General features: G+C 34.9%; 2 protein-coding genes across 2 annotated transcripts in view; one reads left to right on the forward strand and one right to left on the reverse strand.

Moving 5' to 3' along the window:
• Positions 1-28,397: 28,397 nt before the first annotated feature.
• Positions 28,398-55,412, forward strand: LOC143230177 (E3 ubiquitin-protein ligase Rnf220-like). The gene is made up of 13 exons (XM_076463283.1): positions 28,398-28,794; positions 36,207-36,792; positions 37,822-37,945; positions 39,609-39,651; positions 40,341-40,427; positions 41,057-41,099; positions 42,291-42,355; positions 42,542-42,602; positions 45,177-45,234; positions 46,249-46,308; positions 48,896-49,016; positions 50,693-50,767; positions 52,208-55,412. Exons 1-13 carry the CDS (start codon positions 28,744-28,746, stop codon positions 52,277-52,279), a joined length of 1,446 nt encoding a protein of 481 aa, XP_076319398.1. The 5' UTR covers positions 28,398-28,743; the 3' UTR covers positions 52,280-55,412.
• An 8,014-nt stretch (positions 55,413-63,426) lies between these two features.
• LOC143233595 (uncharacterized) overlaps positions 63,427-71,049 on the reverse strand; it is a 36,726-nt gene continuing 29,103 nt past the window's right edge. Inside the window, exon 13 of the mRNA XM_076469975.1 lies at positions 63,427-63,506. Coding sequence (XP_076326090.1) covers positions 63,427-63,506 — 80 coding nt within the window. The remainder of the gene's footprint in view (positions 63,507-71,049) is intronic.

A 71,049-nucleotide genomic window follows, 5' to 3' on the forward strand; every position in this document is an offset into this window, starting at 1 on the left:
AACATCTTACACGTAGCTAATATTAATAAATATTGATCTTTTATCATTAGATGCTACAACGTGTTACACGTAGCTAATATTAATAGATATAGATCTTTTATCATTAGGTGCTACAGCATGTTGAATGTGGCTGATATTAACGAACAGCATATTGATACATATCTTTCCTCATTATAACGTACAATGTAAATTAGCCAATGTCTTATTTGATTAACTCACCTTTAGACTTACGGTGTTAAAATTAAGGTTAAATGTTGTTGTTTTTTTATTATTTTCACGTCATTTTCTAAAATGATTTGATTTATTTTGTTCTTGTTTTTTACTTGATAGCCACTTTTAAAAATATTATTTTTGATATTCAGATTACAATGAGCTTATACGGTTTTAGTGTACGAAATAAAACTGAAAGTTTATACGGTTTGTTTCATAATTTTGCTCAAAATTACAGTACGGCAATTAGTCACCAACTGTATCTATTAGGCTATTTCTGTGTTAGTCAAGTATTGCGATATAACCGTCAGCCTTAGGCTATTTTTGTGTTGGTCAAGTAGTGCAATATAACTATCACTCAGTTTTAGGCTGTTCTTGTGTTGGTCAAGTAGTGCAATATAACTATCACTCAGTTTTAGGCTGTTCTTGTGTTGGTCAAGTAGTGCAATATAACCGTCAGTTTTAAGGTATTTTTGTGTTGGTCAAGTAGTGCGATATAACCGTCAGTTTTAGGCTATTTTTGTGTTGGTCAAGTAGTGCAATATAACTATCAGTTTTATGATATTTTTGTGTTGTTCAAGCAGTGCAATATAACCGTCAGCCTTAGGCTATTTTTCTGTTAGTCAAGTATTGCGATATAACCGTCCGTTTTAAGGTATTTTTGTGTTGGTCAAGTAGTGCGATATAACCGTCAGTTTTAGGCTATTTTTGTGTTGGTCAAGTAGTGCAATATAACTATCAGTTTTATGATATTTTTGTGTTGTTCAAGCAGTGCAATATAACCGTCAGCCTTAGGCTATTTTTCTGTTAGTCAAGTATTGCGATATAACCGTCCGTTTTTGGCTATTTTTGTGTTGGTCAAGTAGTGCAATATAACCGTCAGTTTTAAGGTATTTTTGTGTTGGTCAAGTAGTGCGATATAACCGTCAGTTTTAGGCTATTTTTGTGTTGGTCAGGTAGTGCAATATAACTATCAGTCAGTTTTAGGCTATTTTTGTGTTGTTCAAGTAGTGCAATATAACCGTCAGTTTTAAGGTATTTTTGTGTTGGTCAAGTAGTGCGATATAACTATCAGTTTTAGGCTATTTTTGTGTTAGTCAAGTATTGCGATATAACCGTCAGTTTTAGGCTATTTTTGTGTCAGTCAAGTAGTGCAATATAACTGCCAGCTTTAGGCTGTTTTTGTGTTGGTCAAGTAGTGCAATATAACCGTCAGTTTTAGGCTATTATTGTGTTGGTCAAGTAGTGCAATATAACCGTCAGTTTTAAGATATTTTTGTGTTAGTCAAGTATTGCGATATAACCGTCAGCCTTAGGCTATTTTTCTGTTAGTCAAGTATTGCGATATAACCGTCCGTTTTTGGCTATTTTTGTGTTGGTCAAGTAGTGCAATATAACCGTCACTTTTATTGCACATCCACGGCGTTAAAACTGTCAAGGGCGTCGTGGTAACGACAGCTCATTTACTATCGCCCTCCAAATCCGACCCATCAGAAAGTTTACGTACAAGTTGTTATATACTAGGTCTTGGCCAGTAACGGAATAAATGATTTCCATTGTTTAAAGCAGTATGAACGTCTTGTTGTTGCCTTGGTATTACCAATATTTTCAAGACAGAAAGGTTAATAGTTTTTCCAGAAAACGTCACCTGTTCTTGACCGACGTCTAGTAGAAACACCATAACTAAGTATGCTCAATGGTCTGTAATAACCCATGACAACCATTGATCTGTAACAATCCATGACTACCAGTGATCTGTGATAACCCATGACTACCACTGATCTATAATAACCCGTGGTTACCACTGGTTTGTAATAACCCATGGCTACCATTGATCTGTAATAACCCATGGTTACCATTGGTCTGTAATAATCTATGACTACTATTAATCTGTAAGAACCCATGACTATACCCATGGTTACCATTGGTATGTAATAATCTATGGCTACTATTAATCTGTAAGAACCCATGACTATATCCATGGTTACCATTGGTCTGTAATAATCTATGACTACTATTAATCTGTAAGAACCCATGACTATACCCATGGTTACCATTGGTCTGTAATAGCTTACCAACAGATTAAAACCAAGGATACCTCAGCTCATTTATTTTGATGTTGTATGTGTTGACATATTAAATCCTGTAAACTAAGGATGACACTAGGATATGTGTTAAAGCCTCTAAAAACAGATATTTTGTATATAACTAATTTTGAATTCCTTAAATATATCTTAATTTCTTCATATCCCTAATTATTAATTGAATTCTAATTAACTGAGTTCTCGTTTCATCCATGGGATAAAGAGAGCTATATTAGAAGCCACTTCACCCCTGGCCCACCCTGCTATTCGATGGCTCGAGGTGTGTTACCTACTCGTCGTTTAGATTAGATTAATACGTCAACTTTAGTTAGGATAGAAACGCAGTGTTTATTTTGATAACCCGTTATTTAGGTCTGTAAACTAGGTTTAGTTAGGTTACTAACCTAGCATTTAGAAAGCTAAATTGATGTTTGGTTGATAAACCGACGCTAATTAACTAACGTAGTGTTTAGGCTAATACAATTGATATTCGTTAGGTTAGTAAGACAGTGTTTAGATTAGTTTAGGAATAGTTAGGTTACTAATTTTGTAATTAATTAGATTGGTAAGACACTATTTAGGTTGGTAACTTAGGGTAAGTTAGGTTAGTAAGAAAGTGTTTAGGTTGGTAACTTACGATTAGTTGGGTTATTAAGGCAGTATTTAGGTTGGCAACTTAGAGTTAGGTAGGTTAGTAAGACAGTGTTTGTGTTGGTAACTTTGGGATAGTTAAGATAGTAAGGCAGTATTTAGGTTGGTAACATAAGATTAGTAACTTTGTAGTAGTTAAATTTGTAACTCAACGTTTAGTTCAGTACTGTGCTTCTGACTGTTGAGGCTAGTTAAATGTTCCGGACAATCATATTTCCTGTGTTCTCTGTGTCGTGTTTCTGGTTGGCTAGAAGTAAACAGTAAACAGAACAAAGGGGCAAGGATGGGTCTGGTTCCTGAGATCCGCATCATATAGTTTCTTATGATTAATTGTTATAGCGAGAAGACAAGTTTTCTGTAAGTGGTTAAGTTTACGAGGGTTCCAACTAAATAACCAGTAAATCTAAACATCATTCTGGTTAAGATTCTAAACAGAGATTTCGATCAGAAGTCAAAATATTTATTTAGTTTATTTGTCTTGGAGAGTTTTTTGTTTGTTTATTTAGTACATCAGTTAGGTTGTGAGATGTGCTTGTTACACCAGTTAGGTTGTATAATGTGGTTGCTACACCAGTTAGCTTGTTTGATGTGGTTGTTACATCAGTCAGGTTGTGTGACGTGGTTGCTACACCGGTTAGGATGTGTGATGTGGTTGCTACACCCAACCCACTAATAGGTTGCTCTCACTAATCTACCAGTTAAATGCCTCCCGCTAGGACCGCGGTAAGTCTTTGAATGATAACGCTAAAATCAGGTGTTCGATTCCACTCGATGGACACAGCAGATAACCTGACGCAGCTTTGGAATAAAGAAACACAGTACCAGTTAAACAACAGGGACCACTGTGTTCAGAATACCCTGCGTGGCCCAAGGGGACCACTGTGTTCAGAATACCCTGCGTGGCCCAATTTGGATGATGGCCAATGAATAATTTTGAGGACCAGAAAAACTGTTTTTAAAAAACATACAATAAGTTAGTGAGTTAAACAGTGTGTCTTAACTACTAAACACATACCGTCAATCCACACTAAATAAACGGACAAGTATTTCAAGAGATTTACCACACTTTACGGAACACACCTGCAGATGGTGGTATTCGACCACTTTTCTGTGACGACGCCATTGCAATGAGTAAGTATATAATGGAATAACCACTTGTTTAGACTCCATTCTAACCCTCATTGTTAAAGAAAAGAAACAAATTTTCCACCTCTATAAGCTTTCACCTTGCTTCTGGTTGGAATGATAAAAGGTTTAACTTAAAGCAGAGAGAGGCCAGTCTGAGTGATGTGGACAAACAGCTGTAGGCTAGCTGGTCTCTTATAGTTTATGAAATGTGAAAGCGCTAAGTGACAAAGCACCGTTGAGAGTGAGTTTAGCTTTCACACGGTCTTGTCAATGGCAGCACTGTAAAGCCGGGTCTCACTTTCAATACAGCAATTGACACGTTGCTGATCCATGTTGGCTATTCATAAGAGCGTCTGGCACACGTGTGCCGGTACTTGACTGTACAACACAAATCTGTGGTGCCCGGAAATCTAGCATCTAGCTTTATTATAGGTGCTGACTCTTTTTGTAAGACGTCATTTGGGCGAATGAATAAAGCTTACACCTGAACTACGTGTGATTCGCATATATTCCTCGGTGAACTGTAGGCTTCCCATTTTTCTTTTACAAAATACGTACGTACGGGTACAAAATTTACTAATAAATAATTGAATAAAAAGTCATTACCAGTCATCAGTGAATTACAAGTTGTTAATTTATTATAATAATATTCAGTTTTCGTCTGCTCTGAAAACGCGCACGCACGTAATTTAAACGAACGTAAACAAAAGGTCGTATATTTCTGTAGACATTTTCTACAAAAGCATATTAAATGTTTATCAAAGTTTTCAAAAATGGCCTAACGTCAGGTCGTAAAATAACATTATAAGTTTATTTATTGAGAGTATTAAGTAGATAAAGTTTAACCTTAAGTAAACTAAAACAAAAGTTGTGCACAAGTTACAGTGTTAATTTATCTTTTTATCGAACAGAGAGTGTGCTTAATAAAGGCTTAACTAATATTAGGCCTAAAACAAATAGGTTGATATGTTTCAGTGTTTGCGATTCGAATTCTTTTGTATTACCGAATGAATCTTGTATTTAAAGAACTACTCTTGCATCAAATATACTAATTAGTCCATAGATGTTTTGTAGATCTCTGCTATTAACAAAGATTGTTGCTATTATCTTTCGCTAAGCAATTTGAAATGAGATGTTGACTTTCTAGAAATAAGAGATATAGAAAGAATTGTATTCCTTTGTCTTGTTTCCAATCGCTATGACGTCAATAAGGCCTGGCATGGCCAAGCGCGTAAGGCGTGTGACTCGTAATCCGAGGGTCGCGGGTTCGCGCCCGCGTCGCGCTAAACATGCTCGCCCTCCCAGCCGTGGGGGTGTATAATGTGACGGTCAATCCCACTATTCGTTGGTAAAAGAGTAGCCCAAGAGTTGGCGGTGTGTGGTGATAACTAGCTGCCTTCCCTCTAGTCTTCCACTGCTAAATTAGGGACGACTAGCACAGATAGCCCTCGAGGAGCTTTGTGCGAAATTCCAAAACAAACATAACGTCAATAATTCTTTATTTTTGCTAATGCGTAATTCAAGTATCCAGAGTACCATGAATATTGCTTTCGACCCATGGCTGTCTGATGAAGTCAGTTCATAAATTAGGTTTGATAACTAGACATTTATTAAAATTGTTTTTTGACAATCACTTTAAACTAGATCCGCTTCTTCAAAATAATACAAATTTTCATGATTTCAGGGTCTCTTCCTGTACCAAGAATTTATATATCGGATTTTTTTTTTTGGTAAGGGGTTTCGAGCCATAAATCTTCGGGTTTACATGGTACTCACTAAGCGATAGACCACGTCCGGTTCAAATATACGTATTTCCAATCGATCCTCTGTACAATATGCTGCCTCCCGCTAGAACAGCGGTATGTCTCCGGATTTACAACGCTAAAATCAGGGGTTCGATTCCCCTCGGTGGGCTGAGCAGATAGCCCTTTGTGGCTTTGCTATACGAAAAACACACACACACACACACAATATGCTGTTGAAACTAACCTGTTATTGTACAACTAGTATTCTAGATAATTAATAATGATACAATCTCACCTTTGACCTCAATGATCCTCAAATCTTTCGCCCTAGTAAACATCTCTTCTTCTTGATTCCAACCAGTTTTGAGGTCGACCGCCATGGGTGATCCGAGTTTTATATTAATACAGGGTGACTGCCCCTGACAGCAACCTTCCTCCTTTATTCAGGCTGGCGCATGTTCAGCCTAGGCTCGTAAAGCAGAATTCGTCGTCAAATAATACCAATGTTACACTAATATTCCTTTCAAGGAAGATTAAAAGAATATTGCACTTATACAGACATGGGGGGGCTTGTACCCCTATCAGGCAAACACTTCTGCTATGGCGAAGTTATGGACGAAAAATTAGTTTATTTATTTTATCGAATAATGGGATATGATTCTCACTCTTATAACGCGTCGACGACCCCAAAGTGTGAAATTAGTTTTTTTTAAATTTATTTAGCGTGGTAACAGGTTGCGAACAACAAATTATTAGATTTACGGTCGGACCCGGTTCAAATATATGTAGTTCCTATGTTGCTCGGTAGAATATGGCGTCTTAATTGACAATTCTACACTTTGTCTAGCTTAGCCCATCTAAACAATGTAAGTTATAGGATGGAAACATTGAAACTATCTACATGTCAGCTATCTACATCTGTAGCTACCTACATGTGATACTATCTACATGTGTTACTATCTACATGTGTTACTATCCACATGTGTTACTATCTACATGTGTTACTATCCACATGTGACACTATCTATATGTGTTACTATAGACATGTGATACTATCTACATGTGTTACTATCTACATGTGTTACTGTCTACATGTGTTACTATCTACATGTGATACTATCTACATGTGTTACTATCTACATGTGATACCATCTACATGTGTTACTATCTACATGTGTTACTATCCACATGTGACACTATCTATATGTGTTACTATAGACATGTGATACTATCTACATGTGTTACTATCTACATGTGTTACTGTCTACATGTGTTACTATCTACATGTGATACTATCTACATGTGTTACTATCTACATGTGATACTATCTACATGTGTTACTATCTACATGTGTTACTGTCTACATGTGATACCATCTACATGTGTTACTATCCACATGTGACACTATCTATATGTGTTACTATAGACATGTGATACTATAGACATGTGATACTATCTACATGTGTTACTATCTACATGTGTTACTGTCTACATGTGTTACTATCTACATGTGATACTATCTACATGTGTTACTATCTACATGTGATACTGTCTACATGTGTTACTATCTACATGTGACTTACTTATTTTTTGCATTCCTTGAGCTCATCCTATAGTAATGTTATGTAAAGTTCCCATAGTAATATTATGTAAAGTTCATATAGTAATATTATGTAAAGTTGTTATAGTAATGTTATGTAAAGTTCCTATAGTAATGTTATGTAAAGTTCATATAGTAATGTTATGTAAAGTTCCCATGGTAATATTATGTAAAGTTCATATAGTAATGTTATGTAAAGTTCATATAGTAATGTTATGTAAAGTTCCTATAGTAATGTTATGTAAAGTTCATATAGTAATGGTACGTAAAGTTCCTAAAGTAATGTTATGTAAAGTTCATATAGTAATGTTATGTAAAGTTCATATAGTAATGTTATGTAAAGTTCCCATAGTAATATTATGTAAAGTTCATATAGTAATGTTATGTAAAGTTCATATAGTAATGTTATGTAAAGTTCCTATAGTAATGTTATGTAAAGTTCATATAGTAATGGTACGTAAAGTTCCTATAGTAATGTTATGTAAAGTTCATATAGTAATGTTATGTAAAGTTCATATAGTAATGTTATGTAAAGTTCCTATAGTAATGTTATGTAAAGTTCCCATAGTAATATTATGTAAAGTTCATATAGTAATTTTATGTAAAGTTGTTATAGTAATCTCTATAGGCAAAATATATTACATTATCACGAAGATCTAGGATAACATACGTTATTTTCATTGTTTTAAGCTTAATATGTTGTTACACGACTCGAAATTAATTACAGTATGTTTTCATAACGGTTCTGAACAGAATATATTGTCATGGTGGTTCTGAACAGAATATATTGTCATGACGGTTCTGAACATAATATATTGTCATGGTGGTTCTGAACACAATATATTGTCATGGCGGTTCTGAACAGAATATATTGTCATGGTGGTTCTGAACAGAATATATTGTCATGGTGGTTCTGAACAGAATATATTGTCATGACGGTTCTGATTAGATAATGTTTTCATGGCGGCTCTGAACAGATTATGTTTTCATGGCGGCTCTGAACAGAGTACGTTGTTATGGATGTTTTTAACAGAGTATGTTGTCAGGGCAGTTCTGAAAAGAGTATGTTATCGTGGTGGTTCTAAACAAAAGAACGTTGTCACGAACAGTGAACTTTATCATGGAGATATTTTCATAACGGTTCTAATAGCGACTGTAACATATTGTGTGTGAACACCTTTAAATTTCAGAAAAGTGTTATTTTTGTAGATGTTGAGGCGCCATAGTTAGGCGACACATTTCCTAAAGCGAGGTTTAACAATTATGGGAGTGGTAAATGGTTCCCACGGTTTTTAATACCATCTTACGTGACCTTGCCGTTACTGCGGGCTATTCTCCAATGTTGCTTGTCTAATCGGTGAGAGATACAACAAACCTCACCAGGCTTAACCAGTCATCCACGTTGTTGTATTGCTCTAGGTGCTAAAGAATTAAACGTTTCGCATTTTAAGTTCATGGATTTGACGAGAAATTATCGTATACAGATAACATTGTATTTCATGAATTATTGTTATCTTATAAAAACATTTTTCCTGTTTACACAGAATTTGAAGCTCGTGTAAACTACATTTGGTAAAACGATACAGTTATACCAACCAAACCTTTTTTTTAAAATTCTACCAACATCTCTTCAGTTCAGGCAGAACTCGGTAGGTGGATGATAGGTTTTAAGGTAGAATTTATTTTGTTGTCAGTTTTTTTCTATTTCTTTGCCCGACAAAAAGTACCCACAATGTAAATGTATACACTCAATGGCTAGAATGCACTATGCCAACCACCCTACGTCTACTGTATCTGGTGCCGATGAGGCCTTTCGTTTGATACTAAAGTTAAATATAACACAGTAGTAATTCAGATACTATATGTCATCAGTTCTCATGAACAACTTTTAGAATGTAAATCAGATTAGGCAAGTGAATTGTAATTATTATGATCTTTATTTAAGTCAGTTACAAAACTGAGTTTTAAGTAAGAACTGACGACATAACATTACTTACTTTCATGTAACCGGTGTTATTATTACCCCTTGAAGTTAGTTTTTTACAGAAAGTTTATGTTCCTTTGAAAAGCTTAAATACAGGGTGAAACGAATTACCAGCCACTAATAGATAAACAATAAACATTACAGTTGGAATCTCACTGTATTTAGAACTGGGTTATAAATATATAACCTTCATATGTTTGTTGAAACGCTGTATTACGGAAAACAAGTAAAGAAAGAACATTTTAACATTTTACTATAGTGTGTACCCGTACTATTATGTAGAAATGTTGTACATGCCATCCCTACTGTATTGTTTATGAAGGACTAATATTAGCGATCCCTATTATCTGGTTTATATTGTTTATGAAGGACTAATATTAGCCACCCCTACCATCTCGTTTGTATTGTTTATGAAGGACTAATATTAGCCACCCCTACTATCTTGTTTGTATTGTTTATGAAGGACTAATATTAGCCACCCCTACTATCTGGTTTGTATTGTTTATGAAGGACTAATATTAACCACCCCTACTATCTCGTTAGTATTGTTTATGAAGGATTAATATTAGCGATCTCTACTATCTTGTTTATATTGTTTATTAAGGACTAATATTAGCCATCCCTACTATCTTGTTTGTATTGTTTATGAAGGACTAATATTAGCCATCCCTACTATCTCGTTAGTATTGTTTATGAAGGACTAATATTAGCCACCCCTACTATCTCGTTAGTATTGTTTATGAAGGACTAATATTAGCGATCCCTACTATCTCGTTTATATTGTTTATGAAGGACTAATATTAGCCACCCCTACCATCTCGTTTGTATTGTTTATGAAGGACTAATATTAGCCACCCCTACCATCTCGTTTGTATTGTTTATGAAGGACTAATATTAGCCACCCCTACTATCTGGTTTGTATTGTTTATGAAGGACTGATATTAGCCACCCCTACTATCTCGTTAGTAATGTTTATGAAGGACTAATATTAGCCACCCCTACTATCTTGTATGTATTGTTTATGAAGGACTAATATTAGCCATCCCTACTATCTTGTTTGTATTGTTTATGAAGGACTAATATTAGCCATCCCTACTATATTGTTTGTATTGTTTATGAAGGACTAATATTAGCCACCCCTACCATCTCGTTTGTATTGTTTATGAAGGACTAATATTAGCCACCCCTACTATCTGGTTTGTATTGTTTATGAAGGACTGATATTAGCCACCCCTACTATCTCGTTAGTATTGTTTATGAAGGACTAATATTAGCCACCCCTACTATCTCGTTAGTATTGTTTATGAAGGACCAATATTAGCCATCCCTACTATCTTGTTTGTATTGTTTATGAAGGACTAATATTAGCCACCCCTACTATCTTGTATGTATTGTTTATGAAGGACTAATATTAGCCATCCCTACTATCTTGTTTGTATTGTTTATGAAGGACTAATATTAGCCACCCCTACTATCTTGTTTGTATTGTTTATGAAGGACTAATATTAGCCATCCCTACTATCTTGTTTGTATTGTTTATGAAGGACTAATATTAGCCACCCCTACTATCTTGTATGTATTGTTTATGAAGGACTAATATTAGCCATCCCTACTATCTTGTTTGTATTGTTTATGAAGGACTAATATTAGCCACCCGTACTATCTTGTTTGTATTGTTTATGAAGGACTAATATTAGCCATCCCTACTATCTTGTTTGTATTGTTTATGAAGGACTAATATTAGCCACCCCTACTATCTTGTTTGTATTGTTTATGAAGGACTAATATTAGCCATCCCTACTATCTTGTTTGTATTATTTATGAAGGACTAATATTAGCCACCCATACTATCTTGTTTGTATTGTTTATGAAGGACTAATATTAGCCATCCCTAATATCTTGTTTGTATTGTTTATGAAGGACTAATATTAGCCACCCCTACTATCTTGTTTGTATTGTTTATGAAGGACTAATATTAGCCACCCCTACCATCTCGTTTGTATTGTTTATGAAGGACTAATATTAGCCACCCCTACTATCTTGTTTGTATTGTTTATGAAGGACTAATATTAGCCACCCCTACTATCTGGTTTGTATTGTTTATGAAGGACTAATATTAACCACCCCTACTATCTCGTTAGTATTGTTTATGAAGGATTAATATTAGCGATCTCTACTATCTTGTTTATATTGTTTATTAAGGACTAATATTAGCCATCCCTACTATCTTGTTTGTATTGTTTATGAAGGACTAATATTAGCCATCCCTACTATCTCGTTAGTATTGTTTATGAAGGACTAATATTAGCCACCCCTACTATCTCGTTAGTATTGTTTATGAAGGACTAATATTAGCGATCCCTACTATCTCGTTTATATTGTTTATGAAGGACTAATATTAGCCACCCCTACCATCTCGTTTGTATTGTTTATGAAGGACTAATATTAGCCACCCCTACCATCTCGTTTGTATTGTTTATGAAGGACTAATATTAGCCACCCCTACTATCTGGTTTGTATTGTTTATGAAGGACTGATATTAGCCACCCCTACTATCTCGTTAGTAATGTTTATGAAGGACTAATATTAGCCACCCCTACTATCTTGTATGTATTGTTTATGAAGGACTAATATTAGCCATCCCTACTATCTTGTTTGTATTGTTTATGAAGGACTAATATTAGCCATCCCTACTATATTGTTTGTATTGTTTATGAAGGACTAATATTAGCCACCCCTACCATCTCGTTTGTATTGTTTATGAAGGACTAATATTAGCCACCCCTACTATCTGGTTTGTATTGTTTATGAAGGACTGATATTAGCCACCCCTACTATCTCGTTAGTATTGTTTATGAAGGACTAATATTAGCCACCCCTACTATCTCGTTAGTATTGTTTATGAAGGACTAATATTAGCCATCCCTACTATCTTGTTTGTATTGTTTATGAAGGACTAATATTAGCCACCCCTACTATCTTGTATGTATTGTTTATGAAGGACTAATATTAGCCATCCCTACTATCTTGTTTGTATTGTTTATGAAGGACTAATATTAGCCACCCCTACTATCTTGTTTGTATTGTTTATGAAGGACTAATATTAGCCATCCCTACTATCTTGTTTGTATTGTTTATGAAGGACTAATATTAGCCACCCCTACTATCTTGTATGTATTGTTTATGAAGGACTAATATTAGCCATCCCTACTATCTTGTTTGTATTGTTTATGAAGGACTAATATTAGCCACCCGTACTATCTTGTTTGTATTGTTTATGAAGGACCAATATTAGCCATCCCTACTATCTTGTTTGTATTGTTTATGAAGGACTAATATTAGCCACCCCTACTATCTTGTTTGTATTGTTTATGAAGGACTAATATTAGCCATCCCTACTATCTTGTTTGTATTATTTATGAAGGACTAATATTAGCCACCCATACTATCTTGTTTGTATTGTTTATGAAGGACTAATATTAGCCATCCCTAATATCTTGTTTGTATTGTTTATGAAGGACTAATATTAGCCACCCCTACTATCTTGTTTGTATTGTTTATGAAGGACTAATATTAGCCATCCCTACTATATTGTTTGTATTGTTTATGAAGGACTAATATTAGCCACCCCTACTATCTTGTTTGTATTGTTTATGAAGGACTAATATTAGCCATCCCTAATATCTTGTTTGTATTGTTTATGAAGGACTAATATTAGCCACCCCTACCATCTCGTTTGTATTGTTTATGAAGGACTAATATTAGCCACCCCTACTATCTGGTTTGTATTGTTTATGAAGGACTGATATTAGCCACCCCTACTATCTCGTTAGTATTGTTTATGAAGGTCTAATATTAGCCACCCCTACTATCTCGTTAGTATTGTTTATGAAGGACTAATATTAGCCACCCCTACTATCTCGTTAGTATTGTTTATGAAGGACTAATATTAGCCATCCCTACTATCTTGTTTGTATTGTTTATGAAGGACTAATATTAGCCACCCCTACTATCTTGTATGTATTGTTTATGAAGGACTAATATTAGCCATCCCTACTATCTTGTTTGTATTGTTTATGAAGGACTAATATTAGCCACCCCTACTATCTTGTATGTATTGTTTATGAAGGACTAATATTAGCCATCCCTACTATCTTGTTTGTATTGTTTATGAAGGACTAATATTAGCCACCCCTACTATCTTGTTTGTATTGTTTATGAAGGACTAATATTAGCCATCCCTACTATCTTGTTTGTATTGTTTATGAAGGACTAATATTAGCCACCCCTACTATCTTGTATGTATTGTTTATGAAGGACTAATATTAGCCACCCCTACTATCTTGTATGTATTGTTTATGAAGGACTAATATTAGCCATCCCTACTATCTTGTTTGTATTGTTTATGAAGGACTAATATTAGCCACCCCTACTATCTTGTTTGTATTGTTTATGAAGGACTAATATTAGTCATCCCTACTATCTTGTTTGTATTGTTTATGAAGGACTAATATTAGCCACCCCTACTATCTTGTTTGTATTGTTTATGAAGGACTAATATTAGCCATCCCTACATTTATTTCCATTTTTGAAAAGCTTTTTTATTTGTTTACTTATAGTTGTAAATGAAAAGCAGGAAACTTTATCATGAATAGTGAAAATTACACGTGGTTGAAGAAGGTTACACAGCGTACGTTGACTTCACAGAGACATTCCTTATGTACGTAGAGAGAAGTGTGCTGTGCGAGTTGTCGTCAAGGGCGTCTTTACACGGGCAAGGAATGCGGCTTTAATTAAGTTTCCATGCGAACTAAAGAAGTAGCGAAACGGTTTCTCAGTGTCGATTAGTGTCAAGCAAGGTGCAAAATCGAACTAAGCATAATTAAAGTAATCTGGTTGTATTTATTTGTTACCATTAACCATGTGTTTATTTTTTGGGTGTTGTTGAAATTGGGTAACGTGTGTGTACATATATATATATATATAAAATCTGTACCAGTTCTGTGTTTGTTTAAATGATGAATCGACCACAAGGATCAAAGCCTCAATTTTATTGTCATAAGCCCTTAATTTTAAAGCTGAGCCACGCTGGGAGGATTCAGAAACTAGTACCCTCCCTCAGTAATATGTAATGTTTACTGAAAGAGAATAGAACGGAATGAATGAAAAAACCAAAAACAAAAACAAACAAAAGTTGAATGCCTTGATGTAAAAATATAATTTTCAATGCGTTTAACCAAACCTCGTTTGTTTGTTTCGTTTCGTTTTTGAATTTCGCGCAAAGCTACTCGAGGGCTATCTGCGCTAGCTGTCCCTAATTTAGCAGTGTAAGACTAGAGGGAAGGCAGCTAGTCATCACCACCCACCGCCAACTCTTGGGCTACTCTTTTACCAACGAATAGTGGGATTGACCATCACATTATAACGCCACCACGGCTGAAAGGACGAGCATGTTTGGTGCGAGCGGGATTCGAACCCGCGACCCTGGGATTACGAGTTGAACGCCTTAACACGCTTAGCCATGCCGGGCCAACCTCGTTTGCAAAGACAAGTTCTTAAAGAGTTTCAATACACCGCGCACAGTAGTTGGTGTTGAGTGATCAAAACACCTGGTGGACAATGTCGGTATGAATAATTTCTCGTTGGTAAAAAAACAACCCAAGAGTTAGAGATTAGGTTGTGATGACTAGCTGCCTTCCCTCTAGTCTTACACTGCTAAATTAGGGACGGCTAACGCAAATAGCCCTCGTGTAGCTTTGCGCAAAATTCAGAAACAAAATGAACAATTTCATTTTCCGACGGGCTAAGGGTTAAACGAGGGATAGGTCAAATATCTTAATTTAAACTTCATTAATATAAATTTTTGTTGAGAAAAAACCAATAACAAACGAAAACCTAGTTTATATTCAAACCATTATTTATCTCTTTGCTATAGCTACGTCACTGTAGTTTGCACTTGTTGACGTATTATGTTCATTCTATTATTTATCTTGTTGCTATAGCTACGTCACTATAGTTTGCACTTGTTGACGTATCAACACAGATTCTATTCATTTACAACAATAGAGGATTTAAAACGATTCTATGGACGACACACTGGTTTACAAGCAAATTACTCTTTGCTAAAATATACTTAAATATCAAACACAATTAATTCTGGGTCCATTAATCAACCATTGGTGAGAGTTAACATTCAACGGGACACATAACGACTATCTTCTTTTCAGTGATCAGGCAAGGTATACGTATATGTATCAAACAACACTACAGTGCAATTGTTAGGCCTAGCGCGTGGCCCTGCAGTTATCGTGCCCGGATTGTGAATTTTCTGTTAAAGCCCACTATTTGATCAGACCAGAGCTGTCAGAGAGTTGGCAGCAGGTGCTGACGAAACTGTCTTCCTTCCAGTCTATCGATATGGCGATGAGTAGACGGTGTAGTTCACAAACCAGTTCTGCACATCATCAATGTGATACAACTGATTTTTAAAGACCAATCAGATACATCTGCACGTTAACCTAATACAACTGATTTTTACAGACTAGTCAGATACATCTACACATTAATCTGATACAACTGATTCTTACAGACCAATCAGATACTTCTGCACATTAATCTGATACAACTGATTTTTAAAGACCAATCAGATACTTCTGGACATTAATCTGATACAAATGAATTCATAACCATATGGGTACACACAAATACCATGCCCGATGCTGAAAGTTATGTACAGGCTAGTATATATTATAAGTGACATTTCAGACTGACAGTCAAGGTTATGAAAAGATCTATCGTGATTGCGCATCATTTAACGGTGTGCTTCCGAGAGAAAAAAATCACAGGGACTTAAATAACTGTTGTTATTTGTTTTGTTTTTATAACTACAGGAGGTTAAATAACTGTTGTTATTTGTTTTGTTTTTATAACCACAGGAACTTAAATAACTGTTGTTATTTGTTTTGTTTTTATAACCACAGGAGGTTAAATAACTGTTGTTATTTGTTTTGTTTTTATAACCACAGGAACTTAAATAACTGTTGTTATTTGTTTTGTTTTTATAACCACAGGAGGTTAAATAACTGTTGTTATTTGTTTTGTTTTTATAACTACAGGAGGTTAAATAACTGTTGTTATTTGTTTTGTTTTTATAATCACAGGAGGTTAAATAACTGTTGTTATTTGTTTTGTTTTTATAACCACAGGAGGTTAAATAACTGTTGTTATTTGTTTTGTTTTTATAACTACAGGAGGTTAAATAACTGTTGTTATTTGTTTTGTTTTTATAACCACAGGAACTTAAATAACTGTTGTTATTTGTTTTGTTTTTATAACCACAGGAGGTTAAATAACTGTTGTTATTTGTTTTGTTTTTATAACCACAGGAACTTAAATAACTGTTGTTATTTGTTTTGTTTTTATAACCACAGGAGGTTAAATAACTGTTGTTATTTGTTTTGTTTTTATAACTACAGGAGGTTAAATAACTGTTGTTATTTGTTTTGTTTTTATAATCACAGGAGGTTAAATAACTGTTGTTATTTGTTTTGTTTTTATAACCACAGGAGGTTAAATAACTGTTGTTATTTGTTTTGTTTTTATAACCACAGGAAGTTAAATAACTGTTGTTATTTGTTTTGTTTTTATAACCACAGGAGGTTAAATAACTGTTGTTATTTGTTTTGTTTTTATAACCACAGGAGGTTAAATAACTGTTGTTATTTGTTTTGTTTTTATAACCACAGGAGGTTAAATAACTGTTGTTAATTGTTTTGTTTTTATAACCGCAGGAGGTTAAATAACTGTTGTTTTTACCAACGAGTTTACTTAATCAAGTGCAGACGAGTTTCGCTTGTGGTTAAGTCTAATCGTTTAAGGCTTTTAATACAAACTCGGTTCGAAATTAATTATTGCTCATCACGAAACGATCCGTTCTATTTCGAGGTGTGTGAAAGAAAGTTTAAGAGCATTTTTTTTTGTCGCTGATAAGGAAAATGAAGCAGAGAAACGTCTACTTATTTTTCACTTGAAAAGACAAACTGACGGAAGTTGTCATCGTGTCGCAGATAACACTTTAGTTCCATTCTTTACGCCCTAAAGATTCCTTCGTCGCAAAAACATTTTCCTTGTAAGCTCTATTCAACCCCATGAAAACTCTTCCTTACTTATATCTGCATACGGAAGCACAGTTTTCTCGAGAGGGGTGGGGGTTAGGGGGTCGTACATTAAACTTGTCTCCGGGCTCGAGAGTACCGAGATCTCTCAGCCGTGTGAGCAGCTTTACTGTCAATGGATGTAAAACGAAACACTCGGGAAAAAACCAGCCGTTACAATGAATGACCCGTTAGTGAAACAAAAGTCAAGATGGAGATTCAATGGAGTTTTGAAGGACAAGGGCTTCCATTTACGTGAGGAATGCCTTCCCCTAAACGTATGTTGTTTCCATGACATTAGTTTTCCTTGTGCATACATAGTGATAGGGATAACAGTTGTCTATATTAACACGGTTTAATTAAAGCGTTATTTATGTATATATATAGACAAAAATCGTTAACTATGATTTCTGGCACTTGGGATCGGATCCTGTGATTTGTGTGTTGGGGTTAAGTGTGAAGGTTCAAAGGTAACGTCTACCGAGTGCACGTAAGGTTATAAGAAGTGAAAGCGACTAGGAAATGAGCTAGCGATTCTACATGCTTAGAATAAAATTATTCGTAAGCCAAAATATCTAGAGCCAGTTTTAAGTTTGTTTTTTGAATTTCGCCCGAAGCTACACGAGGGCTATTTTGCGGCTTCAGACTCTAGGGAAAGCAGCTAGTCATCACCACCCACCACCAACTCTTGGGCTACTATTTTACCAACAAATAGAGGGATTGACGATAACATTATAACGCCCCCATGGCTGAAAGGGTGACATGTTTGGTGTGACGGGAATTCGAACCCGCGACCCTCATATTATGAATTGAGTGTCTTAACCACTTGGTCATGCCGGGCACGATACGTAAAGTAAGATACACTGTATTATAAAGTAGAGAACTGTCCGCATACATTAGTACAGCTAAGACTGTGAAATTTATTTAGGGTATTAAGATATACTCTATATATAACGCTGTTAACATTAGAAATGAAAACGTTACAATACACCCAAATATACAACATTAATAACAGAAACGTACACAAACCAAAACATTATAATACAACCACTTGCCCAGCGCTTAAAATCGATATATTCAAATACACAACACTAAAAATTCGAAACACTAAGATACAAAATGCTGTAAGGCAGTATGTTAGTAAATGTGCACATACGCAACGCTATAAATTGAAATTTAGGAGACACTCATATGAATAACATTATAAATCTAAACGTTAGTGCACATCAGTATACAGAATGCTATACACTGAAGTGATTAAGGCTTTTGTTTTTGTTTTTCTGAATTTAGCGCAAAGCTATACGAGGGCTAGTTGCGCTAGCCGTTCCTAATTTAGCAGTGTAAGACTAGAGGGAAGGCAGCTAGTCATCACCACCCACCGCCAACTCTTGGGCTACTCTTTTAACAACGAATAGTAGGATTGACCGTACCATTATAACGCCACTACGGCTGAAAGGGCGAGCTAGTTTGGTGCGACGGGGATTCTAACCCGCGACCCTCATATTACGAGTCAAATGCCTTAACCCACCTGGGCATGCCGGGCCAATTAAGGCTTCACATAATATTTTACCCTTATCTCAAAACTATGATTATGTTAAAGATACTGACAATTTGAAATCAGAGTGGTTGGAATATTATACCCTTAACATTCACTGTTTCTACTGAAACGTTATTCTTGTGAGAACAAGTTTTATGTCTCCAAAGTTTAACCTTCTAAAGAGAATATATTAGCTTATCTCCAAAATGTTAACCTTCTAAAGACAATATATTAGCTTATCTCCAAAATTTTAACCTTCTCAGGAAATATTTATATCAGCTTATCTCCAAAACTTAAACATTTAAAGGACAATATTTATACTAAATTATCTTTGAAACTTTAACCGTGCTTCCAGAGTTTTGTATTAAGGTCTGTCTCTTTAAAATTGGTTGCGGTGTCAGAAGAGAAACAGTCTGTTTCAATATATATATGTATACATGTGTACAGCACTGAATATCAGTTTGATTCTATTTCCGTACACACTGGATTTTATTTAAAGACGTAGATTATACGAACACCTATTTGTTAAGTTTGAGAAACCTGAGTTAAACCAACATGAATGACCTAACACAAAAATTATCCGTTGCTACTAACACACGGATTAAGTTTAATTGTGGGTATACAGAAAAAATACACAAAGGTAACAAATCCGAAGAATGGATCATAGATTATTAAAATTATACAACTTATATTAGTCGTCTAATATAAGCAGTGTTTAAACAACTGCTGTCACTTAGTTGTTTTAAACGTTTCTCCACTGACAGATCACACACATAGCCTGTCTCCAGGAAATAAGGAAACAAAACTAAAAATAAATCTGTTTAAAAAAGTGGTTTATTGTTGTTTTTTTAAAATAAACTTCTTATTTGATGGCCCAGCATGGCTACGTGGTTAAAGCACTCGACTCGTAATCGGAGGGTCGAGGGTTCCAATCCCTGTCACACCAAACATGCTCGCCCTTTCAGCCATGGGGGCGTTATAATGTGACAGTCAATCCCACTATTCGTTGGTAAAAGAATAGCCCAAGAGTTGGCGCTGGGTGGCGATGACTAACTGCCTTCCCTCTAGTCTTTCGCTGCTAAATTAGGGACGGCTAGCGAAGATAGCTCTCGTGTAGTTTTGTGCAAAATTCAAAAACAAAGAAAAAATTATATTTTATTCATGATTGTTATACTCGTAATGTGCGATGGGCCTCTGACACCTGAGCTACTGCCCCTTTTGACCACAGGATAAAACGGCCATGATGTAAAACCTGTTTTATTGAGATGTAGAATTTGAAAACTTTTAGCAGTAATCTACGGGTGAACGTAGCTTCTAAATGTAAGATACCAATAAAAGTCATGTCAGTTTCTGAAACTTTAAAAGTTACCCCGGTTTAGAAATTAGAAATATGGCAAATGTTGATTTTATAGTGTACTATATTAATGACTTAACTTGTCAACTTAACCAAAATTTAAAGAAGAAATGATACATTGCCAACATACTGTAACTGATGGAAACCATTTTGTTTCAGAATGTTAGAGGTTTCATTTAAGCATCGCTTTTAAAAAAAACACAACAACAACAAACAAATAATTTCCGTCAGGTGGTGCTGAAAACCTAAAACTACTTTAGATTTTCGTGAAAAGGTATAAAAGGGCTATTTGAGAAAAGATGTCCGAAATTTTGAAGTGGTAGACTGGAGATAAAGTAAGTTGTAAGTAACACTCACCCCAAGTCATTGGTTACTTTTGTCTGATGAGACAGTGGAATTTGATCGAGCGCATCCACGTCCTCCAAAGTGCGAATTATGTTTTGAGGTAACGGGACTCGAAACGTAAATTGTCAAACTTGCAAACCGGTCAATCTAATCGCTAACCCACAATCCGGAATAGCAAGAACCACGTGCAGTTAGTCCTTTTGTAGCTTTGTGCGAAATTTGGCGAATATTCTGCAATACTCGTAGCACATAAACGCAGGATGTACATTTATTTGAGCCATAGACCAGTTCCTCACGTGTGTGGCTCGTGTTCAATCGATATATTTAACTTTTGAATGCTTTGTTCTTTAACGAAACTTCCCAAATAGAACTAGATATTAATCACGAGTTGAAGTTTCTTTATCTGATTAGTTCGTAGAGGAACGTAGGTATTTGAAATTAATTTATATAATTAAAAGGATATGCTATCTTTATTAATTACACTTTTAATAAATAGTTAGTAAGTTACTTATCACCATTAGATTCCATCTAGGAACATAGGGCCACAATCGCTTGCGGATTCTTCAACAAGTATTTAAGTGAGTAGGTTGTTAGTCCACTGCACCGAGCCGTCCCTAATTTAGCAGTGTAAGACCAGAGGGAAGGCAGCTAGTCATCACCACCATCCAACGCCAACTCTTGGGCTACTCTTTTACCAACGAATAGTGGGATTGACCGTCACATTATAACGCCCCCACGGCTGGGAGGGCGAGCATGTTTATGCGACGCGGGCGCGAACCCGCGACCCTCGGATTACGAGTCGCACGCCTTACGCGCTAGGCCATGCCAGGCCTTAATGAATAGTAGAATTACAAAAGCACTTACCGAAAGTTATTTTGTCCAAACTGAATCTTCGAACAAGAAATTGTTCTAGAAAATGCATTTTAATAGTTTGAACTATTCTATTCTTCCTTTGATACAAACAAGGCCTGTCCAAGGCCTCACTTCAGGACAGTCGGAAGACTATCAGTTGGACACCAGAATAGTTACTACAGCTTGTGATCGAGCTCAAGATTTTTCGTACTCTAAGTGAGTGTTGTACCAGTTCAGATGAAGGGTTGTCTTCTAGCAAGACCCTTTTCAACCATTCACACAGTTCCATTCCTACTCTCCCACAAGCAAGGCCTGGTCAATGACCTTTCTAAGGTCAGTGCAGGGACTATTACTTGGGCGCCAGTTTTTCCGTAGTAGCAATCATTGCTTTGATCCAACCCGAAATCTTTCGTACACCTGGCGAATGCTCTACGAACGGAGATGAACGATTAACTCATTAGCACACATTCACTGAAGTGATGAACTTACACTCAATGAAGTTCAGTTGAAGGGACGAATGTCACACATGTAAGATTTGCGTAAGTAAGGCAAAACAAAATCATATTGACAACTTGACTTTTATTGCTTAAGTTCACTTAGATTCGTATAATGGGCTCTCAACTTAAAACACCGCAAGATAATTGTCGAAGCTGAACTGTGAGCCGTGGCATCACATTAAACTTTATAAAGAAAAGAAAAAAACACAAATGAATTGTATATCGTTGAAGGATTGAAGAAGTCAAGATATCCTCCCTTAACCCTTATGTTCTACTTTTAGAACCTACTTAATAAACTAAAAAAAAACAAAAAAAACTCCTTATTCGTTATTTTATTTAAAAATATATATAAAAAGTCGATAGATGGCAGTAGCGCTCCAGACATTGTTCTCTTATGAATGAAAAATTGTGTCACTTTGGTAACATTTTATAGAAACTCTATTATAGAGGATGATACTAAATATCTGTTCTAACCTCTCCACAAAATAGCATTAAACATATCTTCTAACGAAATAACATTAACACCTATTTTAATCTCTTCATAGAATAACATTAAACATCTCTTGTAATCTCTTCATAGAATAACATTAACACCTATTCTTATCTCTTCACAGAATAACATTAACACCTATTTTAATCTCTTCATAGAATAACATTAAACATCTCTTGTAATCTCTTCACAGAATAACATTAAACATCTATTCTAATCTCTTCACAGAATAACATTAACACCTATTCTTATCTCTTCACAGAATAACATTAAACATCTATTATAATCTCTTCACAGAATAACTTTAAACATCTACCGTAATCTCTTCATAGAATAACATTAACACCTATTCTAATATCTTCACAGAATAACATTAACACCTATTCTTATCTCTTCACAGAATAACATTAAACATCTACCGTAATCTCTTCATAGAATAACATTAACACCTATTCTAATATCTTCACAGAATAACATTAACACCTATTCTTATCTCTTCACAGAATAACATTAAACATCTACCGTAATCTCTTCATAGAATAACATTAACACCTATTATAATCTCTTCACAGAATAACATTAAACACCTATTATAATCTTTTCATAGAATAACATTAAACATCTATTATAATCTCTTCACAGAATAACATTAAACATCTATTATAATCTCTTCATAGAATAACATTAAGACCTATTCTAATCTCTTCACAGAATAACATTAAACATCTATTATAATCTCTTCATAGAATAACATTAAACATCTATTATAATCTCTTCATAGAATAACATTAAGACCTATTCTAATCTCTTCACAGAATAACATTAAACACCTATTATAATCTTTTCACAGAATAAGATTAAACATCTATTATAATCTCTTCATAGAATAACATTAACACCTATTCTAATCTATTCATAGAATAACATTAAACATCTATTATAATCTCTTCACAGAATAACATTAAACATCTATTATAATCTCTTCATAGAATAACATTAAACATCTATTATAATCTCTTCACAGAATAACATTAAACATCTATTATAATCTCTTCATAGAATAACATTAAACATCTATTATAATCTCTTCACAGAATAACATTAAACATCTATTATAATCTCTTCACAGAATAACATTAAACATCTATTATAATCTCTTCACAGAATAACATTAAACATCTATTCTAATCTCTTCACAGAATAACATTAAACACCTATTCTAATCTCTTCACAGAATAACATTAAACATCTATTATAATCTCTTCACAGAATAACATTAAACATCTATTATAATCTCTTCACAGAATAACATTAAACATCTATTATAATCTCTTCACAGAATAACATTAAACATCTATTATAATCTCTTCATAGAATAACATTAAGACCTATTCTAATCTCTTCACAGAATAACATTAAACATCTATTATAATCTCTTCATAGAATAACATTAAACATCTATTATAATCTCTTCATAGAATAACATTAAGACCTATTCTAATCTCTTCACAGAATAACATTAAACACCTATTATAATCTTTTCACAGAATAAGATTAAACATCTATTATAATCTCTTCATAGAATAACATTAACACCTATTCTAATCTATTCATAGAATAACATTAAACATCTATTATAATCTCTTCATAGAATAACATTAAACATCTATTATAATCTCTTCACAGAATAACATTAAACATCTATTATAATCTCTTCACAGAATAACATTAAACATCTATTATAATCTCTTCATAGAATAACATTAAACATCTATTATAATCTCTTCACAGAATAACATTAAACATCTATTATAATCTCTTCACAGAATAACATTAAACATCTATTATAATCTCTTCACAGAATAACATTAAACATCTATTCTAATCTCTTCACAGAATAACATTAAGACCTATTCTAATCTCTTCACAGAATAACATTAAACATCTATTATAATCTCTTCACAGAATAACATTAAACATCTATTATAATCTCTTCACAGAATAACATTAAGACCTATTCTAATCTCTTCACAGAATAACATTAAACATCTATTATAATCTCTTCACAGAATAACATTAAACATCTATTATAATCTCTTCACAGAATAACATTAAACATCTATTATAATCTCTTCACAGAATAACATTAAACATCTATTCTAATCTCTTCACAGAATAACATTAAACATCTATTATAATCTCTTCATAGAATAACATTAAACATCTATTATAATCTCTTCACAGAATAACATTAAACATCTATTATAATCTCTTCACAGAATAACATTAAACATCTATTATAATCTCTTCACAGAATAACATTAAACATCTATTCTAATCTCTTCACAGAATAACATTAAACACCTATTCTAATCTCTTCACAGAATAACATTAAACATCTATTATAATCTCTTCACAGAATAACATTAAACATCTATTATAATCTCTTCACAGAATAACATTAAACATCTATTATAATCTCTTCACAGAATAACATTAAACATCTATTATAATCTCTTCATAGAATAACATTAAGACCTATTCTAATCTCTTCACAGAATAACATTAAACATCTATTATAATCTCTTCATAGAATAACATTAAACATCTATTATAATCTCTTCATAGAATAACATTAAGACCTATTCTAATCTCTTCACAGAATAACATTAAACACCTATTATAATCTTTTCACAGAATAAGATTAAACATCTATTATAATCTCTTCATAGAATAACATTAACACCTATTCTAATCTATTCATAGAATAACATTAAACATCTATTATAATCTCTTCATAGAATAACATTAAACATCTATTATAATCTCTTCACAGAATAACATTAAACATCTATTATAATCTCTTCACAGAATAACATTAAACATCTATTATAATCTCTTCATAGAATAACATTAAACATCTATTATAATCTCTTCACAGAATAACATTAAACATCTATTATAATCTCTTCACAGAATAACATTAAACATCTATTATAATCTCTTCACAGAATAACATTAAACATCTATTCTAATCTCTTCACAGAATAACATTAAGACCTATTCTAATCTCTTCACAGAATAACATTAAACATCTATTATAATCTCTTCACAGAATAACATTAAACATCTATTATAATCTCTTCACAGAATAACATTAAGACCTATTCTAATCTCTTCACAGAATAACATTAAACATCTATTATAATCTCTTCACAGAATAACATTAAACATCTATTATAATCTCTTCACAGAATAACATTAAACATCTATTATAATCTCTTCACAGAATAACATTAAACATCTATTCTAATCTCTTCACAGAATAACATTAAACATCTATTCTAATCTCTTCACAGAATAGCATTAAACACCTATTATAATCTCTTCACAGAATAACATTAAACATCTATTATAATCTCTTCACAGAATAACATTAAACATCTATTATAATCTCTTCACAGAATAACATTAAACATCTATTATAATCTCTTCATAGAATAACATTAAACATCTATTATAATCTCTTCACAGAATAACATTAAACATCTATTATAATCTCTTCATAGAATAACATTAAACATCTATTATAATCTCTTCACAGAATAACATTAAACATCTATTATAATCTCTTCACAGAATAACATTAAACATCTATTATAATCTCTTCATAGAATAACATTAAACATCTATTATAATCTCTTCATAGAATAACATTAAACATATCTTCTAACAGAATAATATTAAATATCTTTCCTAATCTCTTCATATAAGTTATTTGTAAACAACTCAACAATGGTTCCAAAGAATGTTTAACAGTTCTTCATAAAGTTTAAACAAACATTCAAATATATTTTGTCTCAGTCACTTTCGTTGCTATTTTAATTAAATATTCCAGTTTGTTAGTATATAAACTGGCTCGTACTTTGCTGTGTCTTTAACTGATTCGTACTATGCTGTTAACAGGTTCATAATGTGCTGTTGAAAGTTTCACACCGTGCTGTTAACACGTTCGCACATCGCTGTTTAAAGCCTCATACTGCGCTATTCACAGCTCCTATCGTGTTGTTAGCAAGCTCTTGGTATCGCTTTTTATAAAATTTTGAGAAATTCAAATTTTAAAATATATACATTATTTTATGTTTATTGTTTTATGTTTAAGTATGGAACAAAAATATAAAATTTAGTTATTAAAATTCAAATTTTAAAATATATACATTATTTTATTTTTAATGCGCTCAATATTACTCAGCTTGTTGAGAAAAGAAAGTACAGAACATTAGTAAAAACTCATTGAAAAAAACAAACTATAGGGGGCTTTTATTAAAAATCCCGTTTCTTAAATTTAGACAGATTCAAAACAATCGAAGTACTTAAACTTAAGTGACATTGTCTTTAATGTACATATCTAATAATGTTCAACTAAGTTGCGTGGGATTGGCTATAAAAAAGCACCTTTTGAAATATTGTATAACGTTCAGCTGTCCCAGAGATAGGCCTAAGAAACAGTAACTTCTAACTTATGTAATAAATATAAATTTTGAGTTGTTTTTATTTAACGACAACCTATTTCTAAAGTAGTAACAACCTATTTTTATGCTGATATTAACTTGCTTCTAAAGTAACAATAACCAGTTTCTATGACAATAATAACTTATTTCTAAACTAATAACAGGCTATTTCTATGGCAGTAATAAACTACTACTGTTGCTATGACAACAATAACTTATTTCTAAAGTAATAACAGTCTATTTGTATGGGAATAATAACTTACTTCTGAAGTAACAATAACCCGTTTCTATATCAATAATAACTTATACCTGAAGTAACAATAACCAGTTTCTATGACAATAATTTTTTCAATAGTTATTTAGTTTCAAAGATGAAATCAGTAACTTTAGTTTTTACAAAGGAAAAGAAAAAAAAATGGGTTCTTTATACGAATTACAACTACGTTAATTACAATCAGTTATTTAATATTGATACTTAGTTATGGTGAAGGGCATACGTATTTAGTTTAGATTAACTACCAACAAATAACTGGGCAAATTAGATTGTAGTTAGGCCTGGCATGGCCTAGTGCGTTAAGGCGTGCGCTTCGCAATCTGAGGGTCGCGGGTTTGCGCCCGAGTCGTGCCAAACATGCTCGCCCTCCCAGCCGTGGGGGCGTTATAATGTGACAGTCAATCCCACTATTCGTTGGTAAAAGAGTACCCCAAGAGTTGGCGGTGGGTGGTGATGACTAGCTGCCTTCCTTCTAGTCTTACACTACTAAATTAGGGACGGCTAGCACAGATAGCCCTCGAGTAGCTTTGTGCGAAATTCCAAAAAAACAAACAAAGATTGTAGTTGCTATTCATTTCGATATTATACTGTTATACTAAACTTGTAAAGACGTAATTGAATTATAAATTCTGGAAATACATTAAAAAAGAAAGAGAGACTTTAGTTAGTGGGCTCTCTTTACGTAACCATTCAACCCTGTAATAGTTTAGTCTGATCTGTTAGTATGCAGAGGTTGAGTATTGACAGCAGAACGTATCCTATTAGAGAGACCCGAACGAGGCAGAAACAACTTCTCCGGCGAGAACAGCAGGCGGTGAGCCGATTACTTGTTAACGACACTGCTCGTAGTAATAAATTAAGCTCATGACAGACCAATTGCTATCAATGATCATTGGAATCATAGCCCGCCAATCAATGGCCCAGCTGAGGAAGGTCTGACGTCTGATGTAGAGCCAAGCATTCAGTGTTTCCGTGGTGTCGGCTCAAGGCGCGCGCACTGACCACGCACGATAAGGCAGCGCGTGGAGCTTCAAAAGAGGACGTGTCCCGTTACTGCGTGCTGTTTAGTTCTGGAGGTAAAAGCTGAGGTTCGATGCGTTCCAGAGTATTTCCCTCTACAGCTATTCGTTTCTTTAGTCTGTAACCGAATAAAAATAAATAAATCCAAGAAGTGAACCCACGAGAAAGTCAACACTGCAGGAACGTGCACCTCCCGGAGAGGACTAGAGTGAATAACTACTGAGACAGCTATCACTTGCCACAGGCACTTGTGCACCTGTAACACGGTCGTCTAGTTACTCGGACGTCAGGTCACAACAGGTTCTTAGATGGACGGTCATGGAGAGTCTGTGAACCAACTGGTAACAACCAACTATGACGTGAGTTTATGTTTTGCATTTTTTTATGTATAGAATTCTTTAAAGTAGTTAACTACTAAAGCATTGCCCACAGAAACAAACCCCAACAACCTAGAAGGAAACTCAGATTCAAGAAACAGCTCCATGGAACAACTCCATGGGCTATAAAGCTGTTACAAGAACTGTTTGACTCATTCACATTAGAAGAAAATTGAATCATTACGTTCCTTAGAGTTAAATGGAGAAAAAACATTTCTATTGTTCCAATAAATAACTCTTATTAGAGTCAACTAATTCAGCTATTTTACCTTATGAATTTCCATTTTGCGAGAAACAGATGGATATAAATGTTTTACAAAACTGTGTGATACATTGTCTACAATTTAGCTTAGAAGAGTATATGTTACGTAGCTTTAGTATAGTGGCTGTTTTTAGTTAAAGATAATTTATTTCGTAGTTTTAACTTATTGTATTTATTATTCACTTCCAAACAGATTATGCAGCTTAGCACTAGCGACAGTTATTAGGTTTAATAGATGGAGTTGTTCAACTTTATAAAGTATCTAATAATTAGCTTTAGGCTAGTGACTGTAATTAATTTTAATAGAGTTTGTTATTTAACTTCAGAGCAGTGTCTGAAACTTAGCTTTATATTAGTAACAGTTATTAGCTTTCATATAGTGTGTTATGCAACATTAGAACAATGTTTAATGTTTATCTTTAAGTCAGTGACAATTAGTAGCTTTAATATAGTGTGTTATTTAACTTTATAACAGTGTCTGCTACTTCGCTTTAATAAAGTGTGTTATTTAACTTTATAGCAGTGTCTGCTACTTAGCTTTAATATAGTGTGTTATTTAACTTTATAGCAGTGTCTGCTACTTAGCTTTAATATAGTGTGTTATTTAACTTTATAGCAGTGTTTGCTACTTAGCTTTAGTATAGTGTGTTATTTAACTTTATAGCAGTGTCTGCTACTTAGCTTTAATATAGTGTGTTATTTAACTTTATAGCAGTGTTTGCTACTTAGCTTTAATATAGTGTGTTATTTAACTTTATAGCAGTGTTTGCTACTTAGCTTTAATATAGTGTGTTGTGTAGCTTTATAGTAGTCTCTGCTACTTAGCTTTAATATAGCGTGTTGTGTAGCTTTATAGCAGTGTCTGCTACTTAGCTTTAATATAGTGTGCTGTGTAGCTTTATAGTAGTGTCTGCTACTTAGCTTTAATAAAGTGTGTTGTGTAGCTTTAGAGCAGTGTTTGCTACTTAGCTTTAATATAGTGTGTTGTGTAGCTTTATAGTAGTCCCTGCCACTTAGCTTTAATATAGCGTGTTGTGTAGCTTTATAGCAGTGTCTGCTACTTAGCTTTAATATAGTGTGTGTAGCTTTATAGCAGTGTTTGCTACTTAGCTTTAATATAGCGTGTTGTGTAGCTTTATAGTAGTGTCTGCCACTTAGCTTTAATAAAGTGTGTTGTGTAGCTTTAGGAGCAGTGTTTGCTACACCTAGCCTTAATTATAGTGTGTTGTGTAGCTTTATAGCAGTGTCTGCTCACCTAGCTTTAATATAGTGTGCTGTGTAGCCTTTAGACAGCAGTTTTGCTACCTAGCTTTAATATAGTGTGTTGTGTAGCTTTATAGCAGCGTCCGCACACTTAGCCTTTTAATATAGTGTGTTGTGTAGCTTTAGAGCAGTGCCTGCTACTTAGCCTTTAATATAGTGTGTTGTGTAGCTTTATAGCAGTGTCCTGCACCTTAGCCTTTAATATAGTGTGTGTGTAGCTTTATAGCAGTGTCCGCCACTTAGCTTTAATATAGTGTGCTGTGTGGCTTTAGAGCAGCAGTTTGCTACTTAGCTTTAATATAGCGTGTTGTGTGGCTTTATAGCAGTGTCCGCTACCTAGCTTTAATAAAGTGTGTTGTGCAGCTTTAGAGCAGTGTTTGCTACCTTAGCCTTAACATAGTGTGTCAGGTAGCCTTTATAGCAGTCCCGCCACCTTAGCTTTAATATAGCGTGTTGTGTAGCCTTTATAGCGGTGTCCCACACTTAGCCTTAATATAGTGCGCCGTGTAGCTTTAGACAGTGTCTGCTACACTAGCTTTAATATAGCTGTGTCAGGTAGCCTTTATAGCAGTGTCCGCTACTTAGCCTTAATAAAGCAGTGTTGTGTAGCCTTAGAGCGTTGCCCACTACTTAGCTTTAATATAGTGTGTCAGGTAGCTTTATAGCAGTCCTGCCACTTAGCTTTAATATAGCGTGTTGTGTAGCTTTATAGCAGTGTCTGCTACTTAGCTTTAATATAGTGTGTGTAGCTTTATAGCAGTGTTTGCTACTTAGCTTTAATATAGTGTGTTGTGTAGCTTTATAGCAGTGTTTGCTACTTAGCTTTAATATAGTGTGTTGTGTAGCTTTATAGCAGTGTTTGCTACTTAGCTTTAATATAGTTTGCTGTGTAGCTTTATAGCAGTGTTTGCTACTTAGCTTTAATATAGTGTGTTGTGTAGCTTTAGAGCAGTGTTTGCTACTTAGCTTTAATATAGTTTGCTGTGTAGCTTTATAGCAGTGTTTGCTACTTAGCTTTAATATAGTGTGTTGTGTAGCTTTATAGCAGTGTTTGCTACTTCGCTTTATACTAGTTACAGTTATTAGCTGTAATACAGTGTCGTTTAACTTTAGAATATTGTCTGTTACTTAGGTTTAGACTCCGTTAATAACTTTAATTCAGTGTGTTAAGTTAATTTTAGAATTGTGTTTGTTATTTTATTTTTATATACTAGTGTCAGTTTTTAGCTTCAATACAGGGTTTTTTAATATATTGTCTGCTTTGGAATGATATATTATAGTTAGTATTGTAATAGTGTCTGATATTTATGTTTAGAGCCGTATTTGCTAAATGCAGTTACTAATGTTTTAATTTTAGGTTTTTAATTGGAGATATCCCTTTCATAAGGTTATTTCAAGTTATTAGATATTGGGCAGACTTTTGTTAACTACCAATCAAAATTATACGGCGGTAGAGTTCCTCTAGAAACTGAAGTAACTTTTAGTATAGATGACATTAGGTTCAAGACGTGATTAGGTTTTCAGATTTCTCAGATAATAATTATACAATACACCTGTTCTTGTAAGAAGCTGGTTATGTCCTGATGGACTAGATACATCGAAACCCGGTTTATAGCGTTATAAGTTTGTTTCTGAATTTCGCAAAAAGCTACACGAGGGCTATCTGTGCTAGCCGTTTCTAATTTAGTAATGTAAGACTAGACGGAAGGCCGTTAGTCATCAGCACCCACCGCCAACTTTTGGGATGCTCTTTTACCGTCTCACCAAATATACTCCTTCTTTCAGCCGTGGAGGCGTTATTATTTGACAGTCAATCCCACTATTCGTTGGTAAAAGAGTAGCCCGAGAGTTGGCGGTGGGTGGTGATGACTAGCTGTCTTTCCTCTAGTCTTGCACTGCTAAATTATGGACGGTTAGCGCAGATAACCTTCGTGTAGCTTTACGCGAAATTCAATCAAACCAAACAAAATATTTGAAATGTTCTTTATAAAAACTGCTAAAACTCCCGAGGCTTAACTCGTATTGAGCGTTTTCAGAGCAGTTCGTGGAAATTAATTTGATTTCATTTTCTCGTACCAATTAAGAAGGTAATTTTTGCTAGAGATCATAGTACCGCAGTGGTTATTATTATGACGGATTAAAAACAATCTAGAATATGTACGAAATGATAACAAAATTGTTTAAATAGCTTAAAAAAACAACGTAATGTTTACATCTTCGCTATCGTGTTTGGTGAGGAAAACGCATTAGAATTGTAATTTTAAAGTGAATTATTATTCTGTGGATTACAAATATGTTAAAACTATTATATACACTTTCAAATAAAATAGTAGTTTCATAGTCAAAATAGAAATAAAAGGAAAAAAAGGAACATAATTACTGTATTTATTTTCTGTTTACATAACTATGTCATTACACATAAAATATGTAAGCATGCCAACTGTAGTAGTGAATGTTCGATTTAGCGCTTGCAACGTGAGCACCTAGCGACCACAGCCAGCGGATCCATACTTTATCTCAAGTAAATTTTACACGTTTATACACTAATTATAACGCTAGAACATGAAGCAATAATTTCAATCTGCGTCTAAATAGTCGAAAGCTACCTACTTGCTTAATATTCATCCTTGAAAGCACAATCGAAACTGAATTTGAATCCTATTTTACAGTTTCACGGCACATGAACAACCAGCATTTATTTTGTATTTATTATTAAATTTACTGTTGAAGAACAATTTGATCATTTTTATCATTTACGGAAAACAAAACGTCTAATTTGGGAAAATAATTTGAAAATAAGTAAATTAATTAATACTTTCTACCCCCATAATTAAAAAAATAATTTAATGAACATTTTCGTAATCGAAAATAAAAGTCTTAGTTCATTTTGCGAGTTTCTTGAAGGCTGTTTTGATATAAATTATTATAAAAAAGTTTCGGTCTTTGTTTAATTGATAATACTAGTAAGAATTTTATTTAAATATTTATCTATAAAGTTAACACATGTTCTATAACCAAACGCATAGTTCATCCTATTTTGCTCTATGCAAGAGTACATATAGCTATACTTTAGAATTGATATATATATATGTTAAAACTGCTTTTATTCTAAGAATTATCCTCAAATTCAGCTTAGGATTATTTTAAGCTGATATGCTCAAACGATTACTTTAGTTCCGCAAACTCCGTCTTCCAACATCGTCTATGAATGTCCAACACGTAACCATGGTTATATGGCTTCCGCAATCCAATTATTTGGGTCCTAGGATATTACAGAGCATGCGCAAAGTACTCAGTGTAATTTCTTCTTTGATATGATTTACAAAAACAGGATTTTATCCTGGAAAATTCTTCAAATTAAAATAATAGCACATTAACCAAATGATGCATTGTGTTTATAACATAGGACCGAAAGCATAATTTTGTTGTTGTTTTTTCGCTAAAACTACTCTGGACTGATAATATGTAATTAATAATTACAAATGACACACCTTTTGAGTATAAATAGGTGAGGTAAGTCAGTAGGCTTACAACGCAAATTTTTTTTTCGATATCAGTCGTGGGCATAGCACAGATAACCGATTGTATGGTTTGCACTTAACAAGAAACAAACGAGATGTGTCAGTACTTTTAAATGGAGGTTTAAAAAAATCACTTTAGTGACGTCACAACTCACTTCATATTTAAAATGTTTTTAGTTTCGTAATATAACATGTGCATTTTTCCAACGGTCAACGATTGTGATAATTTTGAATTCGCTCCACTACTTGCGACGTTAAACTCACACATCTGTTATTTAGTCTTTTTATCTTGAAAATCTTACTGAACGTATCAAATAATTCCATGTTCTCTTCGTCTTCACAAATCATAAACGTTGTGTTACGAATACGTTTTTGCCTCAAAATGAACAATTTTTCACACTTTGACGGATTGAAATTAAGCACAGAGCTACACAATGTGTCTTGTCTATCACGGGTGTCGAAAGTTGGTTATGTAATTCCTCACATACCGATGTACCCCTGGGGGCTAATTTCTCCTCCCCATTTCATTCTATTATCCAAACAGTAGTTGAAGAAACGCTATATCTTATGATAAACACCTTTATCATTAATTCTGGGCCCGGCATGGCCAAGCGCGTAAGGCGCGCGACTCGTAATCCGAGGGTCGCGGGTTCGCGCCCGCGACGCGCCAAACATGCTCGCCCTCCCAGCCGTGGGGGCGTTATAATGTGACGGTCAATCCCACTATTCATTGATAAAAGAGTAGCCCAAAAGTTGGTGGTGATGACTAGCTGTCATCCCTCGAGTCTTACACTGTTAAATTAGGGACGGCTCGCGCAGATAGCTCTTGTGTAGATTTGCGCGAAATTCAAAACAAACCTTTTGTCTGAAGTTGCAGAATGTGTGTATATATACGTTTATTAACTTTTGTATTTTTTAATCAAAAATCGTTTAATGAGTTACAATTATTACTATTAAAATGTATTACAACGTTAGTTACGAAGGGTGTCTAATGTACCGTTTTTAGTGTTAGGAAAGTAACGTACCTTTTTAAAGACCGTATGTTGGAGGTCATCTGACCGCATTCTGCTACGTCGTCACCATGTGTAGAATTTAGGTTTTACAGATTAATAGTCCGCCGGTAAGTCTACGGATTTACAACCCTAAAATCAGGGGCTCGATTCCACTTGGTGGACTCAGCAGCTAGCCCGATGTGGCTTTGCTGTAAGAAAAACACACACAGAGAGATTAATTTCTTTATGTAATTTTTCTGGTGCATATTTCTGTATAGAAGACACATTGATACCGGAAAGTAAAAGATCTTATAACGCCTAAATGTTGTTTTTATTTAATTAAACACTCAACGTTTCGCTTTACAACTTCTTCGAGGACGTTCACTGAAACACAAACCGAAACTGACAGTTAAATGATTAAAGCTTTGAACCGCTTGAAGCTTTGTACTTCCAGTTTTCGGTGAACGCCCCCGAAGAAGTTATAAAGCGAAAGGTTGAGTGTTTAATTAAATAAAAACAACACTTTGGTGTTATAAGATCATTTATTTCCGGACTTAATTTTTTTTACCTACATGTGCTATTAAAGTTGAAATAGGGACAGTTTCAACATTAAATATTTTAATAAGGTTGAATTTTTTACTTTTTTAGCAGAAGAATAAGTGTACACCATAAATAGACACCTGTCTTTTAATCTTTCTAGCAATCATTTAGGGTTAACTGGTCAATATTTATTGGAATCAGTAAAAATGACGTATTCATATAGGTACATAATTTGTAAAGTTATATATAGTAGTTCCCTTTTCTTTGTTTTGGTGATGGTGGTGCTGTTTGTTTAATTTCGTATTTAAGTGTAAGCACAGCCCTTACAAATACCTCTAAATAACATATTAAGTAATGAAATGTAACGAGTTAATTGTTTCTTTGTTGTTCAGCACAAAACTGCACAGTGGCTATAACCACCGAATTAGCGTTGAAAGTCCTCCAGCTGAGAGACCTACAGTGGCATCAGTATATAGGCTGACCTTTTCTAACCAAACCCCTCATGGTCAGATGGTTAGTGACACGGGTTCAAATTCCTGTCCCTTTCGGGCGTGGGAGCGTTATTATATAATGTTCAAGCCCAGTATTCGTTAGAAAAAGTTGTCCAAGATTTGGCGGTGAGTGGAGACGACTAGTTAGTTAGCTGTCTTCCTTACAGTCTTTAACTGCTGACTTAGAGACGGCTAACACAGATAGTCCTCGTGCAGTTTTGCGTGAAATTCAAAACAAACCTTTTCCAATCTCTTAGGTTGAGATCGTTTCATGTTCGTATTGCTTAATGTCTGAAATTTTAATGGCATAAAATATATTTTACAGAAATTTGGCCACATCGAAAAACAGCTTTCCAATGGTGCTCTGCACGTCGTGGACAAGACACCTCCATACCTGGTCAGTCCATTACTACGCACAGCAGGAAATATGGAGCAACAGGCTATATCAAATATGTTTTCTTCAACATTAAATAGGCCGCCATGTTTTCCTTTTGCGTTTTTTTATAATCAGCCCCATACCTATTCGTTTTTAGCCTCACATGCTTCATCGGCTACCTTGTCTGCCAGTCTTCCACACTATGAATTCGGCCGTCAGATGGCGCTGTTGAACTCGACGGCAGGTGGAGCTTTTTATCCAATTAGTTCTGTTAAAACGAACCTGACTGGTTCATCTGTGAACACGGACGTGAAAGATGGACACACGAATAATTCAAAGTGCAAAGAACCAAAATTATTTCAGTGGTCACAATATCTTCCTATTGACAAATCCCAAAAAGTTTTGGACCTCAGATCTCCAGAAGCAGTTGGAAGAGACCATTCCAACAAATCCACTCGTGTTTCCTTGAGTCCAGGAAACGACTTCGAACTTTCTTCCAAAATAGCCAAAATACAAGAAAGTAACGAATTACAATGTGAGTTGTTATCTTCCTAATTTGTATCTAAGGTTTAGTTATTTAAAGGTTTTTGAGTTAAGTAATGATAATGTTTAATATAATTTTGTTCTCCTGTAGTAATGGATTTATTAACTTTATTCACGTTTCTTATCTTTACTGTTACAAGTATGATAGCGAGATCACGCTACATTAATCCCCAAGATTTTTAGGTAGTTTTGAAATCACAAAAAAAGCCAATTCATAAGACCATTAGGCTAGGAATCACAGACGAGGACCAATTAACAAAACAATTAGGCTACGAATTGCAGGTGAGGGTCAATTAATAAAACCAATAACTTAGAAATAATAGATGAAGGCCAATTCATAAAACCATCGAATTAGAAATCACAGGCGAGGGTAATTCATAAAACTACTGAGTTAGAAATGACAGGCGAGGAGTAATTCATAAAACCATTAATCTAGGAACCACAGGCGAGGGGTAATTCATAAAACTACTGAGCTAGGAACCACAGGCGAAGAATAATTCATAAAACCATTGAGCTAGAAACCACAAACGAGGGGAATTTATAAAGCTATGGAGCTAGGAACCACAGGTGAGGGATAATTCATAAAACCATTGAGCTAGGAACCACAGGTGAGGGATAATTCATAAAACCATTGAGCTAGGAACCAAAGGTGAGGGATAATTCATAAAACCATTGAGCTAGGGACCACAGGTGAGGGATAATTTATAAAACCATTGAGCTAGGAACCACAGGTGAGGGATAATTCATAAAACTACTGAGCTAGGAACCACGGGTGAGGGATAATTCATAAAACTACTGAGCTAGGAACCACAGGTGAGGGATAATTCATAAAACCATTGAGCTAGGAACCACAGGTGAGGGATAATTCATAAAACCATTGAGCTAGGAACCACAGGTGAGGGGTGATTCATGAAAATATTGAGAGAGAAACCATGATTTATTTCACAACCCAGCCTTCATTACATTAAATAAGTCGTACCAACTTTCACGATGTATATATATATATACATGTTTCTATCAGTTACCAGGTGGAGAACCTTATCGAATGGACAATCGTACTGTCCGGTTTGTGGTGTCACGCTTCAATCCCAAGATCTTATGGAACACGTGCAGCAGGAAATAGAAAACTTACACGAGTTTTACCGGTTAGTTTACATAAGAAAGTTTTATTTTACTTGAGTATTGTAAGAACGTTGGTTGTAGTATTGATGATGACCTGTGTTTAATATATGTTTAGTAAAACTGACGTGTGTCCACGTTGAACTTTAAAAAAACGTGCATGAGATGGGGATATGATAGTATCGCAGACTAAGCCTTTCTGTAAAACTATTGAGCTAGAAACCACTAGATATATCTTTACTCATAGAATTGTTCAAACCTTATTACGCCTCTATGTGCTTATTAAAATAGTAAGACGAATAGTATATGTCAAACTTTGAACTGAGCTAATTTTATTTTTTTAGGCACAGTCACGTATGTTTGTAGACTCAGTCCAAGATTTTGTTTTTGTTCACACGTGGGTGGGCCCAACATAACCAGGTGGTTAGGGTGCTCGACGACTCGTAATCCGATGGTCGCGTGTTCGAATCTCCGTCACACCAAACATCCTCATCCTTTCAATCGTGTGAACTGTTATAACGTGACAGTCAATCGTTGGTAAAATAGTAGCCCAAAAGTTGGTGGTGATAACTAGCTGTCTTCCGTCGAATCTTACACTGTTAAATTAGGGACGGCTAATGCAGATAACCCTCGTGTAGCTTTGCGCGAAATTCAAAAACAAACAAACAAATATACCTGAGTGACTTGCTGTATAATTCAATACACTAATCTTGAAGGGTTTTTTTTTTTTTTTTGGTATTTCAGTTATGCCCTCAAGTGGATAAGTCGGAAACTATGACTTACAGGGCTTGTCTGATGACATGGCATCCAAGGAGGTCCTAATGATTCTTCTATATGTAAAATAGTCTCGAACTAAGGCGATTTAATAGATTTCGTTGAATAATTCGAACTTGTATTAATCTTAAAGAGGGTTAAAGCTACACGAGCGTTAGCTGCGCTAATCTTAAAGAGCACGTGTCTTCAGATTTGTTAGTTCCACTCTGGTCCAAGTGCTGATTTAAAATTGTCGTTTACTTCTCGTATTCAGCTACGTGTCGATTGAAACCACTTTGCGCTAATTTGTAGATTCATTGCTGTGTTATACGAAGGCTAAGATGCGTCATTTATCAATGGAATTATACACCGAGAGATTTCTCACCCAGTAAACAGGGCCAATTTAACATACGCTTTTGGACTCTTCTGAAACATTGAACCTTGCCACAGTTTTTCAAACTGAATATCTTTGAGCGGCCAAAACTTTGATTTCTACGTGCTTGTCATATGATATGATTGGTCAGTTCTGGGAAAAATGACTGAAATAACACTACTACTACTGGGCATAATATGAATTTTTGTCCATTATAGGTTATATGCTGTTGTGACACTTTTTGACTGGTTGGATGATAACCAATCATATCGTGAACTATCGACACGTGACTGTTTTGTGGTGAAGCTTATTCTCACGTGATTAAAAAGTGGATTTCTACTAGTATTTACATTTTATATCTTTTTATCTTACATCTGCTTATTCTTTTTTATAAATAATTAACGTATGCCAAAACTAACTTGGATCAAGCTATGCCTAACTTACATTTCTCAATAACGAGCTAATCACATGCTTAAGGTTAACTGGATTCTACATGTTTTAACATGAGTGATATAGTTTGATAAGATATCTTTAACTTAATCACACCTGTTTCTCTGGTGTAGAAGTAAAGAGTGGGACTCTTTGAAAGAAGAATCAGATAAAACGGTAGGTGTAACAAGAATGTGGCTATACGATTATCACACTTAGTACCTTGTCATAATAATAACGATATCTTATAATAATAATAATGGTATATCGTTGTTATAATAATATCTTCTTATAATAATAATAATGGTATATTGTTGTTATAATAATGGAATATTGTTATAATAATAATAATAATGGTATATTGTTGTTATAATAATATCTTCTTATAATGATAATAATGATATATTGTTATAATAATTGTACCTTGTTATAATAATAATTACATCTTTTTATAATAATAATGGTATATTGTTGTTATAATAATGATATATTGGTGTAATAATAAGAATACGTTGATGTAATATATAATAACATTGAATAAATAAATTAATCTAATAGTTTCATAAAATTTATCGAATAAATTGTGATAGATCATAAAAACAAGAGAGCTTATTTAGACAGTAGGGTATGAATTATTAACATTTTTTACATAACTAGATGGAGTACCTATTCCCTGGTAGTTATGTGAATTCTTGATTAATGGAAGGTTATCTTACAACATGAAAAGTTGCTTCCCTTATATAAATATAATAATACTGTGTGTTGTATGTTATCTATATAGATAACATATAACATACAGTGCAATTTATATCTATATAAATAAATTGTTGTATAAACATACAACTCTGGTATCATATATTTCCTAGGTCGTTCCAGACCTTGACTGTTCTCTCCTAAAACAGTGTGGTACTTCCAGAGTAGGGGATCGAAGACCTCCAATAGCAAGGTGGGAGGTAAGATATTTTCCATACAATTCATGTTAACAATCCATGCTATTCTGTTATGGTTCTGATATATTAATTTTATTGTATGTATTTTTGATAATGTTACATTGGTGAGAGGGGATATATATACAGATATAATGTAGAGACTGATCTTAGGCCAACACGTTGTTGTTTTTGGTGACACGTACCCTTTTTGCTTAGTTTCCCACGAGTTTTTGTATAGTGCAACTAAACCTGGTAAGTGCACTTATTTGCATAGTTTCAATTGGTTGACTTATTTGGTTAGAACACTGTTTTTTCTCGCCCACTTTTCTCCGTAATTACAAGATCGGTAAAAACACATGCAATGCACCCGTTGTTATCGTCTGGTTTGATGTTTTTTCTCTTATCTTTTGAACACTTCTTGTAAAGTTTTAGAAATTGTGCAGCAAGTGAAAGATAAAATCTTTAAGTAAATTATATCACGTTTTCACTAAAAATGCACTCACTGTTTTCACCGATTTGATAATTCCAAAGCTTTGTTTTTATGTTGTTGTATTTAATTTTGTTTTTCTCAGATTGTTTAGTAAACTGTTACTTTAGAAACATCTTGTAAATATTTTACCTTTTTTAAATGATTACTTTGTTTTATGTTTCAGACATATTTACGAGTTCGGTCAAATCGACACATCAGGGTGAACGGTAAGTTTCGCTATTTGAATATTTGCAACTTGTTATTCATAGGTCATACAAAACGAGTTTATTTAGTGATTTTTATTAAATGGCTAAAAAAGCCCACAGGAAATGATAATATAGAAAGTGTAAAGGTCTTGCTTTCAGTTATTATTTCTGTATAGTCTTACTAATTCTCTCTCCTTCTTCAGAATAGTCTACGTAAACTCCTCTTAATTCAAAGTCATTTACACTAACGCCCTCTTCCCTCGTCCTCTTCTATAAATTCAAAATAACCTGTTTAGACTACTTTCTGCTTTAAAATAGTCTGAAGCATTATCTTCTCACTTTAAATATAGTCTGTTTTCTCCTTTAAAAGGTAAAATGTAACTTGTTCTCTATTTCAACATAATACATGCTTACTCATTCTACATCTTAAAGTAGTTCAACCATAATGGGAAACAATTAATACAAATAATCATAAAAAATGTTCGAGCTTGAGAGATAATAACACTGAAATTTGGTGTTCGATCTTACGACAAAGGCAGCACTGACAGCCTATAGAACAGCTTTGTGATAAACCACTCAAATAAACTAATATAAAAGAATCGTAAAGATTGAAAGTTACACATAGAATTTCGAGCGTTCTCGAGCCTCCAGTGGCTCAGCTGTATGTCTGCGGACTTACAACGCTAAAAACCGGGTTTCGATACCCGTGGTGGGCACAGCACAGATAGCCCATTGTGTAGCTTTGTGCTGAATTCAAACAACAACGTTCTCGAGTAATTCCCTGAAATGAAAAATCCACTATTTCAGTATTTTTTTAAACCTGGAAAGTATGGTGGAAAGTGTACAAATTACACAATACTGTTAAGAGTGGCGGAACCTCACGTGCAGAATGTTTGGAGGACAGGACTGAGAAAATTTGGAAACTGTGCGCTGTTTGAAAACGTTCACTGAAAGCCACCTCAAACTAATAAACTTAAAATATTACTTCATATATAAAAAGGGTGTTTGTGACCTATAGTTACAGAAACGATACAAGAATGAGTGCCAATGTCTTACAGTTTGTTTTTTCTACGGTCTGTGATGCTCTAGTGATTACCAGCGGTAAAATGATTGGTTGTGAACAATTCTCTTTTATGTTAGACAGGATTTAATAAGGAAACAAGAAGAAGAGAAACAAAACAAACTTATCTGTTTATTTTTTGCATTTCTTAGCAAGACATATGAAACTCAGAAGACGCACACCGGATTTCTCTCAACAAGAAGTGGCTGAACACAAGGTATTTATGACATTCACTCATAACTTGGTTCTGGTTGTTGTTTTATTTCGCGAAACCAATAAATGGAACGTTAAAAATAAGAGTAAAAACCCTTAGAGTGCTTGATTTTTTTTATGTAGCTGAATTTTTGTGTAACATGTAACAGATTTACTCTCCAACAAACAAAACAACCTTAATTATTTTCAGGAAAAAGACTCGAAGGTGTTCAGTGAAGATCTCAGTGATGCTACACTGAACCGTCAACAAGGTAACTTGCTTTATGAGTATTAGTAAAAGTATTTGTTTAATATTGCAAGTTAAACTTTTTTACGAGACAAAAGCACACTGTTAAAGCATTGGGCTTAGTATGAATTTAACTGTTTTTATTTAAAATATCAAATCAAAAGTCACAATGTTTTAAACTTACTTTGTCTTTTTTTCTCCATGTTTGATTAAATTTTTATTAGTTTTCATAATGTGCTGAAATTATTTTTAGATTTAAATTATTTTGTTTTCATAATTGACCACTATATGGAACATTGCATTCACGTTTAGCCATATTGAAGATTTTCTAGTTAAATTATCACATTTACAGTAGACGTAAAGTTTGAGAATATATGTTAATTAAGCTATAGGGTAGCTGATTATAAGATACAGAGCAGTAATCGCTTATAACACTGGTATAACTTATAACACGACTGATCACAACATTACAGAAAAGTGTTTATTACAACAATGGAGTAAGTTCTATAACAATTGATTACAATATTACAATAATTAATTTCGTGGTCGGTTTTAATGCTAAACACGTTCTTGGATAATTAAGTATATTATTGTTGGTTAGCTAAGTGTATCGCTGACTCGTGTGAGCAACAAAGCACGTGTTCATACCACCAAAAATGCTTACTACGTAATATGTGTCTTCATGATGACGTGCCAGGCATGGTAAGGTGGTTAAGGCACTCGACTCGTAATCTGATAGTCGCGGGTTAGAATCCCTGTCACACCAAACATGTTCGCCCTTTCAGCCGTGGGTGCATTATAATGTTACGGTCAATCCCAGTATTCGTTCATAAAAGAATAGCCCAAGAGTTGGCAGTGGGTGGTGATGACTAGCTGCTTACCCTCTAGTCTTACATTGCAAAATTAGGGACGGCTAGCGCAGATAGTCCTCGTGTATCTTTGCGCGAAATTCAAAACAAACCATTATTATTGTTGATCAACTAAGTGTATCGCCGACTCACATAAGCAACAAAGCACTTGGATATGACATTAAAAACGCTCACTGCATAACCTGTGTTTTAACGATTACGTGTTTGTACGGTTTAAAACAGAATAGGCAACATTTGTAGTTCTAGTCTTCTATTTGTCATCCTTTTTATTCGTCCCAAGTAATTCGAATTTCTGTTTCCTCTTTTATTTATGGATCAAAGTAGATTATAATCAAATATTTGAAAACAAAAGTTTTTATTTTAACGGACGGATCTTTCTCAAACATCTCTGGAATTCGTGGCCTGGTTAACATGTTTGAAGCAAAAATTCCTTTAAGCGTATTGAGGCTGAAAGACGACGAATTATCTTCAATTGATTTCGATAAAACTTTAAATGCTTTTCCAATCTTGTTGCTTGTTTAGCTGAACAAGGTTATTAGACACTTTATTACTTCACTTAAAGTTATACTAAGCGAAACATTGAGAAGTCGTCTCCATGGCTACCGCGAACCTATAGTACACCAGTTTTCAATGGTTTCCTCTTCGACATGACGTATCAATCTATTCCGACGAGTAATTCTGACTTCGTAATCTAGAATTCCTCCTTTAAAACCTTCCTATGACATTACTTTTGAACCTCAGATATTAAAAATCCAAGCATTCTTCAAGCAGCTGCTAAGAAGACCAATTCGCCGAACCAATAAACCCACAATGGGCCTGATGCTCTGACAATCACAAACACGCACTCTGTATTCAGTTACAAACAAGATTCCAGATCATTCTGTAATCTATAACAAGCAAACAGAGCGGAAGCTGTTTCTGGTACAGCATATTTTGTATATCGGCTTTTAAGTTTCGAGTTGGCTGTCAGTGTCATGTCGTAAAACCTGCTACGGTAGGGGGGAGATATTGCTTGGCCGTGGTACAGCGCTAATGAATAAATATTTTTCTGTATCGTACTTTCGACTTCCAGGAGACAGGCTGAACAGTTTATACTATTTTTGAAACGTTGCATAAAAAATGAAGAAAATGTATTTTTACAGTTTCCACTCATATCGACTCTTAATCGTAGCCGAAACCTTCAGAAATAATCTATCGATCGATCTTTCTCAATATTTTATTGGAATTCCACGTGTTTTTGTTTTTTAGAAGATTTCGAAATGTTGTTTGGTTTGTTTTGAATTTCGCGCAAAGCGACACGAGAGCTACCTGCATTAGCCGTCCCTAATTTAGCAATGTAATACTAGAGGGAAGGCAGCTAGTCATCACCACCCACCGCCAACTCTTGGGCTATTCTTTTACCAACGAATAGTAGGATTGACCGTCACATTATAACGCCCCCCCACAGCTGAAAGAGCGAGCATATTTGGTGTTATTTCTTATTTCAGTGACTAATAAACACTTAATTTTATTTGCTCTAACACTAACACAAGAATGTTTAGGTTCAATTTCAGATTTTGTAAACACGGAATACAAATTAACCCGTTTTTGTGTTAGTTACGTAATCGCATATGTGAAGCTCTTTGAACCACAATTTTAATTATGAACGATATTTCACTCAGTAATCTACGTTATGTCTCTTTTAAATTTCAGCGTATCTGTTACACATTAACTTTATTTTCTTATTCAAGATCTAGAAGCCAGTTCAAGATTGACGGAAGGACCAACCATGAAATGGAGTCATTCCCAGTATCCTTTTTACTTGGTACTTCTAACATATGTGTTTCCAAATATTGTTTACAATTATGTTGTGGTTCTAAGTGGATGATACTCAGAAAGAAACTGGATTTTCTTCTCCATTCGCTGGACAAGAGTATATTTGCGGTGACAAATGATCCCGTTAATAGGTCAATGTCCATCCGTTGTTAGCGACATCGGATGCTTGTGTTTCAGCGATAATTGTGTGCAAGACACAACTACAAGACAAGATACAAAGTTTGAGAAGCAATTTTTTCGAACAACGTGACGTAATAATTGCATCTCAAATGTACCTCGTTCAGTGTGGCCACCATCCTTTTATAATATTCGGACAACACTCACAAAAAAAAACCGTTGCTCTGAAACAATTCTAGGTCACTGAATTCGTAAAACGTGTCTAAATTTTACTGGACTGGAAAAATGAAGTCCACGGAGCTCTGTAGGAAATGCGTCTTTGTTAATGGGACTACAACGAGTTTGTTTGTTTGTTTGTTTTTGAATTTCGCACAAAGCTACTCGAGGGCTATCTGTGTTAGCCATCCCTAATTTAGCAGTGTAAGACTAGAGGGAAGGCAGGTAGTCATCACCACCCACCGCCAACTCTTGACTACTCTTTTACCAACGAACAGTGGGATTGACCGTCACATTATAACGCCCCCATGGCTGAAAGGGCGAGCATGTTTGGCGTGACGGGGATGCGAACCCGCGACCCTCAGATTACGAGTCGCACACCTTAACGCGCTTGGCTATGCCGGGTCTTCTATGACGAGAAGTGACGTCTGAAAATGAACATCCATAACACCGTTTGCGTTAGTTTATTGGCTGTATTATGATGTAGATGGCCTGAGCGAATCAAATCACTTTTATCACTTTTTTTTCTGAGCATCCATCTTGAATAACATAACCAAACACTCACAATAGTGGCTAACCACGAACATGTTAACCACAAATGAAATAGTTCTGACGAATGTTTATTTGTTATTTGATTATTAACTATATTCTCAGAACAAACTCTACCATCAGAAGTTACAGTCCAAAGTTAGAAGACGCTGTGCCAGAAACCGAGTAAGTCTGAAAATATTGGAAATATATAAAAAAAAAAACATTTGAGTGTCTCTATAAATATATATCGTATTTAAAAGAATGTTTTATATATCATTTGAGTGTCTCTATTTATAAATATATATGTATATTTAAAATAATGTTTTACAAATCATTTGAGTGTCTCTATTTATAAATATATATCGTATTTAAAATAATGTTTTACATATTTCATATGTATTTCAGTTGGGTTTGTGGAAAGATTTCAAATGATTTACTTTTGAGTGTGTCTGTTTTCTTATAGCAAAGTGCCACATCAGGCTATCTGCTGAGCTCACCAAGAGGAATCTAACACCTAATTTTAGCGTTGTAAATTTGTAGACTTTCCGCTGTTACAGCGGGGGGCTTACTTTTGAGTACTTTATTAATGCTGAGTATGTTAACTGCGTGTAAACTGACCTATAGTTATTAAAGAGAAAGTTTGAAAAGGTTTTGTTTTGGAATTTCGCACAAAGCTACTCGAGGACTATCTGCGCTAGCCGTCCCTAATTTAGCAGTGTAAGACTAGAGGGAAGGCAGCTAGTCATCACTACCCACCGCCAACTCTTGGGCTACTCTTGCACCAACGAATAGTGGGATTGACCGTCGCATTATAACGCCCCCACGGCTGAAAGGGCGAGCATGTTTGGCGCGACCGGGATTCGAACCCGCGACCCTCAAATTACGAGTCGCACGCCTTAACACACTTGGCCATGCCGGGCCGTTTGAAAAGGAAAGAAAATTTATGACTTACTGTCGTGCTTTAAAATATGTTGTGGTACTATCTAATCATTCTGATATCATTTAATATTCCATAAAATATGTTGTGGTACTATCTAATCATTCTGATATCATTTAATATTCTGTAAAATATGTTGTGGTACTATCTAATCATTCTGATATCACTTAATACTCTATAAAATATGTTGTGGTACTATCTAATCATTCTAATATCATTTAATATTCTGTAAAATATGTTGTGGTACTATCTAATCATTCGTGCTCTAAAATATGTTGTGGTACTATCTAATCATTCATGCTTTAAAGTATGTTGTGGTACTATCTAATCATTCTGATATCACTTAATATTCTATAAAATATGTTGTGGTACTATCTAATCAATCTGATATCACTTAATATTCTATAAAATATATTGTGGTACTGTCTAATCATTCGTGCTTTAAAATATGTTGTGGTACTTTCTAATCATTCTAATATCATTTAATATTCCATAAAATATGTTGTGGTACTCTCTAATCATTCTGATATCATTTAATATTCTGTAAAAACATTCAACAAACTTTAGCTTGAGTTGTGCGTTTAAAGAGCACATGTAAAACCATGTACCTTTGTAGTTTTTCATTTTTGCATCGCAAGACTGTCATACTTCTGTCTTCTGGGCCCCATCAAGGTACTCATAAAAAGTTTTAATACACTCTTAAGATTATAACTAAAAGTCAAATATTTCTTTTCTGATTTTGGCTGAATCACTTATACCCTCTTCACGGTTTTGTAAAGACATTAGCATATGTTATTTTACTGATGTCTTCCTAATTGTAATTCATAAGCTTTTCTGAGACGAATCCATAACTAGCGTCACAGAATAATCAATGAAAATGACCACTGGACACATGATGGATTGCTTGGCGAGATGATCATCTATCGAATTAGATTTATGAGTTACCCTGTGTGCTATCATATTGAATTATAAGGCCACAGTCTTCTAAAATAAAATTTCTAAAGAGTATAATTCATAGCCTGTGAATACAATAGTATTCACAGGCTATGACAGGGCCTGTCATAGCTTTCATGGTCATCGCTAACTCAGTAACCATTTGTCAACATGAATAATACAATAGTATTTCTTAGAATTTATATCTTCGCTTGAAGCTAATATTTTGTTGATTTTATATTTCGTAGGAATTCCCCCTCTCCCCTCCCCAGTGGCACAGCGATATGTTTGTAGACTTACAACCCCGGAAACAGAATTACGATACCCGTTAAGGGCAGTACACAGATAGCCCTTTATGTAGCTTTGCGCCTAACTATAAACAAACAATGTATGCTGTGGTTCATTCACACCAGCCCCGCTAGTACAGCGGTGTGTCTCCGGATTTACAACGCTAAAATCAGGGTTCGATTCCCCTCGGTGGGCTGAGCAGATAACCCTTTGTGGCTTTGCTATAAGAAAAACATACACTCATTCACACCATGATCACGTGCTGGAACCGATATTTAAACCCTTGTTTGTATTTCCTTTGGTGTGTCGCGCCTGTTTGATATACTACAGTGCGAACTCTGATCATATATTTCAGTACCAACTAACTTTCATTAGGCTTAGCTCGCCAGAACTTCAAGCTTAATCTAACGAATTTCCAACAACCTTCTCGTCCGTCTGATCATAATATTTTTCATGCGATCTGCGTCAATCGACAATTAAAGGTTTCTTTCTAAAGTTTGCTATTCATCAAAGTTACTGTGGTTGAAAGAAATACTTAAGTTGTATGCGAAACTTTCGAAAACCGAAATTTTGATTTTTATGAGAGATAATTATAAAAACATTTCTATTTAGATCGTTCCAGATAGATGAGAATGCAGACCCCAACAAACTGATAGATTTATTGCAAGACCGACTCCAAGATCTCCAAAATCGACAGCAGTCATCAATAACATTAAAGTGTCACTTCTGCCAGGTAGGTTTGTAATGTGAAGTCACCCGTTCTAGAGGGCGTTCAGTAAACGTTTAAATGGATTATGTGAGTGTTAGCTCTGCCAGGTAGGTTTGTAATGTGAAGTCACCCGTTCTAGAGGACGTTCAGTAAACGTTTAAATGGATTATGTGAGTGTTAGCTCTGCCAGGTAGGTTTGTAATGTGAAGTCACTCCGTTCTAGAGGGCGTTCAGTAAACGTTTAAATGGATTATGTGAGTGTTAGCTCTGCCAGGTAGGTTTGTAATGTGAAGTCACTCCGTTCTAGAGGACGTTCAGTAAACGTTTAAATGGATTATGTGAGTGTTAGCTCTGCCAGGTAGGTTTGCAATGTGAAGTCACTCCGTTCTAGAGGACGTTCAGTAAACGTTTAAATGGATTATGTGAGTGTTAGCTCTGCCAGGTAGGTTTGTAATGTGAAGTCACCCGTTCTAGAGGACGTTCAGTAAACGTTTAAATGGATTATGTGAGTGTTAGCTCTGCCAGGTAGGTTTGTAATGTGAAGTCACTCCGTTCTAGAGGACGTTCAGTAAACGTTTAAATGGATTATGTGAGTGTTAGCTCTGCCAGGTAGGTTTGTAATGTGAAGTCACTCCGTTCTAGAGGACGTTCAGTAAACGTTTAAATGGATTATGTGAGTGTTAGCTCTGCCAGGTAGGTTTGTAATGTGAAGTCACTCCGTTCTAGAGGACGTTCAGTAAACGTTTAAATGGATTATGTGAGTGTTAGCTCTGCCAGGTAGGTTTGTAATGTGAAGTCACCCGTTCTAGAGGACGTTCAGTAAACGTTTAAATGGATTATGTGAGTGTTAGCTCTGCCAGGTAGGTTTGTAATGTGAAGTCACTCCGTTCTAGAGGACGTTCAGTAAACGTTTAAATGGATTATGTGAGTGTTAGCTCTGCCAGGTAGGTTTGCAATGTGAAGTCACCCGTTCTAGAGGACGTTCAGTAAACGTTTAAATGGATTATGTGAGTGTTAGCTCTGCCTGGAAGGTCCGTAATGTGGAGTCATTCCATTCTAGAGGGTGTTTAGTAAACGTTTAAATGAATCAAATTAGTGTAGGCTCATAATGTGCAAGTCATATTTGATATTGAACCACATCTGACAGTGTTTACAATTAACACCATTTTTAAATAATCATTTTGACTGATTTATTTGATTAAAAATTTCAAGATAATTTAAGAATATAACATTTTAAGGAACTTTAGGTCAATCCAAAAGGTCAGGAGCAGGATACTGGTGTTAAAGGAACCAATTGGATGATACCTAATGAATAATAACAGGTCTTTATTGGCTTATGAGACAAAAACTCTGTGATTTACTGGTACTCGTGTTCCAACTTCAAACAAGTCACTTTCAGAAGAACTGGACCAATAAATTTGTTTCTTGTTTCACTGGTACAAAATATTAGGGATTATATATTATAAATTCCCGTAATTGGCCAAACGACATCTGCAAAACGAGTTCAAAAAACCTAGTTGCAGATTCTCATAGTTTTGGCTCTGACTTGTCCTCTAACTAAACGTTGCTATCAAAACTAAATTCTTTAACTTCAGTTGAGGCCATTTAAGCGCATTAACTACCAGTTAATTTATTTAAAAAGCTAAAGTAATTACTGTTAGAAAACTAATCAGTGAAATGTAATCCATTGTCTTCTTCAGGATCTGTACAAGAAACCTGTAGTTTCTGTCTGTTGCTGGCATGTTCATTGTGAGAACTGTTGGCTCCAAGCTCTGGTAAGTAAAACTTTTTACCTCTTAGAATTAATCCAGAGCTACGCAGACAGGCTACCTGTGCTATGCCCTGCACAAGGATCGAATGTAGAGAATTTTTTATTGAATGTAAAATATTTTTAATGTAACTATCATTTTTTGTGCATAAAAATATATATCACTGAAAATAACGTAAGTCTGAAACTTATAACGCTAAAATTCAGGTTTCGATACCCTTGATGGGCAGAGCTTAGATAGCCCATTATGTTTAACGACAACTAAAAACTCTTAGAACCTAGAAATGAATTTGGGCTGAAAATTGATGATGATAAAAATATAATAAAACAATAATTTGTGTCATAGAATCTCAAGCTCAGAAAAAATACATGATTGGTTTACTTCCTGATTTCAAAAGAATTGGATGTATTGGTAAAAATCTTTAACAAACGTAATGTGAGGTAAAATAATGTAATGAGCAATGTATTTCTCTTATTCTATCTCTATTGTTGTTGTTTATGTTACAGATGTTTTTAAAAGTGAACCTAATGTCTTGGTATCGATTTGTAACGAGAATTTTAAAAACTTATTTTTGCCAAAATAGATTGAGATTCAAACAGAAACTTTAAACTTTTGTGGCAGAAACGTATGACCATTTAAGGATTATTCCCTGAACGAACTGCATCTGTAAAAGTTTTGTGTTTGTTTGTTTTTTGAATTTCGCACAAAGCTACTCGAGGGCTATCTGTGCTAGCCATCCCTAATTTAGCAGCGTAAGACGAGAGGGAAAACAACTAGTCATCACCACCCACCTCCAACTCTTGGGCTACTCTTTTACTAACGAATAACCGTCAATAACCGTGATTGATCGTCACATTATAACGCCCCACGGCTGAAAGGGCGAGCATGTTTGATGTGACCGGGATTCGAACCCCGACCCTCGGATTACGAGTCGAACGCCTTAACACACTTGGCCATACCGGGCCAGCTTTTTGTTGAGGATAATTCCCTGAACGAACTACATCTGTAAAACCTCTTGGCTCACCAACTCAAACGGAATGAACGGAATGCTCACATCTGATTACTTCTGTGTAACATTTATTCTAACACAGTTATATTCAGAAAAATGTCGACCATTGTCAAGCTGTGCAATATTTACATTTACTTAAGTAAAAAAACACAAACAACATGGTTGGTATCGTGCCAATATCGCTTATCAACTGGTAAAACAGGTGTGTTCTATATTTGTTAACACGATAAGCCGTGTAACATTTAAAACTGATATAAAAAAACTGCTTGAAAACGCAGTTTCTAATGATAAAAACGTATATATGAACAGACTTGTTGATATATGATGATGATGCATTTTTTTTATTTCAATGAAAAATATACTGATCTCTTAAAGTGTGGTACCTCATTCAAATAACAAGCCATAATTACGTACGTGTTTTTATTTTCTTTCACCAGGGTGTCAAGCGAGTATGTCCTCAATGCGAGACAATCACCTTCCCTTCAGACTTAAGACTGCTGAACATTTGAAGATATTCTAATTATGGTTCCTTTCTGTCGTCTTGATGATAGTGATGACTTGAGAAGTTATAATAAAAGTGAAGGATTTTATTGATGCCTTCAAACAATTCACTATCTCGCTCTGACTGGAGAAATCAAAACTCCCAATGTATTTTACCAACAGTGGAGGTGTTTTTTTTCTATAGTCTCCTGGTAAGTGTATAAAACAACAAGTGTTGCCACATGGTGTGATACCAGGTAATCTTCTTCAAAATGTAGCAATCCGTACTTCAGTGGAACTCTTTCAATCTGTGGAAGACGATGATGAAAACATTATTCGCATCCTGGAGAGGACAAGTTAAATAGGCAGAAATGGAGCACTCTTCTAATTTATATGAGATGGTAACAACTTTTGAGTGACTATCATCTATATTATTTTGTGAAAAAAGGAATTGTTTAGCATCCTCTATGTCCCAAGAAAGGAAAAGGAAGTGTTTAACATTTCTTGTGTCCCGAGAAAGGAAAAGGAAGTGATTAACATTTTTTGTGTCTCAAGAAGGAAACGGAAGTGTTTAACATTTCTTGTGTCCCGAGAAGGAAAGAGGAAGTGTTTAGCATTTCTTATATCCCGAGAAGGAAAAAAGGAAGTGTTTAACATTTCTTGTGTCCCGAGAAAGAAAGAGGAAGTGTTTAGCATTTCTTATATCCTGAGAAGGAAAAAAGGAAGTGTTTAGCATTTCTTATGTCCCAAGAAAGGAAAAGGAAGTGTTTAACATTTCTTGTGTCCTGAGAAAGGAAAAGGAAGTGTTTAACATTTCTTGTGTCCTGAGAAGGAAAAAAAAGGAAGTGTTTAGCATTTCTTATGTCCCGAGAAAGGAAAAGGAAGTGTTTAACATTTCTTGTGTCCCGAGAAGGAAAGAGGAAGTGTTTAACATTTCTTGTGTCCCGAGAAAGAAAGAGGAAGTGTTTAGCATTTCTTATATCCCGAGAAGGAAAAAAGGAAGTGTTTAGCATTTCTTATGTCCCGAGAAAGGAAAAGGAAGTGTTTAACATTTCTTGTGTCCCGAGAAGGAAAGAGGAAGTGTTTAGCATTTCTTATATCCTGAGAAGGAAAAAAGGAAGTGTTTAGCATTTCTTATGTCCCGAGAAAGGAAAAGGAAGTGTTTAACATTTCTTGTGTCCCGAGTAAGGAAAATGAAGTGTTTAACATTTTTTGTGTCTCAAGAAGAAAGAGGAAGTGTTTAGCATTTCTTATATCCCGAGAAGGAAAAAAGGAAGTGTGTGACATTTTATATGCCTCGAGAAAGATGATGTTATGTATTGGGTTACTAGATGCTTCGTGGAGCTTGTGGTCTTTCACTGCAAACGTCTAGATTTTAGAACCTAACTGTAGCATTTCTTTTTTGTTCTAAATATTATTTCTTATTTCCTTCGTTTATAAAAACCAAAGGTACTTAATAAAACTAAAGTGTTAATATCTTTGGTTACTAAGACATCATCTTGTCGTGTGTGTCAACTCCGTAGATAATACAAGATACAGAAAGAATTCCCGTATGACTGTAGGAGCTAAAATATTTAAAACGTTTTATTTATATATTTAGACAGAAGCTATAAAGCACTAAGCACCCAATCCACAAAGAGTTGTTTTGATATTGTTTACTCACGGTTAAAATAAAAATAAAGTTTGAAGTGTGAAGCCAGTTTTGTTGTACGTTTATAGATTGCTATGAAAGAGTCTTTGTTATATAAAAATAACAATTTTATTTCAGTGGTTCTCATTTAAAACCTATATCATTAAATATCTTCAAAGGTTTGTCTACAGTTCATGTAAATGAACTTTTTCAGTGCAGATGGACGTGAAGTTTGAGATTTACGATAGACCTTTAATGTTTCTATATTCTCAATAAAATATCACACTTATGTTGCAACTGTAGTTTTGGCTACTTCTCTGGTAAGCTCGAGAACTAAAATTCGGGGTTAGAGATCTTTTTCGTGGACACAGCAGAGATAGCACATTGTGCAGCTTGCGCTTAAAAATAAACAAATCAAACACCACTCTTTCTTTCTTCATAATAACTATTCTGTCAGAAACCATTTTTATTCAAATAGGTCTTAGGAACAAGCTTTTTAAAAAATTGAATCCAGTAAGTTTTTCGATTTTTTTGGGGTTGAATTCAAGCACAAAGCTACACAGTGGGGTATCTGTGTTCTGTTCACCGTGAGTATCGAATGAGGGTATTAGATATGGACTGTTTGTAACGTGCCAGTAACTGAGGGAGTAATTTCTATACAAGGAAGAGCAATCTAAACTTTAATTGCGTTTGAATAAAAATATAGATTTGAATGCATTTTCCATGTTGATTGGAAAGAATGAAAACCTACAAGATCTGGAACACCGACTCTCTTAGATTCTTCTAGAAATAAAATACCCTTAATGTCAACTGTCAGTGTCGTAGATTTTATGTTTTTCTTTTAACAAAAGTGAAACAGTAACTATCACAGACACTCTTAGAAACAACAGAAGAAAACGGCGCAGATAGCCTATATGCTTTGCCCAGTAAAACGCCAAACGACCAGAGGAAGGTCACGTGTTATTTAAAGACGACAGGCGATCAAGGTCACAGCAAACGACCGTGGCCAAAAGAGTTGCTTGGAAAAATGGGAATGTCAAAGTTACTGACATTACCTAGAAGTTTATAGCTACTGGTGTACAGTTACTGACATTACCTAGAAGTTTATAGTTACTGGTGTTACTTATAAACGTTATCAAGGCTTAGTGCGTTACATTAGATGATTATACTTACAGAGGTTAAACAGAAACGATGCTGTAAACCAGGTGATATTCAAAGGGTACTGTGAACAAAATGTTTCTTGAAGGATAAAGTAGACAAAATGTTACTCAAAGGATACTGTAAACTAGATATTACTTAAAGGAGGTTATACTGTAAACTAGATGTTACTCGAGGGAAGCGAAAACGTAAGCACAAAAGAACGTCTATGAATTGTCTTGATGAAACGTTGAGTGCACTGTGTTTCGGTACATATATTTGAACGCCCGAAGTTATTCCGTATTTTGATGGTTTCAACACACAGTTTCAGTGTTAAGCTTTTTGTTAAGACAGCTGTTCTATGTTGCACACAGTAAATAAATCAAATACGGACGGCATTGCACACCTACTCTTGCAATGGGTTAAAGATTTACGGTTTTATCATGATGCTTTTAAAATATTTACGGTATAGTGAAAGTGTTTCATAAAATTCATTGAGTGTTTTTCCTGCAGTGCGTTTTTAAGCTTCTATGAATAAAAGCAAACGTTCTTACAGTTTAACTATGCGCCCTCTTCAAGTTGTCCTTAAAATATTATATTTAATTCAGTTTAAAAAGTAAAGTAAAAGCTAAAGTAGTTGAAACGAAAGTGTGACTGTCGCGGGTTTCTTTATCTGTGAATTAATTAGTTATATATATATATATATATAAGAATGTATTCAATATTTGTGTGTGTGTATGTTTTTTTAATAACCGACGTGTGTTCGTATGTTTTTTATGTACATACGCAATATCTTTCTCTTTTCGGGTCCTTCGCGAGTACAGCGGTGAGTCCACGGATTTAGAACATTAAAATTAAGGGTTCGATTCCTTCTCAGTGGAGGCGGCAGATTGCTACAAGAAAACACAAACTCTCTATTCGGACGTTGAAAAATTTTCTTCCGAGAGATAGTTTATATTTTTGTTGAGAGATAGAAATGAAAAATATATGAACATGGTCGAGTTTAGATACACGTTGAGTCTAAAGGAAAGCGATTTAAATAATGGAAGTGTGCAATGTTTCATTTTAGAATTGTAGAATTATTTTGTTGCACGAAACAATTAGAATATCACAGCTGCGTTCAGTTTATGTGATGAGCAATTAATTGCTATAAATGTTAAAAAGGTAAAGGATTTTAAATCGTATGTTTTTCTCTGAATTTTTGTTATATTGAACATTCAAAAACCAAACCAGAATCCTGTAAGGTTTTATATGTACAGTATAAATCTTCGCTATTTTTTGTGTTGTAAATAAAGGAATTAAAGACATTATGTGTCGAATACATTTCGTTTTGTCACAAACAGTATTTTGTCAGATAAACGTCATGTAAATTTAGAAGAAATAAGCATATCATACGTCACTCATTGTAATGCAAGTTTAATTTTGGGGATAGGGGTAAGTTAACGGACTTACAACGCTAAAATCTGGTGTTCGATTCCCGCGATGGACACAGCCCAATGTGAGTTTGTGCTGAACCAAACAGTCTTATGATGATGTCACACAGACCGATAATCTATTTTATACGATACTTCCGCTTTTGTGAGTTCACTGGAAAGACCATGAAATTTTATTTTATTTTGATAAATGTAATATTTAAGAATTATTTCAACCTATTTTCCCCCTTAATTTCTGTCTATAAGAACCGTTCATTACTTAGAATACAACCCTACGTTATAAAGCGCGAAGAATATTAAATTTCCCAAAGTTTATTTTATCTCAAATGCGTATATAAAGCTCACACTATTAATCGTTGAGAGCACATTGGCTTATCTACAACTTTGTTTGCTTTGGTTTAATAAGAAGATACACAATATGCTATAATTTAGTATGAACAATTAAGCCCCGGACATCGGTAGGTCTTTCTCTTCTTTTTCTCTCATGTAATTCAAAACACTTCTGGTTTGGTTTTTGGATTTCGCGCAAAACTACACGAGGGCTATCTGCGCTAGCCGTCCCCAATTTAGCAGTGTAAGACTAGAGGGAAGGCAACTAGTCATAACCACCCACTGCCAACTCTTGGGCTACTTTTTTATCAACGAATAGTGGGATTGAACGTAACGTTATAACGTCGCCACGGCTGAAAGGGCGAGCATGTTTGGTGTGATGGAGATTCGAACCCGCGACTCTAAGATTACGAGTCGAGTGCTGGCCATGCCGGGACACTCTTGAAAATAATTTAATAATGTCAATTGATGTGACCTTTAGAACTTTATGGAAAAAAATGTGCCAATTTTCAATCTTCTAACAAGTGACGCTGTTGATGCATGAAACCAGAAGTTTCTTTAGTTTTTGCGTGTGTTTTTTTTAAACAAACTTACGCAATGGGCTTTCTGTACTATGAAGACTTATAGCGCTAACAACCGGGTTTCAATACTCGTGGTGAGCATAGCACAGATAGCCCATTGTGTAGCTTTGTACTTAACTACAAACAAACAGTGCGAATACTTTCAGGTGAAATTTTTGCTTCCTAAATATTAACAATCCATGCTCACAATCTTTAAAACAGGAAACAGATCAACCAAATTTTACTGAAAAAAACATTTAGTTATATTCTAACACAAACACACACAAAGAGACAACATCTTACTTGTGTTATATCCTCAGGCAAGATAGGTTCACAGAATAACACAGTATTCCTGAACCCTATGAGTCTAACACAGTTTGTATGTCTCTGTGTGTATTTACTTCCCACCCTTGCAATATTATTCACAACAGCTTAAGTGGTAGTGTCATTCTTACTTAAGTTGAATTGTGTTATCACCCACGTGACTGGTCATCCATTGAAACGAAGTGGAAGTTGTAACTTTAAAACATCAACCAACCAACCACTAGAAAAAAAACAAACTGTTCTATTCTTATACATTAAACTCAACCTTACAGATATCTCCTCCAGGAGTAAAAAACCAACAAAAAAACGTTACTTCAGGTGAGTGACACAGAACAATAGGTAGCCAGAGCAAAAGGAGCGTTATCTGAAAATTGGACATGCAATGGAATAAATAAAAAATGTTTGAAAAATTCCAAATTCAAATAGAAAGATAGAATATACTTGGTATATACGTTTGTATTATGTTGTTTTTTTTCACACTTTGTCTCAATCTTGTCCTCAAGCCAACATTAATGTTGGGCTTTAAAACCAATTTGAATTTACATTGCACGTCGGTCAAAAACTGCCGTGATTTTCTTTCACCCTCATAAAATAGATCCAGTACAGATAAGCAATCCTTTAATGAAGTATTAACATTTTACCCTTTAACTGTGATGCACAGTTTAATTTCATACAAAAGTGACCTGTAAACAAAAAATGATAAGTCATTGTAATGATAGAAAATGCAAAGATACTTCCTAACATGAATCATATAATACCTACCAAGATCATAACTACAATTCAACATACACAGAAAATGAGATAAAATATCAATAAATAACACAATATCACGATACAAACCTTTTAATAGCGAATACAAAGATAAAGCAATTTGCTTTAACACACAGTATAAACTCTTTAACAGGAAGTGGTACGTAAGCAATAATTCTATCACAATAGACAAAAAAAATATTTAACATAAAACTAAATAATTGGTATTATAATAAAATGAACAACGTTGTTGTTTGGTTTGATTGATGTCAAGTGAAAAACTACACAATGGGACTATCTATGGTCTGCCCGCCTATTTTTTAACGTTGTAACTCTGTGGACCTGGCACTAAGCTCGTGAAGGAGGGAAGCAAATAATATTGTTTATTTATTTTTATTTCTAAAATTTGAATTTTAAATGACTTAAAATAGAATCAACAATAATTACATTTCACTTCATTAATATAGTTCAAAACGTAACAGTAATTGTTCACTAAAACCAATGATATATGTAGCACCTATACCAGTATTATGTGTGTCATATCCCAGCTAGCCTGTAGAACACTATTACAAATTGCTTTGTCAGCACTGTATATCATGTAATGCGGTTGACGTATTATAACATAGTTCCTTTTGTTTTCACCCATTACGTTCTTAACATAGATATAATTTAAATAATGCATTTTAATAGAACCTAAATATAATTGAAACCACTTAATAGGTATGATGAAACAAAATAAAGTTTCATTTTGTGTTCGAGAGTGGATAAGCAATATCATGTACTATTCTCTGCAGACAGGAGCCAACAAGCTAAGGTTTACCCTGCTCAGACCAGTTCTTTCTTTGGGTGGTATACAGTGTGTATGTCTTCCCAAGTACTAAACACCTTGATTTAAATGTGGCCAACAGATGAAAGAATGTTATCACAAGTTTAGGTAACACATCTTCCGATAACACGAACATGTTCAGGTAACGCGCGCATGCTCAGCTAACACCTCTTCTACAACCTTCGTGTTATGCGGAGCCTAAAGAATCTCATGGCTGTTGGACACACAGACTGAGAAGCGATGGTACAGCCCATCCTCGAAGCTACTTGTACACATGCCAAGGTTACGAGCATCCATGTTACGTCGAAGTGTTAAAAATGCTATTCAACTGCAAATATATGTTAATGTTAGTATTCAACCACAAAAGGAACCACTTGCTGTATGGCTACCGCAGAACTGGCTTCAACTCCGTCACAATGACCAGAGTAAAGACAATCAACGAATCTATATAGTCTCACTGTGAAGTTAATTTGTCAACATTTCCATGTTACAAGCTAGGGTGATATTGTATAGCAGTACCATACTCTTTCAATGTTGTTATACAACGTGCATTCGTTTCTTCCAGATTTTTAAAGCTTATCAGCCAATCAAGACACAAGTAGTCCACTCAGATGGTGAGTTTTCTACCATACAAATAATGCTGGGTAATGTTTCACAAAAACTACAACCAAAACACTTATTTCTTTGTCACACAGTATCTTCATTCATGAGTTATGAGCATATATATAGCATATGCAATTACTTGGTCCACTCTGTACTAACACCGCTATATTTCCACTATTACCGGCATCAATATCTTACAATAATTTCCAGTTGTGTCATAGATACACCAAGTTTCTACTGATTCATGGACTGAGATTCTCATTCGCCTTCCTCACTCTCTCTGAAACTTGTCTCAACTTCAGTAAGAAATGACTGTCATGTGGCAAACCTGGAACACTTGGCCATAAACCATCAATAGTCCATTGGTAGTAAGACACAATATTAAGAAACTGCAATTCTTTTGCTTAGTCGCATTAGGAGCCAATCTTTCATCTTTGGTATCTTACTAGGATCCATGGAGACGGCATCTTTACTCACAAAGTGACCATGAGGATCCAATTTTGTGTGCGTATTTGCATATTTTTTTGTATCAATACAATGTTCAGATACTGTTATTTAATCCAAATAGCCATCTGGGTCCACCAACACGCTGGTATATTTAACCAATTGAACCGCTGCTACTACATTAGATCCAGATGAGTTTGTGATCTCAGATGGGTTTTACAACCGCGTGCAACACTTGTCAGCTTTGTGTCCACTCTGGACAACCTTGTGCATACTCTGATGTTACTGCTAGCTTCAGCTGTTTTTACTTTGGTCATTTTAGTGGGATACTTTACATGTGATTGCTTATAATTTCAGAATAGTGTTAAGACTTCATCCCTCCTAGAAAAACTTACTGATGGGTTTTACTATGTTACATGGTGCCAGTACACTGCATCTTATCCATAGCAAACTATTTAACACGTCTCGGCCTGGAAAGGTGATTAAGGATCTCGACTCCTTACCTGATGGTCGCAGGTTCGAATCCACGTAACACCAAAAATGCTCGCCCTTTCATGGTGCCAGTACACTGCATCTTATCCATAGGAAACTATTTAACACGTCTCGGCCTGGCCAGGTGATTAAGGATCTCGACTCCTTACCTGATAGTCGCAGGTTCGAATCCACGTAACACCAAAAATGCTCGCCCTTTCAGCCGTGGGGGCGTTATAAAGTAACGATCAATCCCATTATTCGTTGATAAAAGAGAAGCCCAAGAGCTAGCGGCGGGTGGTGATGACTAGCTACCTTCCCTCTAGTCTTAAACTGCTAAATTAAAGACGGCTAGATCAGATAGTCCTCGTGTAGCTTTGCTTGAAATTCAGAACAAATCACTATATAACACAACTCATGTGCACATATATATATTATCCCCCCCCCCATACTGTGTAATGTTCGTTAGTCTCTGCATTATTTCACTAGCTAATAAACTCTATAGTATGTTCATCCAAATGATTCTAATACTAGAACCGTTGGTCCCTAGACATAGTCAGTGATTTACCTTTCCATTCATCAGAATGTAGTCTGTGTCAATATAACTCAGTGTTGGCTTTGCTCTGGGTGTATGATGTACCACAATATCTGCCAGTGATCTAGTCACTCATGTATCTATCAACCAGAAACTTTATTTCTCACTCACGTTTATTATCTGTCCTTCGTTTGGAAAGTCTTATGACCAGAAAGTATTCTGTTACAAGAATAAATAAAATCAAAATAAAGAGATACAAATAATTTTCTTTTCTGCTTTTAAAGTCCACATGTCATGCTGTGTTATAGCCTGCAGAGTGCATAATTCTTCTCGCGATTCATGACATGTGCACGTTTTAATGACATCACGACAGGCAGTACACATTGCAACGTCAAGCATTCCTTATGTGATGAATTTTTAGTGCTTACTGACCGAGTGAAAGACAACACACTACTGTATAGTGGTGCAAATGATTAAAACGGGTGAACTCTCCAGGAAGTCCTTGGCTTCCCTTTAGGAATATAATTTCTCGCTTAAAACTATCGGGAGATGGACTGCAATATTTCAGCTGTTTCTTTTTGCCAAACTGATACAGAACATTCCTATCGTTTATTGTTGTTTACTTCATATACGTATGGATATCTTCATATACATAAGTTGACTATTTTATAACAGTTTCCCTTTTTCTTTATAATTTGCCCCCCTATGACACAGCGGCATGTCTGCGAACTCACAGTGCTAGAAATCGGGTTTCGATACCAGTGGTGGGCGGAGAACAAATGCTTATTATATAACTTTGTGCTTAATTCGAAGCAAACAAATCGTTATAATTTAACGTAAATAACTTCTATCCTTGTTGATTGATAGTTTTGTGACTTTTTGATGGATAGTTTTGTGACTTTAAAGGGACTATTTTTTAATAATTTCACAGTAACTATTTCGTCTGAGGTCTCTAATTGTTATTCTAAGCACAACTAATTAAGTTTCACTTTGCGGACACTAGCGTAATGGTTTCTAAAGCACAGAAAGTCTATGATTGTTTGTTTGTTTGTTTTTGATTTCGCACAAAGCTACTCGAGGGCTATCTGTACTAGCCGTCTCTAATTTAGCAGTGTAAGACTAGAGGGAAGGCAGCTAGTCATCACCACCCACCGCCAACTCTTACGCCAACGAATAGTGGGATTGGCATGTTTGGCGCGACGGGGATGCGAACCCGCGACCCTCAGATTACGAGTCGCGCGCCTTAACACGCTTTGCCATGCCGGGCCAAAGTCTGTGATATTTTACTGGGCGTTCCGTTGCGCACCTTAAGTGTCTTCCAAATCATATACCATTGTTCATTTAGTTTTAGTTTCATTAAAATTGTTGATTAAACTGTATAATATAATTATATTTGATTGTTTATTTGTTTTCATTACGTATTATTATGATTATTAGCTCTGCATATGGTTATAAGACGAACTTAAATCTTTTAAATTGGATAAACCTTGTGAGGTGTTTGTGAGATTATGGCCGAAAATATTGCCAGTAATGATGGTTTACAGCTAATGAGTAAATGGAATCTAATAATAATAAGTTTTTATTTTAAAACTTTGCATACACGTGCGTAGATAGAACAGTATACGAGACAAGCTTTATCAGGTATTCGGTTAATTGTTATTTATGGTTCATCCACGTATTGCTTTGACTAGAAATTAGGAATGATCATAAAATCTTTTGGTTCGTAAGATAACGCGTTCACCTGGACAGTTCTACAGGATATTCGTTAAACACGTATTTACTTGGGAAACAGCTGAACCGAGTGTAGTCTGTTGTTATAATCACTTATTGCAAACATGGAAGATACACCGACGCTTTTGGTGTGCCAGTTAGATAGTCGGTCATAAAGTCGGTTGTAAGTATGTTGGTGTGTAAAGACGGAGTTGAACTTGTATTGTAGCGAGTCGATGTAACACACGGGCTTAATGGTTTAACAGCCTAATGATGAGCCAGTGCTGAAACGACTTCCCCGAGTGAAGGAACGCCTGATAAGTTCACCCTAATGATAGCCTGCTTATTTCGATGGTGTTGTAAAACAGTGAAACACTCTCTTATCTCCATGTCGACATTAGCTGACTAAGTCCGTCGCCATCTTTATTGTTGTCTGGGGCAACTGTCGTCGGGACAACCCAACCCGTTTGCCAAAACCATAATTCCTACTGGAACCTGGAATACTAATAATAGCGAAATCTTCGATTTACAGTTGATAATGGAGTGACAGCGCAGAGCTGTTCTCTTCTTAATATATTTTAAGACTGGGAATGAAGGGGAAAATATCAATTATCCAATAACCTTTTACTTTTATTGTATTCCCAGATCGAATAACTTATCTCAGTATGACTTTTTAAATAGGTTATGCTACAAGTTACTTGTAGGTTTATGACTGTTGACTACAAGGACTTCAGAAATACGAGACACACACAATATTTAAAAACGTGATCACTATTGTAGTTAATGCATGTAATTGCTGCAGAGGTTTTATACAAAAACTAGTGGTCTTAATAACCATGACCATTTGGTGTTGTAACAGATAAAACATAAAACTACTGAATGTGATACGATATGTGAGCGCCACCTTTAGGAAACGATATGTAAACAAGAGATACTCTGAGGGTTTGTTTGTTTTTGAATTTCGCACAAAGCAACTCGAGGGCTATCTGCACTAGCCGTCCTTAATATAGCAGTGTAAGACCAGAGGGAAGGCAGCTAGTCATCACCACCCACCGCCGACTCTCGGGCGACTCTTTTACCAACGAATAGTGGAATTGACCTAACGTTATAATGCCCCACGGCTGAAAGGGCGAGCATGTTTGGTGCGACGGGGAGTCGAACGCCTTAACACTCCTACGAAAAGACGTTTCTAGTCCTGATTTCTCCAAGCCCGTTCCCCTGGCTGTGGTTTCGCTAGATAGTAGATAGGGACAGTGGGAATCTCGTTAATCCATCCATTAATGGATTTAAATGGCAATTTCATTTAAATACAAAATTATTAGCCTAATATTAATAACCTTTCAAGTTGCTCTGGGGCCTATTAGGCCCCACTTTCGTAGGAGTGTTAACACGCTTGGCTATGCCGGGCCCTTTTCTAATGAAAAGTTTAGATTTAATAAACATATTACGACTCACAGACCTATAGTTCTTGTAAATGGTGTTTATCTATTAGGGTATTGTATCTACGTGTTATGAAATATTCAATGACTGCTTGTTACGTTATAGTTTCTAGGATGTCAGGTATTTAAGGTGGTTGAGCGTCCGATGTTAACATTAAAAGTTCATGCTGGAAATTCACTGAGTTTGCTACATCCCTTTAATTCCGTCATAGAAATAAGTCGTAATATTGAGATGGCCACACATCGTTCAACTTCTAAAGAGTCTCCCGCTAATACAGCGGTAAGTTTACGGACTTACAACGTTAAAACCAGGGTTCGGTTCCCCTCGGTGGACTCAGCAGACAGCCCGATGTGGCTTTACTATAAGTAAAACACACACACACTTCTCAACATAAGTAATAAACTCTTGTAAAATGTCAGGTTGTTGAAGACTGATTTTGGTCGGTACCGTCACGTGTCTGACCACGTGGGATATTTCACGAGGAGTCATTACGTAATATCATTGTGTTATAGTGTTGTTTTTTTTAATCGTGGTTAGGCTTTTCGGATATTTTGAATAGTGTCACATTTACTCCTAATAATTTCTGCGCTATTATAAACAAATAGCTGCTCATCCGGGCGCGACATGGGCTTAATATGCGTCGTGTAATACGGGCTACGTTCAGAGCAATAAATATTTTGTTAAATGTCATTAAATTAGTTTCAGCCACGTGTGTGTGTTAGTCATCTAATAGGAGTGATTCTTTACCAGGGAGAAATAATTAAAAACGTTACTCAAAAATCGCTTGCGCTTAAAACTGTGGCGAAACTATAGTAAGTGACGAATAAATCTCTGTATACTCGAATAACAAATAGTTGTTAGGTCTTGGATTCATGTTAACACGTAATGAGTAAGCACCTTTTCTGCGAGTATAGTTTAGTGTGAGAGATTATCTTAGTGAAATTTCCCTCAATTATAATCCCTTTATTTATGAAACTGTCCTTACTTTCATATGTAGTGAACTAAACCCTAACAGGTTAATTTCTAGACGGCTTTATCTACTAGTTACCTCACACGAAACAGTAAAACAGTCCATTGTTGTTAACCATAACTAAAGCTGTGGGAGAAAGTTAGATTGGTTTGTTTTGAATTTCGCGCAAAGCTACACGAGGGATATCTGGGCTAGCCGTCCTAAGTTAACAGTGTAAGACTAGAGGGAAGACAGCTAGTCATCACTACCCACCGCCAACTCTTAGGCTACTCTTTTACCAACGAATAGTGGAATTGACCGTCACATTATAACGCCACCACGGCTTAAAGAGCGAGCATGTTTGGTGTGAAAAGGATTCAACTCTGCGACCCTCAGATTACGAGTCGAGTGCCTTAACCACCTGGCCATGCTAGGGAAAGTTAGAGCCTGTTTTGTCTAATTATACAGCTTAAGATACTCTGTCTGTACCGCCTAAGATACTCTAGCTATACAGCCTAAGATACTCTGTCTATACAGCTTAAGATACTCTAGCTATACAGCCTAAAATACTCTGTCTATACAGCCTAAGATACTCTGTCTGTACCGCCTAAGATACTCTAGCTATACAGCCTAAGATACTCTATCTGTACCGCCTAAGATACTCTGTCTGTACCGCCTAAGATACTCTAGCTATACAGCCTAAGATACTCTATCTGTACCGCCTAAGATACTCTGTCTGTACCGCCTAAGATACTCTAGCTATACAGCCTAAGATACTCTGTCTATACAGCCTAAGATACTCTGTCTATACAGCCTAAGATACTCTGTCTATACAGCCTAAGATACTCTAGCTGTCTTTACAACCACAGCTATCTGTTTCTCACATTGTAACTTTACGTATGTATAATGGTGTAAAACCAAAATTCATTATTCTTTCGTAAGTTTTTTTTATTTGTAAAATATTTGATGTTCATAGATTTTGAAAATATTTGATGTTCACAGATTTTGAGTTCACAAGAAAACAAGATGTTTTGTTTCTTTTATTCGCTTGATAAAACACGCTGATTTATTGTCAAGACATGTCTGTTACTCATTTCTATAGACGTCATAAACTAGTATTTTTTCAACACTGTTTTGTGTTTCATATAGAACGTTTCTTATGCACTCTGAATATACTACGCCAAAAGCGTGCTCCGTTCTCTGTTAAGCAAAGTATAATAATAAACAAACGTGTGTGAATCCCCCGGGCTTCCATTAAATTCTGAAAGTTACGGAAAGATGCAGATGACATCTTTTACAAACGACACCGCACTGCTCTCTCTTTTCTCTTCAGTGAAACATTCAGCCGTTGACAAATCTGCGTTGATAAATGTTCTGCCCAAGTTTGCTGATCGGAGTCGCTCTTTCTCCTCTTACACTTCACAACACTTCAAAAGATGTAAACTAGCAGAAAATGAGGTTTAAACAGCCTGTTGGGTTTCTCACACAAAGGATGTGAACCGAATAGTTGCTCAAACATACAAACTTTATGATATAAAATTACAGACCAAGAAATGTTGTTTGAAGTGACATGTGTTTATTATTTTACATTGATAAATGTTGAAGTAACATATGTTTATTATTTTACATCGATAAATGTTGTTGAAGTAACGTGTTTATTATTTTACATTGATAAATGTTGTTGAAGTGACATGTGTTTATTATTTTACATTGATAAATGTTGAAGTAACATATGTTCATTATTTTACATCGATAAATGTTGTTGAAGTAACGTGTTTATTATTTTACATTGATAAATGTTGTTGAAGTGACATGTGTTTATTATTTTACATTGATAAATGTTGAAGTAACATATGTTCATTATTTTACATCGATAAATGTTGTTGAAGTAACGTGTTTATTATTTTACATTGATAAATGTTGTTGAAGTGACATGTGTTTATTATTTTACATTGATAAATGTTGGTAACATATGTTTATTATTTTACATCGATAAATGTTGTTGAAGTAACGTGTTTATTATTTTACATTGATAAATGTTGTTGAAGTGACATGTGTTTATTATTTTACATTGATAAATGCTTGAAGTAACATATGTTTATTATTTTACATCGATAAATGTTGTTGAAGTAACGTGTTTATTATTTTACATTGATAAATGTTGTTGAAGTGACATGTGTTTATTATTTTATATTGATAAAAAGTAACATATGTTCATTATTTTACATCGATAAATGTTGTTGAAGTAACGTGTTTATTATTTTACATTGATAAATGTTGAAGTAACATGTGTTTATTATTTTACATCGATAAATGTTGTTGAAGTAACGTGTTTATTATTTTACATTGATAAATGTTGAAGTAACATGTGTTCATTATTTTACATCGATAAATGTTGTTGAAGTAACATGTGTATTATTTTACATTGATAAATGTTGTTGAAGTAACGTGTTTATTATTTAACATTGATAAATGTTGAAGTAAATAACATGTGTTTATTAGTTTACATTGATAAATGTTGTTGAAGTAACATGTGTTTATTATTTTACATCGATAAATGCTGTTGAAGTAATATGCTTATATTATTGTACGCCTCCCACTGGCTCGGCGGTGTGTCTGCGGACTTACAACGCTACAAGCCGGGTTTCGATACCCGTAGTAGGCAGAGCACAGATAGCCCATTGTGTAGCTTCTTTGTGCTTAATTCTAAACAATATTATTGTACATAAATAAATGCTGTTAGGTAACATGTTTTTATTATTGTACATTGATAAATGCTGTTAATAATATGTTTTTATTATTGTACATTGAGTATTGCTTCACGCATTACTTTCATAATGGTTCTTACAGAACTAGGAATTTATCACTTTACTAGTAAGTTTTAATACATACCATCAATATATAAAATACTAGAACGATAATAGCTATTGATTAATATTATATTAATTGATAATAGCTATGTTCTGATTACAAATCGAATGCAACAGAGATCTATGAACACCTAAAAACTTTACCTTTCAGTATTTTTTACTAATGCGTGTCTCTCCCTGGTGGCGTCAAGACGAAACCTGACTTATCTAACTTACATACCTCCTTCTGCGTTACTCAACATCTAAATCTGAGGTTGCGCACACACACTCTCACACATACGGATACAAAACATTTTCATCGTGTAGCCTTTGATGTACCATTCCCAGTATTATTACTACAGTTGTGTGTCTTCAAGAGAATTAACATGGAGAAAAAAATCATTTTTGAATTACGGACTTCAAAAGAGAGAGCTTTAGACAGTTTCTTCTCATAATTTCTCTAACAACTTCAAGAAGTTGTTCACAGGCTCATAATTATCACACTTTAATTAGAATTAATGCACCAGTCTAAAGAGAAAACACCAATAAAAAGTAGAACACTTTAATGGAAAATAGTAAAAGCAAAGAAAGGCCTAGGAAAACCTGTATGGATAAGTGCATTTAATTAATTTTAATTTGAAGTCATGAGGAACGGAAAAAAACACATACTTTTGATTTGATATTTCTCAGGAAATATCTGATTAAAACTCAGCGTTTGTATTGACTGGAAACTGTGGTAAAACTACACAGTTTCGCTATCTGTAGTTTCCCTATTTCTGGTTTTATAGTATGCATGTATTTCAACCCGACTTCTTTCTTTACCTTCATGAAATTAATATACGTCACAAAATAATTTGATTGCACTTTTCATCACCGAACAATAGAATATTTAATTGTTTTAGAGCAAAGCTACGCTGAGCTCTCTGCTGTGTTTACCGCGGGGAATCGAACTCCGGATTTTAGCTTAGTAAGTCCGTAAACTTCCTGTTGTCCCATTAGGGGGCGAATAATAGGAAATTGCATAAAGTTAAAGAACATTTGTTGACTTACGTTTCTTGGTATTTCAGGAAATCCCAATAAAGAAAGAAGTTGTTTAGTGCTTTGTTTTGTTTGTTTTGTACTTCGCGCAAAGCTACTCGAGGGCTATCTGCGCTAGCCATCTCTAATTTAGCAATGTAATACAAGAGGGAAGGCAGCTTGTCATCACCGCCAACTCTTGGGCTACTCTTTTACCAACGAATAGTGGGATTGACCGTCACATAATAACGCCCCCACGGCTGAAAGGGCGAGCATGTTTGGTGTGACGGGGATTCGAACCCGCGATCCTCAGATCACTAGTCGAGTGCCTTAACCGCCTGGCCATGCTGGTCCGTTATTTACTGAAAGTGTTTTGGACAGGTCTGAAGAAAATGGCTGAAGTGGTGCATGACAGTGTTATTCATGTTGCCTGTCAGGAAAGTGTCTGAAGAAAATGGCTGAAGTGGTGCATGACAGTGTTATTCATGTTGCCTGTCAGGAAAGTGTCTGAAGAAAATGGCTGAAGTGGTGCATGACAGTGGTATTCATGTTGATTTGTATCAGAATTGTCGAAGAGAAAATGGCTGAAGTGGTGCAAATGACAGTGTTATTCATGTTGCCTGTCAAGAAAGTGTCTGAAGAAAATGGCTGAGTGGTGCATGACAGTGTTATTCATGTTGCCTGTCAAGAAAGTGTAACAGAAGAAAATGGCTGAAGTAAATTGCATGACAAATTATATGTTGCCTATGGAAATATACGAAGAAAATGAAAGCTGAAGTGGTGCAGACAGTGTTATTACTTGTTGCCTGTCAGGAAAGTGTCTGAAGAAAATGGCTGAAGATGGGTGCATGACAGTGTTATTCATGTTGCCTATCAAAGAAAGTGTCTGAAAAAATGGCTGAAGTGGTGCATGACAGTGTTATCATGTTGCCCTGTCAGGAAAGTGTCTGAAGAAAATGGCTGAAGTGGTGCATGACAGTGTTATTGTTGCCTGTCAGGAAAGTGTCTGAAGAAAATGGCTGAAGTGGTGCATGACAGTGTTATTCATGTTGCCTGTCAGGAAAGTGTCTGAAGAAAATGGCTGAAGTGGTGCATGACAGTGTTATTCATGTTGCCTGTCAGGAAAGTGTCTGAAGAAAATGGCTGAAGTGGTGCATGACAGTGTTATTCATGTTGCCTGTCAGGAAAGTGTAAGAGAGAAAATGGCTGAAGTGGTGCATGACAGTGTTATTCATGTTGCCTGTCAGGAAAGAGAAACTGGTAAAAAGCATATTTTGACTCGTTTAACTTTGATTCTGTATCTTGAAATTAAGTAATTATATTTTAATTTGATTTTATAATAATTTCTATATGTTATTTATGTAGATATCAGGATGAGTCCAAATATATGTCGTCAGTACTTTCCGCAAAACTTCGAGTCACTTGAAGTAATTCTGGAAGAAACTACAAGTTTCCTCTTGTGATCTATGTTGGGATAGACATAACATTTATATTAAACCTATAGGCTCGAAATAAACGTACCAAACAAACAAGCATGTCGCTCTTAAAATTCTAGAAAACAAATAAAATACTATATATATATATCTTTATATATATCGGATAATGACTGTTTCGGTAGGTCAGGTGTAACAGCCGTCACTAATGCAGACTTTTGAGGTGAAACACCCGCCCTATGTTTGTGACAACACTGACGAAATCTATTAGTAATAATGACATATTTACATTTACACGGGCCTAGGCTTAAGGTAAATTTATTGAAAGCATTTAACTAAAGTGAACTTTATGTCAGTT

This window comes from Tachypleus tridentatus, chromosome 1, assembly GCF_004210375.1.
Source record: "Tachypleus tridentatus isolate NWPU-2018 chromosome 1, ASM421037v1, whole genome shotgun sequence".
NCBI lineage: Eukaryota > Metazoa > Arthropoda > Merostomata > Xiphosura > Limulidae > Tachypleus > Tachypleus tridentatus.

Bases quoted from the DNA above. Each gene is read 5' to 3' on its own strand.
- LOC143230177 (XM_076463283.1), top strand. From the start codon at position 28,744: ATGGACGGTCATGGAGAGTCTGTGAACCAACTGGTAACAACCAACTAT. The intron at 45,235-46,248 runs GTATCCTTTTTA...CTATATTCTCAG, and splicing joins ATGAAATGGAGTCATTCCCA to AACAAACTCTACCATCAGAA. The intron at 49,017-50,692 runs GTAGGTTTGTAA...TGTCTTCTTCAG, and splicing joins TAAAGTGTCACTTCTGCCAG to GATCTGTACAAGAAACCTGT.